Genomic DNA, 72089 nt, shown 5'->3' with positions numbered 1-72089 from the left:
TGCAGGCCCTCAGACCCCCGCCCGCAGTAAATGTGTTTTCATCCCCGTGGCTGGAGAAGATAAATTTAGCAACCCCCGCCGTCCCCTGCTTTCGCTTTAAAAAAAAAAAAAAAAAAATCTTCGAAATAAAATGAAAATAGGCTTGCCAGTCGAAGTGGGTATGTGGGAAAGAGGAGGGGTAGAAAGGTGATCCTAAAGCAACTACGAAACCATTTAATTTAATTTTTTAAAAATAAACATGCAGCCAGAAACCCTAACTGATTTTATTCGTTTGCGGGGGTGGGGAAGAAAAATCAGGAAGAGGGTTGGTTACATTTGAAACGGGTTTCGCACAGTGCAATGGACAGATTTTTAATGTATATTTTCTACATATATATCGGTGTTTCAGAGTTTGGGAGCCTATGAAATGGAAGTCTTGTGTAATTGTTTCATAAAATCAGTTTTTCACATTCTCTAATAAATACGGAAAGGGAGCAGAATTGGGTATGGGTGTTTTTTTTACAAACTTCCTTAAAACAGCCTCTTAAAGTTTAAAAGAAAAACGACTGGAAAGAAGGGGTAATATGTATTTGATTAAACAAAGCATTTATCAACCCCAAAAATGTGTATTTTGCTTTTTCATTAGTTTAAATGTTTAAGCTCTTTCCATACTAAACTTGGAACCCAAATTATGTTTAAAAGTTATACTTAAATGGTAAACATTGTAGTTTTTAATCAGGATATCTGACGTGCTTTATTTCTTCACTAAATGTTAGATAAAAACATTTTAAGCAGTACAGAACACAAAAGTTTTAACATAAATAGCATACTGTTGTGAAATCTCATTTTAAATACAGAAACCATATATTTTAATTTCCTGTCATAACTTTTTAAAACTCCCAGAATGCAAATCGTCCTTTCCCTCAGACATTTTACAAACCAAAGGTACAATAAGAAGAAATCTCTGAGAATGTACTGGATAGTAATTTTCCTTTCAAGAGTTCAGCTTTGATTTTTTTTTCAAGCGGTTAAGTTTACTTTCAAAAATGATAAATGACAACATGTCTTCATCATTTGTAGAAAACCCCATCGGGCTATGATATAGACTCTATTCACAGAAAGGTAAATATAAGTGAGAAAAGAGAAATAGCTTGTATACTCACACTAATATAATTTCAAAAAATTGATTACCAGCATTTAGGTACTTTCCAAGTGCCTCTGTTTAATGCTATGGTATGTCAAGAATGGGGTCTAATCCATGCAACTGTAAGCAGCATGAACACAAAAACCTAATGTCAGCATTCTTATTAGTTCTTCCATAATTACCATCAAATACTTCTAAGTCCACCAGCATAAAGCACTTAAGAGTGTCAAGGAACACAAATGAAAAAAAGGTTTCCTCAACTTAAAAGACCAGTAGTTTAGGTATTGATACTTTTATAATAAAAGAACCCTTTGCCATTACTTTTCATGCATAAAGACTTTGATGGGAAACAAAAAAAAGGAAAGCCTGTTTCTATTAAATAAACTTTTATTAAAGTCCAACAAAAATTAGTCCATAGATGATTATTTTTCAAAAAAATGGAAAGTAACTTCTACTTCAAATCCACTTATGGAAGGCTGTAAAGAACAGTGTATGATAAAAAGCATTTTACTAGAAATACCCTTAATATAAAATACTTATGATAAAGTGAAGGCACAAAGAAAGTGTGAAGAGCAGAGATCAGAAATCATTCCATGTTGCCCTGCCTGTATAGCCCAGTTGTCTCAATATGCCAAAGTTGCAGGTTCAATCCCCAGTCAGGGTACATGCAAGCATCAACCAATGAGTGAATAAATAAATGGAACAACAAATTGATGTCTTTCTCTCTCTCTCTCAAATCAATAAAAAAAATTTATAAAACATTCGATGGTATAATAAAATCAAAACATAGTTTATGAGAATATTCACAATAGGACCTTGAGGACACCTAAGATCACTGAACGCATTTGGTAATTAATCACCGGGTGATTAACCTGACACCTTGCACTTAAAGGACCTACTACAGCAGTGATGGCGAACCTATGACAGGCGTGTCAGAGGTGACACGCAAACTCATTTTTTTGGTTGATTTTTCTTTGTTAAACGGCATTTAAATATATAAAATAAATATCAAAAATATAAGTCTTTGTTTTACTATGGTTGCAAATATCAAAAAATTTCTACTATGGTGCTGTAAAAAAGAAGGGACTCTTACCATTTGCAACGGCATGGATGGAACTGGAGAGCATTATGCTAAGTGAAATAAGCCAGTCAATGAAGGAAAAATACCACATGATCTCACTCATTCATGGATAATAGAGACCATTATAAACTTTTGAACAAAAATAGATACAGAGGCAGAGCTGCCTCGAACAGACTGTCAAACTACAGCGGGAAGACCGGGGAGGGTTGGGGGGCAGGAGTGGGGGGGCAGGGAAGAGATCAACCAAAGGACTTGTATGCATGCATATAAGCATAACCAATGGACATAAGACACTGGGGGGTAGGGGAGGCCAGGGGATTGTCAAGGGCGGGGGGGAAAAAAAGGAGACATGTAATACTCTTCGTAATACTTTAAGCAATAAAAATAAATAAATAAATAAAAATTTGGCTCTCAAAAGAAATTTCAAAAAAAAAATTTCTATATGTGACACGGCACCAGAGTTAAGTTAGGGTTTTTCAAAATGCTGACACGCCAAGCTCAAAAGGTTCGCCATCACTGTACTACAGCCTACTAGCATTGATACTTTTGTTCATTGTTTTAGTATTAAGGACCTATAGAATTCTGGGCACAGGGAATAAAAAGATGTGGTACTTGGAGAACCCTGAATAAGGAAGTTACCTATGGCAGAATAAAAACATTCTTAAGTCCTTCCATTTTCTCAAATAAAATTTGATATAGGGCGATTGAGAGCAGAACATTTCAAAGGTATATGCTGTGAATACAAAATAGATGATTACAAAACAGTCAAGGGATTTTGGTGATGTGCTAAAATCTATTTGTTCCTTCAGAGCTGTTAATGTATATCAGATAGTTAAAAAGCATCTACTCAAGGTTTTGACAATGTTTTAATAACTTAACTAAAAATTCCTGACATGTTTATAGGTTCTTGAGCCAGAAATAATACAAAGCCTTTCAATCATTTTTCCAGAGAAAGATTAGTCAGAAAAGAAGCTCTTAAAAAAAAGAAGGAAAAATACTATTAATTTTCACTCCACATCACTAACTGCTGGAAATCCAAATAGAAAACAGTAAGTTATTGGTTTATGAGAAAATATAGACCTCGAATAATGTTGTGGTAATTATTCTATGTCCCAAAGGTTAAAAAATACTTACTTTCCCCTAGGAAGGCTCTAATTTTATTGAACTAAGCACACCCTATAACAATTAACCATCTATCTGATACTTGATACTCAAGTCATCTTATATGTACTTATCTTAACATGAGCAAGTTGCATCACGTTGGAATTCAGCTGGCTATAATTAATGCCAAGTAAGAATTTTTAATTTGAGTTTTTAAGCCACACACCCTCCCCAAGGGAAATAATTTTAAAATGAACAATGACTGACAATTAGGTGATTTTCAAACAGTATTTTATACACGAGTCATTAGTTGAATAAGACATTGTTTAATTCCTGAATATAAGTGAGAAAATAATGAGCATGCTGGGTGTCCAGATTGCTGCCTCTATGTACAATTTTCGACTAGAGGAACCACAGTTCTGAGAGAAATGACTGGTTCCTGGGCTGGAGTGGAAAAGTACAAGATGAACCAGGAATATCTCCTCATAACAGAAAGCTTACTAGGTGTCAAAAGGTGTCAGGAACCAGTTTAAAGAGGTGCCAGTTTGCTAAAGATTTAAAAATTTGAATGTCAAAAGAATAATTGCTATGAATTGAAATGCATCAAGTAGGTGGATGAGTTTGTAATGGCATTTTAAAAAATGATCAACTAGCCCTAACCGGTTTGGCTCAGTGGATAGAGCGTCGGCCTGCGAACTGAAAGGTCCCAGGTTCGATCCCAGTCAAGGGCATGTACCTTGGTTGCGGGGACATCCCCAGTTGGGGGTGTGCAAGAGGCAGCTGATTGATATTTCTAACTCTCTATCCCTTTTCCTTCCTCTCTGTAAAAAATCAATAAAATATATTTTTAAAAATAAAAAAATAAAAATAAATAAAAATGATCAACTACCCCTGGCTGGTGTGGCTCAGTTAGCTGGGCATGCTCTTGTGCCCCATTAGGGCACATGCCCAGGTTGCAAGCTCAGTCTCCATTAGGGGCGTGCAGGAGGTAGCTGATAGATGTTTCACTCTCATATCAATGTTTCTCTCTCCCTCTCCCTTCTTCTCTCTCTCTCTAAAAAAAAAAAAAAAAATCAATAAAATATATTTTAGAATGATCAACTAGTGGTGATGGTTGCACAGCTTTTGTGAATATACTAGAAACTAGTGAATTTTATGGCACGTGAATTATATCTTGTGGTGTGTTTTTTAATGATCACTTGGAGAAAAGCTACAGAACCAACTCATTATTTTGAAAACTAGTAAAGGGAAAGATCAGGCATTTATACTGTATGAACTGTTCCTCAGGTTAAACACATAGTTGATGAAGGGCATTTTCTTTTTTCTTTTTTAAAAAAAATATATTTTATTGATTTTTTACAGAGAGGAAGGGAGAGAGATAGAGAACTAGAAACATCGATCAGCTGCCTTCTGCACATCCCCCACTGGGGATGTGCCCGCAACCCAGGTACATGCCCTTGACCGGAATCGAACCCGGGACCCTTGAGTCCGCAGGCCGACGCTCTATCCACTGAGCCAAACCGGTTTCGGCGGCATTTTCTTTTAATAGAAGTATTTCAACTAATACATGAAGACTTGATAGAGTTAGATGCCACCATTTTGCAACCGCTAATGAATCAATGGACCTAGGCAACAATCATCAGTGGCAGCTAAGCAGAGTGACAACCAGACAGATGCCTCATGATGGAAGTACACAATACCACTGATACCAATGTAATTAGCTAGTTATTAATAATGGAAAAGGAGCAAAGGGGGAAGGCCGGGCATTATAAGCATGTCATTTGGGCAGCTTTAGCAGGAAGTCGCAACTTTGCACTCCCCAGGGAACCACAAGCCAATTCCCTGAAAAACATTGGGGGAAGGGATCTAACAAAGGGAAAATAGATGCATACCTAGTAAAGTTGGGGTGACATAGAGAAGGTACTTGCCTGTCAATCACACCTGGGGACAGAGATGGTTGGCCAGAATGGTCTTGATGACTGCAAACATGCAAATATTTGGGAATACTTAATACCCTAAACAAAGGAGCGCTCTCTCTTGTTGCTCTCTTGTCATGCTTGACTCTCGGCTTATGGGCTCTTTTTTTTGCTCCTGTTTCCTGGCATTCACCCATACGGCCCATGGCCTTGCGGACCCCACACGCAATGGATTAATGGACTGCAGCGGGGAAACACAAGCTAAGCTAGCCTGATGCTGGACTGGACCCTGCTCCAACATGGAAAGGAAACTCTGGACACTGGCTCTGATTTTAGCTCTGCTGAAGCCCCAGCTACATTTCTATGACTGGATTAAGGGAAGTGGAACTCTGGAAACCGAGGGATGTAATTCCACAGAAATAAAGCTTTCTACTATATCTCATCCTCCCCTGGGAGCCTCAGAAAACTCCTTTTCTCTGGATAGCACAAGAATAGCAACCGGGAAGAGGAGGCCCTTTTCTATCCATTAACAACACTAGCCAAAAAAGTCAAACCTGAACTTGACCAAGCCTCTAGCTCTAACTGCCAATTTACAGGAAATACAGGGGACAGAGAACTATATCAATGAAACCACAGCGGTGCAATCAACTAAATCAAGATGGTGGGAAACTCTGGGACCTGCTTTCTTCAACAAATAAAGAGAAAAAAAAATTGGAGGGGAAACCAATAGATAAGAAAAGACTTAAAAGACATATCAATCAATTGCTGTATATGAAACCTATTTCAATCTTGATTCAAGCAAGTGTAAAATAAATATGAGACAATTGAAGAAATGTGAACAGAGTGGATTGTTGTCAACAATGACAAGATACATGTTGATATAAACAAATTATTGTTAATTTGGTTTAGGTGTGATTGTATCTTTAAAAAAGTCCTTAAGGCCCTAACCAGTTTGGCTCAGTGGATAGAGCATCGGCCTGAGGACACAAGGGTCCCAGGTTCGATTCCCGTCAAGGGCATGTACCTTGGTTGCGGGCACATCCCCAGTGGGGAGTGTGCAGGAGGCAGCTGATCCATGTTTCTCTCTCATGGATGTTTCTAACTCTCTATCCCTCTCCCTTCCTCTCTGTAAAAAATCAATAAAATATATTTTAAAAATAAATAAATAAAATAAAAGAGTCCTTATGTTTTAGAGATACATTATCAAACTATTTACAGATAAAATAATAAGCTATCAGAGATGGCCTTGAAAATAACATGGGAGAGTGAAGACAGAACAGGGGTTGAGGGTGCAGTGGATGGGGGATGTAATTAAAATAAGACTGGCCACTGCCCTGACCAGTTTGGCTCATTGGATAGAGCGTCGGTCTGTGGACTCAAGGGTCCCGGGTTCGATTCCGGTCAGGGGCATGTACCTTGGTTGCAGGCACATCCCCAGTGGGGAGTGTGCAGGAGGCAGCTGATCGATGTTTCTCTCTCATGGATGTTTCTAACTCTCTATCCCTCTCCCTTCCTCTCTGTAAAAATCAATAAAAATATATTTTTAAAAAAGCAATTAACTTTAAAAAATAAAAATAAAATAAAATAAATAAAATAAGACTGGCCACGAGCACACAATTGTTGAAGCTGGATGATGGACACATGAGTGCTTGATGTATTATCCTCTTTGTGTGTGTATTTAAATTTTTCTATTTTTTACATTTTTATTGAATTTAATGGGGTGACATTGGTTAATAAAATTATATAGGTTTCAGGTGTACAATTCTATAGTACATCATCTATATATTATATTGTGTGTTGACCACACTAAATCAAGTCTCCTTCCATCACCATTTATCCCCCTTATACCCTCTCCTAAATCCTCTCACCCCCCTTTCCCTCTGGTTGTATATATGAAATTTTCCACCGCAAGTCTAAAAAACAAACAACAATACAAAGACAAAAATACTTCAAATATCAAAGAACCTTTGGAGTGGGGCAAGCATTACAGATATTAGTTGCTTCCTTTCTCTTTTCTATGGACCTTATAACCACTTTCTAAATCAATAAAATTAGACCACTTATGATTAAGAAAACTGCAGTGGTTTTCAAATTTGCAAGAGCACACCTTACTAAAGATGCAGACTCCTGAGCCTCAATTCCCAGAAATTCTGATTTTTAGTAGGTCTGGGATAAAGCTCAGGAATCTGCAATTTAACCAGCATTTCAGGTGAATACACAGACAGGTGGGCACACACCAATGATACTATAAGAAATATTAGTACATCCTGGTAAACGCCTCTTTGCTCATATTTATAAGTTTCACTTGCAGTATAAAGAAGTAAAATTGCTGGATATGGCACATTTTCAATATTACTGTCCAAAATGACTATACTAATATACATTCTCTCCAGCAGAAGAGAATTCCCAACTCCCCATTCCGTGGCCAACACTTGATGTGCTCATACTTTTTACTTTTTGCCAAGAACATAAGTATCTTACAGAATGACCTTTCAGTTAGCAACATTTGTTAAAGCAGCTCTTGAAAATTCTCCCACATTTTGAACAAAGACTCCTTTATAATGATGTTTCATTATTGTAATTATTTTCATTATTCTCATTCAAATGACTTTTCACCCCAAAATGGTTAAATAAATATGCTCAAAGGAGTGACAATGAAACATTATATTTTAAGGCAAAAATGTTCTCACCAGTTATAGGACATAATTCCTCGTCAGAGAATCTCATATGGAATAAATTTGAATTGTGCTCTGTGTTTACATGAACCACAAATGATTTTTACTTGTTTTTGCATTCAGGCATCAAGCAAATAGAAACAACCCAAATTGAGAGCAAAACAGGAAGAAGCAGCTGGCAAAAATGTGGAAAGTTTCGTAATTCTCAAAAAGGTGAGGCAAGCCAAGGACACCGTAGTAATCTGACTGAGTAAAATTAAGGTTTGTATAAAGTGTGAATTGCGCATATGACTTCTAAGTGACCTAGCAATGGAACCCCCACTTTATGGTCATTATATTCAGGGAAAATTCACATGAAAATCAAGTAAGTAGCCAAGTGTCAGAGCATTACGTGATCTGGTCCGGTCAGTTTGGGAAGGTTTTTGCTAGAAAAAAAAAATGACTTTGTGAGAAGACCCCCAAAATGGATTATGAACAAAAGGTTCAAACTGAGCCTGTGCTCTGGAGCAGAGCTTCTCAAACTTTAATGGGCACACAGGGCCCCTGGGGATGTTGTGGAAATGCTCCTGATGCAGGAGGGGGCCTGAGAGCCTGCACGTCCCACAAGCCCCAGGGCAATGCTGAGGAAGCGGGGCTTTCTGGGATCCTGCAGAGCTGTCGCTCCTCACTCTGACATTGCATGAAGTCTGTTACTGAGGAATCCTGTAGCCCAAACACCTGCCCGCTCTGCTGCTAGAAAGACAGTGGCACAAGGACAAGGCAGAAACCCATTTGGGGCTGGGCTTGGGGCAGCCAGTGGCTCAGAGTCCTCCCGTGGGCATGGTGTGGCCCAGGAGGGTTGAGAGTCAACAGCTCTTGGCATTGATACTGCATCACCCATGTCCATGCCCCTAGGAACTGGGTGTTCAGGTGTGGAGGAGAATGATGAGAGCGTTGACACGTAGACAATGACCAACAAATTACAGGTGTGTGATGTTCCTGGCCAAGAAATACATGATGAAAGATGTTTTATTTTATTTTCTTAATGTTTATTTATTGATTTGAGAGAGAGGGAGATTTGTTGTTCCACTTATTTATGCATTCATTGGTTGATCCTTTTATGTGCCCTGACCAGGGATCAAACCAGCAACCTTGGCATATTGGGACGATGCTCTAACCCAGTGGTTCTCAACCTTCTGGCCCTTTAATACAGTTCCTCATGTTGTGACCCAACCATAACATTATTTTCGTTGCTACTTCATAACTGTAATGTTGCTACTGTTATGAATCGTAATGTAAATACCTGATATGCAGGATGGTCTTAGGCGACCCCTGTGAAAGGGTCGTTCGACCGCCAAAGGGGTCTCGACCCACAGGTTGAGAACAGCTGCTCTAACCCCTTGAGATAGCAGGCTAGGGCATGAAAGATCTTTTAGAAAAAGGTTTGTCTGAGCTTAAGGGAGATCTCCATGTATAGACTGAAAGAACTTACCCCATTTCAGGGAGGATTATCTAATTACACACATATGGCAGTAAGTTTCAGCTACAAAAGAAAACCTGCGATCCTCAAGACAGGAGAAAACATCATTTGTTCCGCACACTACTTGATGCTTTGCGTGAATTCTCTCATTTAGACTTCATAGCATTCCAAAACAGGGTGGTGCTGGCCTTTAAGGTGACCAGATTCAGGAACTCAAACTATGTTGTCGGGATCCCTTTGCTCTCCAGCTGCCTCAGCTCTCTCATTCCTCCTGGGGGCCCACAGGCTTCCTGCAGACGTGGCACAGGCAGCTCCTGGCTCACATGATCATAGCTCAGTAACACCGGAAGAGAGAGATGGAGCCTCCCTCCTGGTTTCACCAGAGAAGGTCTCCAGTTGTCTTTCTGCCACGTGTTCGCCCTTGGATCCATCACAGTGGCCAAGAGAATGGAGTAAGAGAACTGGCCAGGCCCTAGCCGGTTTGGCTCAGTGGATAGAGTGTCAGCCTGCGGATTAAAGGGTCCCAGGTTTGATTCTGGCTAAGGGCACATGCCCCGGTTACGGGCTAGAGCCTCCCCAGTGGGGAGCGTGCAGGAGGCAGCCAATCAATGATTCTCTCTCATCATTGATGTTTCTATCTCTCTATCTCTCTCCCTTCCTCTCTGAAATCAATAAAAAAATATATATATAATTGGCCAGGGGCTGAGGGTACTGTGATTCAAAATCCCATCAGAATTAAAAGGGTGGAGTGAGAAAAATAAACAAATAAAAGAGAAGTTTGGCCAACAAGTGCAAAGGGTACACAAGGGGGAAGTCTAAGAGTTGCCCCACTATACAGATGATGGCAGTAAGGATTAGGGGTCAAGAAACTTGCCCACAGTCATACATCCAGTATAAATTGAGGAGGCCAGGATACAAACCAAGGCAGTCCCACCTTTGCTTTTAACCACTATGCTACCAGGCAACAAAGACCGTTTGGTTTCAGACTTCTCTGCAATATCAGCTTTCAGAAGAAAATAGAGCAACAGCTAGACATTTTTAGAGAAAAAAAAATTGTAACCAAAGATTCATACACTCTGCCAAACTGTCTTTCACAACAATAGCTAACAAATATTACACACACTGTGTGGCGGGCACTGCTGTAAGTTCTAAGGGGACCTCTGCGCTACTAAACCTGAGCTGGGGGAGGGAGGATGGTGTCCCACTGCTCCTAGAGTGACACATCTGTTTTACAAGAGGGGAACGGGCAGGGATCATCGGCCTGGGTCCTCTCTTGCTCCTCCTCCTGATTTAGAACCACTGCCCTGTGAGCAAGTTGAAGCAGGGGGGTCAGTACCACGTTTAGTAGAATTTTTGTCCTACTGGGGAGACTGGGCAGGGGAGGGAGCTTCAGTCCTCTTCCCTGCATCTGCCTGGATGAAGCTTATGACAGATGAGAGATCTGCAGGCTTGCCCTTCCTGGAGTGAAACCATGGTCTAAGACTGGCAGCGGGGGTGTGGGGAAGGGGAGGGGGGAAGGGAGCCCCATCTTCTGGGCTGAATTTTCCAATAGAGCTTCCATCACACTGAGTTGGGGAGCGGGAAGCAGTTCTCGGCTCAAATGCTACAGACTCCCACTGTTCTTACTAAGGTTTAAGTTGCTGTATGTCCTTGGGACAAATTCCAGAGACTTTAAATGGTTGGGTTTTTCAAAAATAATTTTCACCAGCTAAATGGTTCTTTTACTGGGGAGAGTGTCTCTACTAAACTCCTCACCTCAACGTTTTGGAAATCAGCTGCCTCAATCAGGTGTTTTCTTTTTAAAGTGAAAAATACATTTGGTAGCATTTTAAACTCATGATTCAAACATATTCCATGTGTTTCAATCCACTGCAATTATTTTTATTGGGGCTCAAATTATACCAACTGTGCCTAATAGGAACTTCTTTACGTTGGTTCCTGAATCCTTCTGACATGACCCTGAGTCCTTCATAGCTTTCTTTTTTTTAAAATATATTTTATTGATTTTTCACAGAGAGGAAGGGAGAGAGACAGAGAGCTAGAAACGTCGTCGATGAGAGAGAAACACCGACCAGCCGCCTCCCGCACATCTCCCACTGGGGATGCGCCCACAACCAAGGCACATGCCCTTGACCGGAATCAAACCTGGGACCCTTCAGTCCGCAGGCCGATGCTCCATCCACGGAGCCAAACCGGTTTCGGCCTTCATAGCTTTCTTGCTATTAAAATACTTGAGTACATTACCTCCCCCAGACCCAGAGGATGCTTTTGAAAAATTTAAAAGTCACATTTAGCAGTATCAAAAAGAGTATAGATGTCTTCCAAAGAAATGAATCAGATAAAAGCAAACAGTCAAAAGGGGAAACAAACAAATTTTAAAAATCGTCACGAATGAGACATGGAAGCAACCAAAGCATCCTGCAATAGAGGACTGGATAAGTGAAATAAATCAGTCCGAAAAAAGCTAAGAACTATATCATTTCACTCATATGTGGGATAAAAAAAAACAGAAACTCATGGACACAAACATAAATAAATAAACCACAAAAATTTTAAATCATAAAACAAATAAAAATGATAAGGAAACATTAAAAATAGCATAGAAAAATATGACATAAATAATTAAACAAATGCATTAGTGATCACTATAAATATAAATGGAATCTACTCCCCTATGAAAGATTAAGATTCACAATCGGATTAAGAGTTCAATCTTGCTATTTTGGACATGGATGGACCTCTAAAGAGTATTATGTTAAGTGAAATAAGTTGGACAGAGAAAGACAAATACCATATGATTTCACTTATATCTGGAATCCAAAAAACAAATGAACAAACAAAACAGAAACAAACTCTTAGATACAGAGAACAAACTGATGGTTGCCAGAGGGGAGGGGAGATGGGGGTTTGTGCAGAAAAGAGGAAAGGGATTAAGAAGTACAAACTTCCAGTTATAAAATAAGTCATGGGGGATGTAATATACAGCATAGGGAATAGAGTCAATAACATTGTAATAACTATGGACAGGGACAGATGATTACTAGACTTATTGTGGTGATCACTTTGTAAGGTACATAAATAGATCACTGTGTTGCACACCTGGAACTAATATAATATTGTATATCAACTATAATTAAAAATAAGTTTTAAAAATAAAATTTGAATTTCATACTATTTAAATGAATCACAAAATGAAACAAAAAATTAAGGTAAAGAAAAGGGGGAACATATAAAACAAATGCAAATTAAGGGAAATCAAAGATGGAACTATTTATGTTAGTAGAATCTGACATTAAAAAGTAACACTGAGCCCTAACCGGTTTGGTTCAGTGGATAGAGCATCAGCCTGCGGTCTCAAGGGTCCCAGGTTCGATTCCAGTCAAGGGCATGTACCTTGGTTGCGGGCATATCCCCAGTGGGAGGTGTGCTGGAGGCAGCTGATCGATGTTTCTCTCTCATTGATGTTTCTAACTATTTCTCTCCCTTCCTCTCTGTAAAAAAATCAATAAAATATATATTTAAAAAAAAAAAAAAAACACTGAAGCCCTAACCGGTTTGGCTCACTGAAGGGTCCCAGGTTCGATTCTGGTCAAGGGCATGTACCTTGGTTGTAGGCAACATCCCCATTGGGGGGTGTGCAGGAGGCAGCTGATTGATGTTTCTCTCTCTCTCATTGATGTTTCTGACTGTCTATCCCTCTCCCTTCCTCTCTGTAAAAAAAAAAAATCAATAAAATATATATATTTTTTTTAATCTTTAAAAAAAAAAAAGTAACACTGAGCCCTAGCCAGTTTGGCTCAGTGGATAGAGTGTTGGCCTGCGGACTGAAGGGTCCCAGGTTCAGTTTCAGTCAAGAGCATGTACCTAGGTTGCAGGCTTGATCCCTGGCCCTGGTTGGGACACGTGCAGAAGGCAACCAACGATGTGTCTCTCTCACATCAAATGTTTCTCCCTCTGTCTCTCCCCTTCCTTCCACTCCTTCTAAAAATCAATGGAAAAATATCCTCCGGTGAGGATTAACAACAAAAAAAGTGACACTGAAATTTATAAAGCCAAAATATGAAGGATAAAGAATCATTTAATAATATGACTAATAAATCTGAAAACAAATATGCATACTAGACAATACCCCGTTTTTTCCCCCCTAGTGCCCACGCAACATTTACAAGAATAGAATATATAGCTGCACTCACAGTGGCACTGAAACAGGGTTAAATTGCTGAAGAAGGGACCCAAAAGGGCAAAGCTTTCAAATGTACAGGGAAAGGACAGGCTACAGCAAGAGCCTGAAAATCAGAATAAACATCACAGCATGTGACTCACAGCAGGGGTCTGGAGAGGCCAAGTGCAGGCTCCTTATCTCTTCCCTGCCCCAGGCCTAGAATCAGCCATTTCTTCAAAGAGCTCTGGTTCCATTTATTGGAGAATGGTATTTAAAAACAAGGGTCTGGATGTGTTCTCATTGCTGCTGAGTGCCCCTGTTTCTAGGCCATCTCAGCACTTAGAGCCAGGAGATGTTATCTAAGCATACTACCTCACGTACACTTCCATATCTATATTTCTGTATCTACCAACTAGAGTACAGTATTTACGTGCAGTTCTTTTTGTCATTAGTTTTACATTATCTAGTCAAAGCACCATCTTTCTTTTTTTTAATTTAGGTATAATTGACACATAATGGATGTCACATGTACAAAAATAATGGTTCAGTAGTTGATCACCACAATAAGTCTATTTAACACCCGTCACTGTACATAGTTACAGAATTTTTTTATTAAAAAATTTTAATGTAGCCCAACCGATGTGGCTCAGTGGTTGAGCACCGACCTATGAACCAGAAGGTCGAGGTTTGATTCCCAGTCAGGGCACATACCCAGGTTGTAGGCTCGATCCCCAGTAGGGAGAATGCAGGAGGCAACCGATCAATGGTTCTCTCTCAACATTGATATTTCTATCTCTCTCTCCCTCTCTGAAATCAATTTTTTAATTTCTTTTTTTAAAATATATTTTATTGGTTTTTTACAGAGAGGAAGGGAGAGGGATAGAGAGTTAGAAAGATCAACGAGAGAGAAACATCGATCAGCTGCCTCCTGCACATCCCCTTAGGGGATGTGCCCGCAACCAAGGTACATGCCCTTGACCGGAATCAAACCCGGGACCCTTCAGTCCACAGGTTGACGCTCTATCCACTGAGCCAAACCGGCCAGAGTTGTAATCAATTTTTTTAAATCTTAAATTAAAAAAAAAAGATATCCATGTCTTAATCCTCGGAATCGATGAATGTTACATCATATGGCAAAAGGGACTTTGCAGATGTGATTAAGTTAAGGATCTCAAGATGGAGATTACCCTGGATTATCCGGCTTGGTCTTAAATGTCATCCTAAGGGTCCTTAAGAGAGAGCTGTAAGAAAGTCAAAGGAGGAAGGAGGAGTCATGAGAATGGAAGCAAGAGGTTGGAACAATGGGAGGAAGGAGTCAGCTGAATACAGGAGACTTCCAGCAGCTAGAAATGTCAAGGAAACAAGTTTCCCCCTGAGGCTCCAGAAGGAACCAGCCCTACCACACCTTGACTCTAGCCTAGTGAAACTGATTTCAGACTCCTGGCCTCCAGAACTGTAAGAGAATACATCTGTGTGGCTGTAAGCTACCAAGTTCGTGGTAGTTTTTTACAGCAGGGATATTCCTATCGCTATACATATCCCTATGGTTTTGCCTTTTCCAAAATGTCACATGAGCGGAATCATACAATACTTTTGGGTCTTTGGAGTCTGGCTTATTTCATTTAACAAAATGCATTTAAGATTCATCCATGCTTATGTTATGTATATTTTACCACTAAAAAGAGATTCATGCATGTTGAGTGAATCAAGAGATATTTCCCTCACTGACTAGTGTTCTATTGTATTCATCTACCAGTTTATCATCCACCTGCTGAAGGACATCTGGTCGTTTCCAGTTTTTGATGAATAAAGCTGCTATAAACATTTGCACATAAATTTTTGTGTGCACATAAATTTTCAATTAACTTAGCTACTAAAACTCATAGGTATTCATAGCTTTTAGGACATGGAGACGTAAATTTAAATACCATTACCCAGGAAACACATTATTAAGTAGTACAAACAAAAAGAATCGCCGGCCTTTTAAGGCCAAGGTTACGTTCACAGAACAAGCCATAAGTTCTGATTTCCAGATGTCTTACAAGACTCAAAAGTATCAAATGATTAGACATAACATTTTCAAGGACATTTTAAGAAACAAGAAAATCATCTTATTCTGTTGCCGGAATTTCTTTCTTTCTCTCTTCCTTCCTTTCTTTCTTTTTTTAAGAGAGAGGAAGAGATAGAGAGAGAAACAATGATCAGTTATCTCCCATATGTGCCCTGACCAGGGATCAAACCCACCACCTTTTGGTCAAGGGAACAATGCTCCAACCAACTGAGCCGCAGCGGCTGAGGCTGTTGCTGGGATTTCTTACCCCAGCAGTTAGGAGGGTCTGTGAGTTTCCAGTTCAAATGCTGAAATTCTGTTATTTAGAACTGAGGGAAATAAAGACAGATCTAAGATTAAAACTTACTATGGGCCCTGACTGGTTTGGCTCAGTGGATAGAGCGTCGGCCTGCGGACTGAAGGGTCCCAGGTTCGATTCCGGTCAAGGGCATGTACCTTCGCTGCGGGCACATCCCCAGTAGGGAGTGTGCAGGAGGCAGCTGATCGATGTCTCTAACTCTCTATTTCTCTCTGCCTTCCATTTCTCTCTCATCGATGTTTCTAACTCTCTATCTCTCTCCCTTCCTCTCTTTAAAAAATCAATAAAATATATATTTAAAAAATAAAAAAAATAAAACTTACTATGGAAAGGAAAGGGACAAAATAGAATTATAAACAATTGAAAATGACCATGTAGTGTTATCCATCTACAGTGAGAATAGAAAAAAATTGATAATGAATATTTGAATTTCTGATTTATTATATTGGCAATACATTCACCCCTGTCCTTAGTATTGTCTGCTATGAAACTTGTCAAATCGTTTCATAAACTCAGTAAAACTTATCTGCTTTTTCCAACAGATGTGCAATGATACCTCTGCCAGTAGAGTTTTGCCTGAACAAAGAAAAAAATAAGTCATTCAAACATAAAAATGACAAAAATTTTTCCATAAGGGCCCAAACTACAGAGGAATAATTCCAAGTCACAATCCTCAACGCAAACTCAAGTATGAGTCACATAATACCCAAACGGCTTGTAAAACCACCTACAAAGTGTATAACAAGTATTTGTTGGTATATGGGACTTTCTCTTACTTACAAGCTAACAAGTTAGCCTGTTTCCATTCCCTGGAAGCCAACAGCACAGTAAGTATGAGCATCATCAGCATATTTGCATGGGCTCCCCACTTCCTCAAGTCCCACAGGGGCAATGTGGAGGGGCCCAGGTGGACGTACTATGTACCCAATGCGGGTTTGCATCACAGCCAAGGAATACTGGCCTTGGGGAATTCACATCTTTTTAAAAAATATATTTTTATTGATTTTTAGAGAGAGATGGAGAGGGAAAGGAAGAGAGAAACATTGATGTGAGAGTGAAACATCAATCAGCTGCCTCCTGCACACTCCCTATCCAGGATTGAGCCTGAAACCCAGGCATGTGCCCTGACTGGGAATAGAACCCAAAACCTTTCGGTGCATGGGACAGTGCCTAACCATTGAGCAACACTGGCCAGGGCTGAACTCACATTTTTTTATGGCAAACCTGCTTTCTGTCAGAGAAGGAGATAGCATCTCATCTCTCCAGGCAACTCCCTGCAAATACCTCTTTGAGAGATGAAGGCCCAGGTAAAGAGGGTCTGGGCCTCGCATTCTTGGCATACAAAACAAGAACATCAGGGACACTCTGGGCTCTGACAGATTGTATCTCCCAACAATATTATGCCTCGAGAGAAAATAGGCCATCTCTCTCTTTCCACATGAACAATAAGAGATAATGCTCAAAGCTTTACCCTTAGGGATATTTCCCTTCACCACTGCTTTCAGGGGCTAGAATGCAGCCATCCATTTTTACCCAGTGACAGCAAACTGTGCATATACCAAGCCTGTGTTTTGCTGTTGTCCAATCATAGAGAACTCTCTGGAAGCCATAAATGTGAGTTAAGGAAGAAATATATCAGAGGGAGCAAGTACCATAGCAGGGTTGTTGTTTTTTTCCAATTTATATTCATCTTTATTTTCCCATTATTAGTGGAAATATTACATGAGAAAGGGTTTTTTTCAAATGAAAATTCTATAGAAAATTATTAATGGTATTATCTTCTATGTAGTTCCTAAGATGGTGGTTCCCTTTCAATTAATATGTTTATCTTTTCATAGGGCTGGGGTTTTTTTGTTTTGTTTTGTTTTTGAGAGAGAGGGGAAGAGAGAGATAGAAACACCGATGAGAAACAGCAACATCAATTGGCTGCCTCCTGCACACCCCCTGCTGGGGACAAGGGATGGAGCTTGAAACCAGGCATGGGCCCTGAACAGGAATCATCTAACAGGTGACCTCCTGGTCCATGGGTAGATACTCAACCACTGAGCCACACTGGCCAGGCTTCATAGAGTTTTAATAATATTAGTCTAACATAAGCAAAATGAATCTCATAGCGATGGCACCAAAAAATGATAAACGTTGTAAGGATATCCAAACTTTAGCTTGTCGCCATTAAGACCATGGGAGTTTATTTATTTTTTATATTTTTTTATTGACTTCAGAGAAGAAAGGAGAGGGAGAGAGAGAGATAGAAACATCAATGATGAAAGAGAATCATTGATCGGCTGCCTCCTGCATGCCCCCTACTCGAGATCGAGCCCACAACCCAGGCATATGCCCTTGCCCAGAATCGAACCTGCGATCCTTCAGTCCACTGAGCTAGGGCAAGACCACGGGAGTTTAAAACACTTCTTCACACACATTACTTGTGCTTTCTGACTAGCTGGGACTCAGTCACATGTACAACGTTATCATCTCCTAATAGAATATAAAATTGTCACATCCAATTTTCTATTTCCATGGATGAGAAAAGACCTATTACCTGATAGTCATCTCAAGCGGCATACACCCCTCTCCTTTCACGTTTTACATTTCCTGCCTTCGCTTTCTGAGTGAACCTGCCCAGAAACTGGAAGGCAAAGAAACCTGTAGATACAGTCCCTTCCCAGGGCACAGAGCAGACGGAGAGGAGTGGAGTGAATCTGGAAGGGCAAATGGGAGATAGCCAGCGCAGCCCATAAATGGCATTGATGTCATTGGTGTGATTTTCTAAACCATTAAACCATTCTTGGTAAAGTTCCAAACAAAACAACACACACTCCTTTCAATTTGTACAGTGGTTCCGTTCCTGGAAAATTCCAGGATATTAAAACTGTGCAAAAAAGACTGTGAGTTATGCTCGCTTCGGCAGCAATAGACTAAAATTGGAATTATACAGAGAAGACAAGCATGGCCCCGATGCTAGAATGACATGCAAATTTGTGAGAGCATGCCATATTTTTAAAACTTCAATTTTTGAAAAAGAAGAAAGTACTGGGGAGCTGACATGCAAAATGAGATTGGGTTTGGGCTCAGACCATTACAAATAGGTTTTTCATATATGTGACTATCTAAGGGGACATTTGAAAATTACATAAGAGGTAGGAAAATCTGTCCTGGAAAGAATGTCACATGCATTGAAGAACATATGACATTCTTGGCTCCTTCCCATTAACTGCCAGGAAATCCCTGCCAGGGGAGTCCTGTCAATCACTGTAACAACCGAAATAGCCCCACATGTGTTCAAAGCATACCCTTGGGTGGTACTGCCCTCAGTGAGACCCACTCTCCTAAGGTGAAACATTCTTCCTTGCAGAATTTGAGTTTGATATTTCATCCTCTTAGTGTCCGGGGGCAACACAAAATGGAAGAAATGACTTCTCAATTTATGGGTCCTTGTTCAATCCAATATACTAAAGTCTCTGGCCCAGTGACGGAACGCGGACTGCCATTTCTGGCGACACATACTTGTGAATTTAAATTTCTGATTTCGTATAAATAAAAACCAAGAAAATAACTGGATGTGGAGCTCACGCTTCATATGGAGCCCAATAAAAGTTTTAAAAGAACCATCTTCCATGTCACTTGGTATTAACCTATAACATTTTTCTACTTTTAACTTTAGTACATTTTAAGTAATACATACACATTATATAAAATTACAAAATAGAGACACAGAAGTACAAAGTAAAAACATCACATACTGTGGTAGACAGAATAATGGCCTCCCCGCAAAGCTGTCCATGACTTAATCCCTTGAATCTTTTTCACGGCAAAAGGAACTCTGCAGATGTTACTAAGTTAAGGATATTTTGGGTTGTTTTTTTTTATTTTAGAGGGAGAGAAACAAGGAGAGGAGAGGCCCAGATGTCCAGGCATGTGGGAGAGGGGAGAGGGGAGAGGGGAGAGGGGAGAGAGAGAGAAAAGAGAGAGAGAGGCATTGATTTGTTGTTCCATTTATTTATGCATTCATTGGTTGATTCTTGTATGTGACCTGACCAGGGATTGAACCCACAACCTTAGTGTATCAGCACAATGGCCTAAACCAGTGGTCGGCAAACTGCGGCTCGGGAGCCACATGGGGCTCTTTGGCCCCTTCAGTGTGGCTCTTCCACAAAATACCGACTTCTGCGCATGGGCCAGTTTCAATCGCACTGTACGTGCGCGCCCGCAAGTGGTATTTTGTGGAAGAGCCACACTCAAGGGGCCAAAGAGCCGCATGTGGCTCACGAGCCACAGTTTGCCGACCAGGGGCCTAACCAACTGAGCTACCCAGCCAGGGTTAGGATCATGAGATAAGGAGATTATCCTGGATTATCCTTGTGGACCCCATGTAATCACAGGATCTTTAAAAGAAAAAGCAAAATGGTTAGAAGGCAGAGAAGGTGATATGATGAAAGAAGCAGATACTGGAGTGATGCAGGCAGAGCCAAGGAATGTTTGCAGCCTCGGGGCTGGAAAAGGCAAGGAATGGGTTCTCCCCCACAGCCTCCATTAAAGTCTGTGGTGTTTTAAAATCTATCATCTCTCCACATGTATTAATTGGCATTCATCTTTGAAGTAGAGCTCCCCTTATTCACTGGGGATATTTGGTTATTGAAATACAGATTCTACTGAAAAGGCAGAAAAATGATTAACTCTTTATTAATAGCCAAATTACATAGTAAGAGTTGATTTAATAGCTGCCTCGAATGGTGACAAGTAAACATTTGCAGACTTTTTGAACATCATTATTAAACCATGGATTTTCATAGATTCCACCTGTTGCAATTCATTGCCACCATGAATCTTCATAATGCTCTAAATGCCCTGACTCCGGCCAGTGCAACATGACCCCATTGATCTTTGAGAACTACTGATTTCCAGCACAACAAAATATCCCTGGCTTTCCTTGTACTTTTCCTGTCCCAGCCCTGGAATAAGCTATTTCTCCAAAAGGCCCAGCTTCCTTTTACTGGGGAATGGTTTTCAGATACCACAACCTGAGCACCAGGGAGGTTCATTATTCGAACATTACAATGAATGGTGGCAATGCTGTTAGACCATTTCAATAGGTAGAACTAGAAAAATTCACATAGTGTGGCTGACAGCCTCTAGGGTGGCCCCCAGGATCCCTGCCTCCTGGTGTTCATGCTTCTGTGTGCTCCCCTCCTCATGAAAGTGGGAAGAACCATGACTTGCTTCTAGTCTTAGCAGATGACAAAGGTGACAGGTTGCATATAATATATGATTATAGTCTGTAGGACTGTTGCCAGCCTTACAAAGAGACTATGTCCCTTGCTGTCTTTAAAGAAGCCGCCTGCCATGCTGAGAACTGCCTATGGAGAGGGCCACTTGGCAAGGAACTGAGGGCAGCCCCCAGCAAGAAACTGAGACCCTCAGTCCAGCAGCCCGCAGGAACGAAAAGCTGCCAACAACCACGTGAGCATGGAAGCAGATGCAATGGGAGCCTGGGCGGGCACCTTGACGGAAGCTTTGTTAGTCCCTGAAGCAGAGCACCTAGCCAAGCCATTCCCAGACTCCTGACCCGCAGAAAAAGGCAGAGAATAAATGTGTCTTCTTTAAGCCTCTAAGTTTGTGTTAATATTGTTATGTAGCACTAGATAACTAATGTACTATTTAATAATAGGTTTATGTGAATATTTTCAATTCAATTTTAATATTATAGTGTTTAATTTCTTGGGTTTTATCCTAATTTTTTTTTTTTTTTTTTTTTACAAATAATGGAACTTCTAGCCCTATCCCCTGGAGGACTGCACACCAAATTGTGAGTAAAAAGCTGAAAATAAGGGATCTCCTCTCCTTTCTATTTTTTCATTCTTCCTCTCTTTGAAGGGGAACATTTATTCATTAATATTTTTTCTCCTATGGCCTTGCTCACTTAAGTAAACTAAGTCTATGAAATCACTTCAAAATAATTTTAGTCCTAGGATTCCTTTAAATTATTACTGTAATATTTCTTGTTAATATAGCACTTCGTGGTTTAAAGTGATTTTTTCATGTATAAGTTTCTCCAATAAATTTTGGAACAACATTCAATTAATAGAAATTTGATTTAGGCAAAATTAGAATACAAATTACCTGCTTCTCTCTAGCAGTGTTTATTTCCCCAAACAAGGCACATCTATGCTTTTAAAATGTTTTTATAAAAAACAGTTAAATACATAGTTTGATTCTTTGTATTTTTAATAAATATACGAAATAGAAATTCAAAGTCCAAGCTCTGGACAACCATTTATGATGAACAAAGATGTGCCTAATTTAAACCAACCACTTCTTTTTTAATATTTAGTAAGGAATATTTATTTTATCTTTAAGTTATACAAGTACACTAATATTTGTATTATTTCTGCTCAAAAACTAAATGTCTCCAAACATCCACTTGAAGTGATGTTATTAATACTAATAAAAGAAAAATACTCAGATTTTTAATACTTATTTATCACTTTCAGGTTTAACACAAGATGGTATAAAACAAATAATTCAACCTGACAAATAACATTTCCCAAAAGTACTATTTTCAGTAACAATTTCTCTCTATTAACTGAGACTTGAGAATAAATATTGTAAAATATCTCACAACCACCCTGCACATGGGTCAATAAATACTACTGTAATATATTTCATAGAAAGTAGCAGGACAGGTTTTATCGAAGCTTAAGAAACAATGGTTAAGTTCTCCTGACCAAAAATATACCCACTAAGGAAGAGATTAAATTATGTAAGTCAAAGAATTTTCTGGCACAACTTCATATGTTCCTTAAAACTCTGTTCTGTCGTGAAACTTTTTTTTCTGGATTATTAATGCATTAAAGAGGTTGAGGGAACATTGAGAAAAAAGTCTGGGTCTAGTATAGAACCTGGCATATCAACTCAATTAATGTTAAATAAATAAATTGACAATTACTGGAAGGAAAGAAGGAAGGAGTACAAAGGGTCTAATGAATGACCTTAAGTGGCTTTAAGTTTCTCTGAAATATATTTAAATATCTTTAAGGTAATAAAGAAATACAAAGCAATGAAGGACTGAAGGAAGTTAGCCAAAACCTTAGTGAAGGCTGATTTCCATGAATCAATGAAAGAAATAGGTTATAAACACAAAAATGAGGCTTATGTAGTCTGTGGTTACAACTTCTACTTTAAAATTTTGGAATCCATGTCATTTTGTTTATAAAAGGATTAGTCTAACCTTTGAGATTGTGAGAAACTGGAGATCTACTAGTACACTGAGATCTCACAATTTATCCAGTCTTTGACCAAGCAGCAACTTCAGTCAAGAGATAGCAATTGTCACTGGAGTGCTATTGGGCTCAACAGGAAAAATACTGCCCTCTAGGGAACATTATGGATGGTTGTTAATCCTTTTTTTTTTTTTTTTTTTGACACGTTGGAGTGAAACTACAAAACATTAATGAAAAGGGGAATCTTAAAAGCCACAAGAGAAAGAAGGTATTACCACTACGAAATGAAAATTAGATAACCGACAGACTTTGTATCAGTCACCAACTGCTGCCAGAAGACAGTGAAAAGGTATTACCACTAAGAAATGAAAATTAGATAACCAACAGACTTTGTATCAGTCACCAACTGCTGCCAGAAGACAGTGAAAAGGGGAAATTATTACCAACATAACATTTTATACCTAGATAAATTACCATTATACAGGCAAAATACAGACATTTACAGACATAAAAAGTAGTTTACCACTAATAGAAATACTGTGGATGTGCTGATTTATGGTGCCAGCCAGAATAGAATAAACCCACTATAGTCTATCTCTCCCACTTAGAACAACTATAACCTCTGGGGGGTGCTGGGGGAGACACACACAAAAGCAACTACCTGAGAACTCTGAAATGTAAGCAAAATCAGGTGCATTGAGAAGGGAAGTAAAAATTTGAAGAGATGAGGGGTGAGTTACCCATATATTTTAGCTACTTTCTCTCCCAACATTGATCAGAGGAGAAATCTCCAGCAGAGCTTGCTTAGACAGTACAATGAGAATACCTCCAAGGAACCCTATACTTCTTGCCAGACAACTGAGAAAAGGTGCCCCTGAAAGTTGGAAGTGTGGAAGGAATCACAAAAAGGAGATTGCTGGAGAAGGAGTTAATTCTGTATATGAACTAGCACAAATCCCAGACTCAACTCTGAGCTGAGCATGCATGGGACAGACCCAAAGTAACAAAGCAAAGACTTTGAGAACTAAACTATTATATAAAACACCCCTCAACCTAGCTCCTGAGTAGAGCATATGCGGGATAAGACCAAAGTACCAGAGCAGAGGCTTTTGAACTGACATTGGGACCACTGCACACAAAGCTTGTAGTCTGAACCTAACCAGGTTGATTGCCTGCTTTTTTTAAAAAAAAATCTCATCCACCAGAGGACTTTAACAGGACCCAGATTCTTACAACATAAGATTCAAAATATCCAGGATACAATCCAAATTATTTGACATACAAAAAATCGAGAAAACGTGGCTAATTCCCAAGGGAAAAGACATTCAACAGATGCCAAATCCAAGATAACTCAGATGTTGAAATTAACAGACAGACTTTAAAGCTGTTATAATTATGCTCTATGAGGTAAACACACCCTTTAGATAAATGAAAATATAGTTCTCAGCAGAGTAAAAATAAACTATAAAAATAACCAAATGGAAATTTTAGAGGGTAAAAATACAATATATAAAATTAAAAATTCACTAGATGAGCTCAATAGAAGTAGATGTGTTTATATATATACATATACATATACATATATATCCCTTATTCTATATATAACATGAAATATCACATATATTATAGTTATATAATATATATTATATATTTTTATAAAGAGAGAAAAATGAAGATTATGTAGGCTGTGAGTACAACTCCTACTTTAAAATATTGGAATCCATATCATTTTGTCTATAAAAGGGGATTAGTCCAGCCTTTGAGACCATGAGAAACTGGAACTCTACAGCCCAGATTTCACAACCTACTCAAGTCTCTGGCCAAAAAACAGCCTCAGGAGATACAGCAATTGTCTCAAAAGTACTATAGGCTCAACAGGGACAATACTGCCCTCTAAGGAGCATTCTGGAAGTTTGTGGGTATGTTTTTTGAAACTGCAAAACATCACTGACAAAGAGGGGAGAAAATACACACACACACACACACACACAATTGTGGGGCTGGCAAATCCAAAATCTTCAGGGCAGGCCAGCAGGCTAGAGACCCGGGAAAAACTGTAGTGTTAAGTCCAAAGGCAGAATTGTTTCTTCCTCAGGGGAGGTCCGTTTTTTTCACTTAAGGTCTTCAACTAATTGGATAGGGCCCACCCATATTATTGAGGATATTCTGCTGTACCATTGACTTAAATGTTAATCACAATAAAAAAAAATACCTTCACAGATGATCCAAGGTGGAGGAAGGTAGAAGTCACACTCACTTTCTCCTCGGACCAAACTGAAAGTACAACTAAAATAAAGGAAAATCAACCTAAATAACCTACTGAAGACTAGCTGAACAAAAGTCTTATTAGCAAGGATTTACAGAAGAAGCCATATCGAGACTGGTAGGAAGAGTGGAGATGTGAAAAGGACTGGATCCGTACTCACGTCGTGCAGTGGCTGAGAATCCAGAGGGATATCTCAGCGGCAAAGGTTGCCCCTGCTAGGAGCATGGAGTCTCAACTCCAGCAGGGCTCCCAGCCCAGAACACTAGAGCTGGGAAGAGGAGCCCATGTAACATCTGGCCGTGAAAATCAGTGGGAATTCTGTCCACCAGGGAGATGGGAGTCTGCTAGAAACCCAGGCACCCTCTTAAAGGATCAGAGCACAAAATCTCACTCACAGCCACTCACCTTGGGCTCCAGAGGAGGGAATGAGGCTCAAAGAAGACTGGAGAGACTGGGTTGTGTGGCTCCGAGGAGAAAGCTGAAGGGACAGCCGCCAGGGGACCTGTGCTGAGTCCCTCTCTTACCTTTCCACAGATGCAATCTTTCCTGGGTTGAGCACCCCCTCCATGTAGTTACAGCCTGGGGGTATGTAACAGACCCACCTTCCTGGCTCCCAGTTGTTCCACGCTGCCGAGCTCAAGCCCTGAAGAGGAGTCAGTTGCCTGCGCCTGTGGTGTAGAATTGCTTGGAGGGCTCTTGAGGATGAACTCAGGAGATGTCAGAGACTGACTTATGTGGCTCTGGGGTGGGGACCACGCCTCCTACCACGCTCCTGACTGGAGCTTATCCCCTAGAGGAAATCCACTAGCCCCACCCTCCCAACTCCCAGTGGCCCCTCCCTGCCAACCTGGTGTCCTGCAGAATTGTCATCTGGCTGTGGCCAGCCTGGGCTTGCAGTGCAGAGCTTCTAGAAAAGCTCTGGGCAGAATTAGGAAGAGACTGAATTCTGTGACCCTAGGGCGGGTGCCATTTTCCCCTCACATGCCTGACCAGCACCACCATTCTTGTATATAGCCCTCCCTTCACGCGGCCAAATCTTGGTCTCTTTGGGTCTGATGAACTCTGCTGGCCTCACCCTGATAACTCCACGAGCCCCTGCCCCCCTACAAAGGTCTGCAGGCATCGGATGGTGGTGGCTGACCTTGGTGTACTCTGGGACTTTTGCTGAGTGGTTTCAGACCCAGCACTGGTGCTGAGTTTGAATCTGTATCATTCTGGTGAAGCACACATGCCCCTACCTGGTGACTCACTGAAAACGCACCTCATGCAACTCTTATATCACCAGAGGCTATTTCACTGAGACTAACAGGAAGCCACAGGCGGAGGTGGATTTGGGGGGTGCTTTGGGCTATTTGCTGACCTGCTCCCAGGCTTGGTGCTGGTGGAAACCGGCCTTGGTGTGCAGCTTGGCTCCTCTCATCATACCCAGGCCCAGCAGAGGTAGCACAAACTGTGGATTCCTTTGTAGCTCCAAACAGGTAGCCTTGAGCCAGTCACAGGCAGTGCCTAATATTGACCTGCTGCAACGGAGTCCCTCCCAAGAGGCCTCAGAACCAGCACACCTGGTGGCAGGCTTCAGACCACAGCAGAGCACCACCCAATTAGTTCCTCAAGAAGCATGCCCAAAGGGAAATCTCAGCAGGCACAAACCCTGTTGGGGCAAATTTCGCTTTGTGGGGTCAGCCTCCACACAGCAGTTCATACACTGTGGTTGGGGTCAATCCATATATTCACCCAGCCTAAGAATCGACCCCACCCACTGAGGGACCAACAACAATCAAGACTCAACTACAACAGGAGGGCTCACATAACCCATACAAGGGACATTCCTGGAGCACCTAGCTCAGGTGATCAGAGAGACTGTATCACTGAGCCCCACAACATACCTACTACATAAGGCCTCCATACCAAGACAAGAAGACATAGCAGATCTACCTAATGCACAGAAACAAATAAAGAGAGGCAGCCAAAATGAGGAGACAAAGAAACACGCCCCAAATGAAAGAACAGGAGATATCCCCAGATAAAGAACTAAATGAAATGGAGGCAAGCAATCTACCAGGTACAGAGTTCAAAACAGTGGTTATAAGGATATACAAGGAACTTAGTGAGAACTTCAACAAAGAGATAGTAAGCATAAAACAAAGGACATAGAAACAATGAAAAAGAATCAGTCAAAATTTAAGAATACAAAATCTGAAATGAAGAATACACTAGAAGGATTCAACAGCAGATTAGATGAAGCAGAGGATTGAGTCAGCAACTTAAAAGACAATGCAGCTAAAAACACCCAGAGAGGCAAAAAGAAAAAAATAATTTTAAAAAATTATGTGAGAGAGACATATCAATTGGTTGCCTCTCGCACTCTCTAAAAACCAATGGAAAAGTATCCTTGGGTGAGGATTAATCAGAAAAAATAAAAGTACAGCCAATGTCCCTCATGAATACAGTTGTAATACAAATAAATAATACAATGATTAATAAATAACACAAGAATAAACTCTGGGCCCTAGCTGGATTGGCTCAGTGGATAGAGCATCGGCCTGGGGACTGAAGGGTCCCAGGTTCAATTCCAGTCGAGGGCACATGCCTGAGTTATGGGCTCAATCCCCAGTAGGAGGCATGCAGGAGGCAGCCAATCAATGATTCTCTCTCATCAGTGATATTTCTATCTCTCTCTCTCCCTTACTCTCTGAAATCAATAAAAATACATATTTTTTTTAAAAAAGAATAAACTCTGGTGCTCGCTTTGGCAGCACATATATTAAAATTGGAACGATACAGACAAGATTAGCATGGCCCCTGCCCAAGGATGACATGCAAGTTCGTGAAGCATTCCATATTTAAAAATAAATAAATAAGAAATAATTTATTTGAAGAGGTGGCTGTTGACACACACACAGAATAAATTCTGTTGCACATACAATTGTAAACCTACTTTTGCCCACCCCTGTATTTAGCAATTAAAATTCAGCAACATATTAAAATAATTATATGGGCTCTAGTATCCAGAATATATCAAAAACATCTACAACTCAACAACAAAAGGACAGACAACCCACTTAAAAAATGAACAAAGAACTTGAATAGACACTTCTCCAAAGAAGATATACACATGGCTAACAAGCATATGAAAAGCTGCTCAACATCACTACTCATTAGGGAAATGAAAATAAAAATCACAATGAGATACGACGTCACACCCATTGGGATGGCCATAACACGAACAACAAAACATAAAATAAAAAGCATGATGAGGCTGTGAAGAAACTGGAACCCTCACACATTCCTGGTGGGAATGCAAAATGGTGTGGCCACTTTAGAAAAAGTTTGGCTGTTCCTCAAAAAGCTGAAACATTGAATTACCATATGACCCAGTAATTCCACTTCTAGGTATATACCCAAAAGAATTGAAAACAGGTGTTCAAACAAAAACTTATACATGAATGTGCATAGCACCACTGCTCACAATAGCCAAAAGATGGCAACAACCCAAATGCTCATCAACAGATGAACAGATAAACAAAATATGCCATCTTATTCAGTCATAGAAAGAAATGAAGTACTGACACATGCTATGACATGGATGAACCGCAGAAACATTGTGCTACGTGAAACAAACCAGACACAAAAGGCCACACACTGTATAATTCCATTTACATGAAATATGCAGAGTTGGCAAATCCATAGAAACAAAAAGCAGATTAGTGGTTGCCAGGGGTTGGGAGAATGGGAATGAGGAGTGATTGCTTAATGAGGATGAGGTTTCCTTTCGGAGTGATGAAAATGCTCTGGAATTAGATAGTGGTGATGATTGCACAACATCGTGAATGTACTTAGTGACAATTGTACACTTTTAAATGGCTAAAATAGTAAGTTTTATGCTATGTGTATTTTATTACAGTAAAAAAAAATTTTTTTTAAAGAGTCATACATCATGGCCAAGGGAGGTTTATTCCCTGGATGCAAATCTAGTTCAATATTTAAAATCCCTTCAACAAGCTAAAAAAGAAAAAAAAATCACATAATCATATCAATTGATGCAGAAAAGCATTTGACAAAATTCAACACTGATTCCCCATAAAAATTCTCAGAAAACTAGGGATAGAAGGTAACTTCAACTTGATAAATAAAACCTACAAAAAACCCTTACAGCTTACATTATACTTATTGGTGAAAAACTGACTGTTTTCCCCATAAGAACAGGAACAAAGCAAGGATGTCTGCTCTCATCATCTTATTCAACATAGTACTGAAAGTCCTAGCCAGTGCAACATGACAAAGAAATAAACTGAAATAAAATAAAAGGAGTCTTGATTGAAAAGAAAGAAATAAGGCTGTCTCTATTTGCAGATGACATGAATGTTTATGTAAAAATGCCCCACCGGTGTGGCTCAGTGGTTGAGTGTGGACCTATGAACCAGGAGGTCATGGTTCGATTCCCAGTCAGGGCACATGCCCGGGTTGTAGGCTCGATCCCCAGTATGGGGCATGCAGGAGGCAACTGATCCATGATCCTCTTTCATCACTGATGTTTCTATCTCTCTCTCCCTCTCCCTTCCTCTCTGAAATCAATAAAAATATATATTTTTAAAATCTATAAAATAACTCCCAGAGCTAATAATTTTGACAACATCACAAGATACAAGATAAGTGTATAAAATAACTGTATTTCTATATATTAGCAATGAACATATGGACACCAACATTTAAAATAAAATACCATTTACAATTAGTAAAAAATAAAATACTTAGGTATAAATCTAACAAAACATGTATAAGACTTGTATCCTTAAAAACTACAAAACCCTGTGCAAGAAATACAAAAAGTTCTAAATAAACGGAGAGACTTTTTGTGTTCGTGAATTAGGAGACTCAACATAGAAAAGATGTTAGTTCTCCCCAAATTCCTGTACTGGTTTAATGCAATTCCTATCCAAACCTCAGAATGAATATATATATATATAGTTAATCCTCTCCTAAGGATATTTTTCTATTGGTTTTTAGGGAGAGTGGAAGGTAAAAGGAAAGACAGAGAGAGAGAAACATTGATGTGAGAGAGACACATCGATTGGCTGCCTTCCACACAGGCCCCGACCAGGGCTGGGGAACAAGCCTGCAACCAAGGTATGTGCCCTCGCCTGGAATCGAACCCGGACCCTTCAGTCTGTGGGCCAATGCTCTATCCACTGAGCCAAACCAGCTAGGGCTCAACAATAATTTTATAGATGTAGACAAGGTCATCCTAATATTTACATAGAAAGGAAAAGGAACTAGAATAGCTAAATTAATTTTGAAGAAAGTAGAAAAAAATTAGTCTACCTGATTTCATGATTTATTATATAGCTATAGTAATCCAGATTGTAGACGTATAGACATAGGTCAATGAACAGAATAGAAAATCCAGAAACAGACCCACACAAAGATACCCAACTGATTTTTGACATGGATGCAAAAAATAATTCAATGGAAGAAGGAGAATATTTTCATCAAATGGTGCTGGGTCAATTGAACAGCCATAAGGCAAAAAAATAAATAAATAAAAATAAACCTAAACCTGAACCTCACACCTGATACACAAATGAACTCAAAATGGATTGTGGACTTAAATGTAAAACATAAAATTATAAAACATTTAGGGAAAAAACATAGGATAAAATCTTCAGGACCTAGGGCCAGGCGAAGTGTTCTTATTTTTATTTTTTATTGATTTCAGAGAGGAAGGGAGAGGGAGAGAAAGATAGAAACATCAATGATGAGAGAGAATCACTGATCGGCTGCCTCCTGCATGCCCCCTAGTGGGGATCTAACCTGCAACCCGGGCATGTGCCCTTGAATGGAATTGAACCCGGGAGATCCACTGAGCCAAACCAGCTAGGGCCAGGCAAAGTGTTCTTAAACTTAACATCAAAAGCACCATAAAAGGAAAAATGGGTAAGCTGAACCTCATCAAAATGTAAAATTTTGCTCTGTGAAATATCTAATTTAGAGGATGAAAAGTCAAGCTACAAACTGGGAGAAAATATTTGCAAACCACATATCTGAAAAAGGATTAATATCTCAAAACTCAACTGTAGAAAAGCAAATATTCCAATTACAAAATGAGGCAAATACATGAACAGACACTTCACCAAAAAGGATATACAGATGGCAAAAAGCCCATGAACGCCATTAGCCATTAGAAATGCAGATTAAAACCACAATGAGATATTATAGTTTTGTAAGATGTTACCATTGGGGGATAATCAGTAAAGGATACATGGGATATCTCTATGATTTCTTAGAACAGCATGTGAATTCATAATTATCTCATAATAAAAAATTTACTTTTAAAATAAGATGGAATACAGAGAAAATGGTGCTGAGAGGGACATTTATAGCTTTAAATATCTGTATCACAAAAGAAAATATCAAATCAATAACCTGTGCTTCTATTTTAGGAAACTAGAAAAAGAAGAGCAAACTACACCCAAAGCGAGATAAGACATAATAAAGATTAGCACTGAAATCAATTAAAAAAACAATAGAGAAAAATTAAAAAAACTAAAAGTTGGTTCTTTGGAAAGACTGACGAGAGAGAGAGAGAGAGAGAGAGAGAGAGAGAGAGAGAGAGAGAGAGAAAAGACACAAATTACCAAAATCAGGAATGAAAGAGGATACAACACTACCCACACTACAGAAACTAAAAGGATTAAAAAGAATTTGTATGAACAAGTTTATGCCCACACATTAGACATCTTAGATGAAATGGACAAATTCCTGAAAAGACACAAATTATCAAAATTAACCCCCTAAGCAACAGAAAATGTGAACACACCTACAGCAAGAAATTGCATTACTAATTTGAAATCCTCCCCGAAAGAATAGCTCAAACCTAGGTGGCTTCACTGGCAAACTGGTGAATTCTATCAAATATTTAGAGAAGAAATATTACCAATCCTTCACAAACTCTCAGAAAATAGAGGAAGACAGAATACTGCCCAATTCATTCTGTGAGGCTAGCTTTACCCCTTACCAATACCAAACAAAGCAATCATCAGAAAAGAAAACTAAAAATCAATATCCCTCATTAACATAAATGTAAGAATATTTGACAAAATATCAACCAACTGAATTAAGCAGCATATAAAAAGAATCATACACCGTGACCAAATGGGATTTAGGCTGGGAATACAAATACTGAGGGAAATACACGGGCCTAATGTTAGCTACAAGGGAAAAGAACGCCTTCCATAACAGATCCTTGAGGTTTCTCTGTGTCTAGTGGCTGACACTGACCCTCCTCCCCTCCAGGCCCCAGGGCCTCCTGTTCTAGCTCTTGGCAGGGATTAGGGAGGCGGACCCAGAGGGGCTCAGGGACAGGATAGCAGCAAGAGGCAGGGCCTTCCCGACAGCTGGAGTGGGTTGTACATTCAAGTGTGAGGTGAACCCTTTTGTGACACATACATGGAACTGCACAGGCCTGGCCCCACCCTGTTCTGAAGTCCCTGCACGGCCACCCCTCACCACTGAGCCTCTGAGGTGGGGGAGGGGGGCTGCTGGCTCCGCCTGGCCGGCCTGGTTTCTCAGAGGGTCTGTGGATTAACACTGGTTCTTTTCATAAAAAAAATAAAATTTAAAAAGCAGCATGTTATTGCCCATTGTGACCAAGGCCTAGGGAGGCCCTGTTTGGCTAGGACTGCCTTCCCACTGGAGACAGGCAAGGGGGGCCGGCGCTGGGGAACTGGGCAGGGCCACAGTTGCTCCCTGCCACCCACCCACAGGGCCTGCAGCTGTCAGGCCTGGGCACGTCTGTTTCGTTAGATTTCAAGCCCAGGTCAGGGTAGAGAGGGCAGGAGGGGGAAACAGGGGTCCCATGGTATGATCTTGTGTAAAATATGGCAGTGACCCACGCTCGGGGCCAAGATGTGAGTGGGCGGTGGGGGTAGCGGCAGCAACACTGTGTAAAAAGTGTCCAAGTTCGCCCTAGCTGGTTTGGCTCAGTGGATAAAGCGTCGGCCTGTGGACTGAAGGGTTCTGGGTTCGATTCCAGTCAAGGGCACATGCCCAGGTCATGGGCTTCATCCCCAATGTGGTGCATGCAGTGCAGGAGGCAGCCAATCAATGATTCTTTCTCATCATTGGTGTTTCTATCTCTCACTCCCTTTCCCTTCCTCTCTGAAATCAATCCTATATAATAAAAGGCTAGTATTCAAATACAGTGGGGCCTTGACTCACGAGTTTAATTAGTTCCGTGACGGAGCTCGTAACTCAAATTACTCGTATGTCAAATCACTGTGACGTTCGCTGCGCCAACTAGCGGTGGGGTATCTGAAGCTGGCTCGTATGTCACCCGAATTTTAGCTCGCAACTCAAAGCAAAAAATCGGCCGAGAGACGGCTCATATCTCGAAAAAACTCGTTAGTCGGGACTCTCGTAAGTCAAGGCCCCACTGTAGACTGAAAGGCAGAACAACTGAATGGTCACTATGATGTGCACTGACCACCAAGGGGGCACGTGCAGAACATGGCGGGCATCGGCCACGGTGGGATGGTAGAGCAGGTGAGCAGGGGCGCCAGACCAAGGCAGGGCGCTGGTCGCAGTCATTGGGGCGAGCCTCTGGTGGTTACTGAAAATTCTTTGCTCCCTCGCTGTGGTCCTGCCCGGCATTGGCCCCGATCGCTCGGTGCCATCAGCAGGTGCGAGTGGCTGCTGGCCCTGAATGCCCCTCAGGGCTTCTCCACCTCCCCCTGCTCTTGAGGGGCAATCGGGGCCGGCAACCACCTCGCACACCCGCTGCTGGTGACCGTGACGGCCCCACTTGCACCCGCTGCCAGCACCAGAGCCGCTGCTCACACCCACTGCCAGCTCCGGCCGCACCCACTGCCAGCGCCCAGCGCTGGTCCCAATCGCTTGGCACTGTCAGCGGGTGCAAGCGGCAGCTGATGGCCCTGATCACCCCTGAGGACTTCTCCACCTCCCCCTGCTCCTGGAGGGCGATGGGGCCAGCAGCCACCACTCGCACCCACTGACAGCACTGGCCCTGCTTGCACCCTTTCGCACCCACTGCTGGCACCAGCCCAAATCGTTCCGCACCATCGAACGTCAGCGGGTGCGAGCAGTGCTGGCTCATCAGCACATGGGAGCAGCGGCAGCAGGAGTGGGGCTGTGGGCAGACAGGGGACCGAGGTTGAGGTGAGAGGGGCCGAGCGGGGGTGCAGAGGATGGGCTGAGACCTGGCCCTGTGCCCGCCGCAGCGTCGCAGCCCACAGTTCCTTTCAAGGTGCACGAGTTCATGCACTGGGCCCCTAGTAAAAATATATATTTTTTAAAAAGTGTCCATTTCTATAGGCAAAGAGGACCGTGACCAGTATTTGGGCTTCTCCAATACTGGGATGAAAGCTGCCCAGGCGCAGGGGTGGGTGGGCAGGGTCTTCATTTGGTTTCTTGGTGCTGTCAGTCCATTCCTCACTGAAGGGACCTAGCTCCCCTAGTTCATGGTGTTGGTTGGGATGGACATGGGTGAGGCCATGGAGATGGCAGGGATGCCCATGGTGAACTGACTGTTGACCAGGTGGTGGGTGCTGGAGCCCCACCACTGCTGCCCTGGGTGCCAGAGGACCCTAAAGGAATCAGGTTGTTGTGGCCCACACTGGAGCCGCCTGTGATAACATTGCTCAGGTCCCGGCAGTCAGCATCCCAGCTGCAGCCATCCCACTGCTGAAGTTTAGGTGCTGCCCATGTTCTACGTGCTCTCCAAGTGGGTGTAGTGGGACCCAGGCAGGGTGAGGGTGTCGCGCCTGTGTATCTGAAGAAGGGGTTTTTCAGATCCAGTAGGTGACTGGATTTGGAACCTGTCTGGTCTACCTGGGCCACAATACTGATGTTGTAGCTCTGTCTTCTGTAGGCAATAAGCAGGCATGTCCCTGAGAGTGTGTCCCCAGCCTTGGCAAACAGTGGTGACTGCAACAGGCACCAGACCTGGTACCAGTGGGTCAGGGCCTCTGTTGGGGCCTGGACAAGCCACACAGTTATTATAAGCCAATGAACGTGACGTCAAACCAGAAAGCCAGACCCTGAACCAGCCCGGAATGCAGCATGTGGAATTTTTTTTTTCTTTTTTCTCTTATCACCTCCCCCTCCCCCAGCATGTGGAATTTGAATGGGATTTCTATCCTGTGCAAGTCTCCATCTTTGGCTTCTAAGGACTTCACCGTGTACTTGACAGGCATGGCCATCAAGATCCAGGTGTCAGCCCCGACGGGTTTGGCTCAGTGGATAGAGTGTAGGCCTGCGGACTGAAGTGTTCCAGGTTCGATTCCAGTCAAGGGCATGTACCTTGGTTGCAGGCACATCCCCAGTGGGGGATGTGCAGGAGGCAGCTGATCGATGTTTCTCTCTCATTGATGTTTCTAGCTCTCTATCCCTCACCCTTCCTCTCTGTAAAAAATCAATAAAATATATTTTTTTTAAAAAGATCCAGGTGTCAAATGTGTCCACTACAAGCTTCCAGAAATATTCATCCACAACAGTGCCTCGGAGGGCCGACAGATGGCTGGTACCAGAATCTGGCCTTAGTGAATTGCTCCATGTAGAGCAGTTCATCCATGAAGGGCACGGGGTGGGCATCACCAATGATAGGGAACATGTTTCCACTAGGCCTCAGGTACCTGGCATGTTGGTAGCTCTCGAGCATGCACTCATTGAACAGCATGTAGCCCAGAGGCCAGTGATGGCGAACCCTTTGAGCTCGGCGTGTCAGCATTTTGAAAAACCCTAACAACTCTGGTGCCGTGTCACATATAGAAATTTTTTGATATTTGCAACCATAGTAAAACAAAGACTTATATTTTTGATATTTATTTTATATATTTAAATGCCATTTAACAAAGAAAATTCAACCAAAAAAATGAGTTCGCGTGTCACCTCTGACACGCCTGTCATAGGTTCTCCATCACTGCCATAGGCTATGAGATGGTGATGTACACTGGCTCAGGGAGCGAGACCTCCTCTACCTTCCGGGAGATGACCATGATACAGTGGCTGAGTACAGTCGGTGAGGTTGTTATTCTTCACCAAGAACTACGGGGGCTGGGCCACGGTGATGCCCTCCACTGCCTATGTCTTCCTTACTCCTTCTTGGGCAGCAAAAAGCAACAGGAGCCCAGCTAGTGTGACCCAGAGGTTGAGCCTCGACCTATGAACCAGGAGGTCACCATTGGATTGCCGGTCAGGGCACAGGCCCAGGTTACCGCTCGATCCCCAGGGTGGGGGGTGCAGGAGGCAACTGATCCATGATTTTCTCTCATCATTGATGTCTCTCTCTCTCCCTCTCCCTTCCTCTCTGAAATCAATTATATATACATATAGATTTTTTTTTTAAAGCGACAGGATCCCAGAGCCACAGCCAACATCAAGAACGACCTTGTCCTTGAAGTCCCTGTGGCTCTGCAGTATGGCACGCTGCTAGGTGCTCATCGGCACGTAGCCTTGCATCCTGTTCTGCTCCCGGGGCAGGTGGCCATAAAACTGGAAATACTGCACGGAGATGGAGGACGACTCCTCCTCGCAGAACACCGACCGCTCCAGGCTATGGCCCCGGCAGGTCTTTAGGATATTGCAGAAGGAATAGATTTTGGGTGCGGCGAACTGGATGAGGACGCTACTGCAGCCCAGGGTAATGACGATGAAGGACTGCTTGCCCACGCGGCTGCACTCCGTCTCGCGGGACACCGAGCCCCCCTCCCCCCCCGCCACACACACACACATCTTCAAGGCTGTAGAGGGCGATGCCTGCCTCGGCGGGGCTAGAGCGCATCGCCTGCGGCTCCGCGCGCCCCTGATCCCGCCGATCGCATCGCCGATGGCGAGAAAGTGGGCGCCAGGGAGCCCCGATTCGGCCGCGCAGGGCCCCGAGACGCCCCGGCCCGCCACCCCCACAACGCCCGCCCCGCCGCCGCCGCCGCTGCCATCTTAGATGCGGCTCCGGCTCCGGCTCCGCTACCGCCGCGCCCGGGCCCAGGCCGCCGCCTGGATCTATAAATTTAACGCGATCCCTATCCAAATTCCAGCAGGCCCTTTTGGGGAGAAATCGACAAGCTGGGTTTAAAATTTCTACGGAAATTCAAAGGATTGAGAATAGTAAAAACAATTTCGAAAACAGAAAAGTTGGAGGATTTCTATTACCCGATTTAAAATCTTACTTTACAGCTCCTGGTCTCCCGTGGCTCTCGGCTCCTGCTCTGGCTCTCCCGGCTGTCCGCCTGCTCCGCCCCGTGTGCCGGCGGACCTCGGGAAGTGGTCCCGGCCCTGGAGCCTGCAGGGGGTGGATGAGACTCCGCAGCACCCGCTGCAGGTCGCTTACGCCGGGGTGGAGGTAGACGAGCTGGGCAAAGTGCTGACGCCCACCCAGGCTGAGAACCGACCCACTCGTATTGCAAGGGATGGCCTTGATCTAAGTAAACTCTACACCTTGGTCTCGACAGACCCGGATGCTCCCAGCAGAAAGGACCCCAAACGTAGGGAATGGCACCATTTTCTGGTGGTCAACAAGAAGGGCAGTGACATCAGCAGTGGCACAGTCCTCTCTGATTATGTGGGCTCTGGGCTTCCAAAGGGCACAGGACTTCACTGGCCGCTGAAGTGGGACGAGCCCATTCTCAGCAACCGACCTGGAGGCCACCCTGGCAAATTCAAGGTGGCATCTTTCCACAAAAAGTATGAGCTCAGTCCCCAGTGGCTGGCACGGGCTACCAGGCAGAATAGGAGGATACGTGCCCAAGTTCTGTGAGCAGCTGTCTGGGAAGTGGGGGAAAGCCAGGAAACAGAAATCGCCCCGGGGCCCCAAGCAATGTTCTCAAGTTCAGCTATGCATGTAGATTTCTCTTCTTGCCTGTTCCCATTCTCACAGGCGAGACCTGAGCAGATCGTGCTTTAGGGTGACTTTTCCTTCTGCCTGTCCTTTAAAGGGTCACACACGCTGCTTTATGTTTTGCTCAAACTTGAACTCCATTTTGGGGGATATTTTGGTACTTTGATGGGCTCATCATTAGACATTAGGAAAATGCAAATTAAAACCACAATGAGATACCACTACATATCCACCAAAATTAGAATAATAGAAGAAAACAGACAATACCAAGTTTTGAAAAGGATGTGAAGAAACTGGAACTCTTATACATTACTGACGGGGATATAAAATGGTACAGCCACTTTGGAAAACAGGTTAGCAGTTTCTTAAAAAGTAGAACACAGACTTACCATACAACCTAACATTCCACTCCCAGGAATCTATTCAAAGAAAAATGAAAACATATGTCTACACAAACTTGAATGCTAATGTTCATAGCAGCATTATTCTTAATAGCCAAAAAAGTGGAAACAATCCTAATGTCCATCAATAGGTGAATGGATAAATGTGGTATATCTTTACAGTGAAATACTACTCAGCAATAAAAAGAGACAAACTGCCCTAGCCAGTTTGGCTCAGTGGTCAGAGCATCGGCCTGCAGACCAAAGTGCCCCGGGTTCGATTCCAGTCACCTCCCCAGCACTGGACCCTGGTCAGGACTCATGCTCACATTGATGTTTCTCTCTGTCTTTCGCTCTCTCTTCCACTCTCTCTAAAAATCAATTGAGGCAAGGATTAACCCCCCCTCAAAAAAAAAAGGAAATTAAAAAAAAGAAACAATGCTGAAATAAACATCATGAGCAAATATTTTTTTATGATACATTCCCCCATGTGGGATTCTGGGTTAAAGGGTGAGATATTTTAAATCTTGTTATAATCAAACTGTCTTCTTTAAAGAATGTATCTGTTTATAACCTCACCAACACTGACTGCTATAAATTGTTTTAATTTTTGCCAATTTTAAAGAGTGAAAAATGAATCACACTGTTAGTTTTCACATTCCTTATTACTAGATAGGCTGAGCACTTCACAAATGTGTATTGGATATTTGTATTTCTTCTATAAATAGCCTATACATATTTGCAAGATGGATTTTCCCTGTTGCCAAAAAGCTGAAGTCAGACACATTATTCACTAATGGTGCCTTATCCTCCAGAATACAGTGTGATTATTACCCTGATGCCAAATGTTTGTAAACGTTCCCTTAAATGCAAGCATAGTAAGAGGAATATTTGTCTAAGTTCTTCCTGAACAATGATATGATCTCTGAGTAGAAAAGAACAATGGTTCAGCACAAAACTCATTTTCATGATCCAATAAGACGCTATCTTATAAGTCACAACAGTCCTTTCCTATTGTGGAGTCTGAGGCACTAAGAAAACTCCATGGAGGTGAGATGCTGCATATGCTCCTGCGTGTGGGACCATTTCACTGTCACTAACTTCTCCAGATGCCCAAACCAAATTAATGTGCTCATGAGTCTATACAAATTCTCTTCCTGCTAGTTTTTAGCCACCTAAAGCAATGCAATATGTATTTTGGCTCATTTCTATTCTATTTTTATATTACTGATTTATACTTGGAATATTAATTTTTCATGTGTCATGTAAGTTTTAAGAATTTTCTCTCAACCTATCATCTTTTAAATCTGCAATATCTTTGGCCATAAGTTTTGAACTTTTATTTATTGGATCTGTCAATTTTTCCTTTATAATTTTTGGGTTTGTTTTGCCTTCCCCATCCAAATTACTAAAATAATCTCTTATTTTCTTTGTTCATAATTTTGTCTCGATGAAGTTTTACATATAATTTTCAATGAAATATCTCAATCGCCAAATAGCTAGCCATTTGGACTAAAACACAGTCTATCTTTTTCTTCACTGACATAAAATGCTACCTATAGCATATATTATTAACATTTTAGATCTGGTTATAGTTTGTTCCAATAATTGGTCTATTTCTGTATTAATACCATGCTTCTTATATTGTGGCTTTATATGTCAACTCTCCCATCATAATTCCTTTTCAAAGTTTATTTACTATTCTTGTGAATTTACTTTTCCAAATCTTTATGTTTAGCTGAACAAGTTCTTTAAAGTCTTATTGAAATTTTTATTGATTGCACTTTTATGGAAAAAATGGCAGTCATCTGTACAATGTTGAGTATTCCCATCCAAGAATATTGCCTATTTTCTTATTATTCATATCTCCTTTTTTGTCTTTCAGCAAATGTTGGTTGTATTCATATATACCTTGAATATTCTTGCCAAATTTATACCTGGATGGTTTATAACTATTGCATTTTCTGATTTGTGTATCTGTGTGTTGTAAATGAGTAAATTATTTAGTAAACTAATAATTTTTGCATGTTTATCTTGAACTCTGTCACTTTACTGAATTCTCTTAGCAGTTCAAGCTTTTCAGTTTCTGGGTTGTCTTTTCAAGTAGACAACCTTAGACCTGGTAAATAATGTTCTGTCACTTCCATTCCCAATATTTATATCTCATGTGCTAAGCCCCAGAGAATCATGTTGTAGAATTGAAGTGGCAGCTGACATTCTTGACTTGTTCCAGGACTTGAAAATTCAGAAACAAAACAATAACATGAATTCTGGTGGAATGCAATTGATGACTGCTTCCCACCCTGTAAATTTCACCCTAGTTATTTTATTAACCCCACAGGCCCCTTTCTATTCAAGTGAAACTTTTTATCAAGATGAAAATTTTTCATCATTAAAAATGATAATTCTGATAGTTCTCTAAGTTCACAAGTTAATAGTTTTCTTCTCTACATCACCTATGTTTTTAAATTTTTGAATTGTACCAAATACATCTTCAAGGTATGCTTTTTATTTCAACCGATAAAAACACTCAAATGTACACAAGAATGCATTATTTTTGATATATATTGCTGGACTTAATTTACTAATATTTTAATATAAATTGTATAACTTTACTAGAGGCCCAGTGCACAAAATCCATGCGGGGCGGGGGGGAGTGGCGAGGGGAGGGGGTCCCTTAGCCCGGCCTGCACCCTCTCCAATTTGGGACCCCTTGGGGGATGTCTGACTGCCTCTCGCAATCTGGGACCACTAGCTCCTAACCGCTTGCCCGCCTGCCTGCCTGATCATCACTAAACACCTCTGCCTAGCTGCTCCCCTGCTGGCCTGACTGCCCTTAACCAGCTCTGCCTCGCCCCACACCTGGGACCCAGGATTCCTTCCTCCAGCTGGTCGCAGGTACCCAGGACCCAGGCTTCCCTTCCTCTGGCCAGCTGCAGGCACCCAGGACCTGGGCTGGCTTCGCCTGGGCCAGCCGCAGCCACAGGGGACCATGGGCGGGTGGCTTTGCCTGGGCTGCAGCCGCTGGCACCTGGAACTGTGGGGTGGGCGGCTTGTTCCTCTCCCAGGCTGCAGGAACAGGCACTGACACCCAGGACCGTGGGGCGGGCAGCTTGTCCCTCTCCCAGGCCGCAGCCTGGCTGGTCCCCATTCCTTTCTCACAAACTCATTTGTGCCTGGCTGGTCCCCATTCCACTCACCCCAGTGTTGACTGTCTGAGCAGTTCTGGCATGAGGTTGTGAGGGTGCAAGGGCATGAGGGTGTGACAACTATTTGCATATTAGCTCTTTATTATATAGGATGAAGTCTCTAGTGGTTTTGTTGTTTTTTGTAGTATTCTTTCCAGTTTTGGACAGCAGGGATAGAATAATTTTGAACAATGAGTTAGGATGTCTCCTTTTTTTGCCCCCTCTTCATTTCCTATTTTCTAGAACAATTTAAGTATCAGAATTACCTATTCCTTAAAATTTGGCAGAATGTGAAAATTTTTGCAAAGGTACTTTTTTAACATGCTCAGTTTCTTGATTATCAATATTTTAAGGGTACCTGCTTCATTTTTGGTATTTTAAAAAATGTTTTTATGTACTTCTAGAAAAGTATCCATTTCACTGGAAGCTTTACCACATTTTTTTCTAAAAATGGCATTTCAGAAATTTTATGAGTGCAACTTTTTGCACACTCTTATTAGAAGGAAAGTTCTTTTTTCTCTGCAAAAGCCAAATGTAAACACACACACATCTTGGGAGGTTATACACAAAGAGTGAAATAGTGCATAGAGCTTTTTAGGTCAGCCTGGATATCATTTGGATGATGTCACAGCTTCACTGTCCTTATGCTCCCCCCCCCCACTTCTGTGAGACTAACTTTATAATTTATCAGAGTTGTACATAGCATTCGCTTACAAAAAGGGTACCTACTTATGTTGAGAACAGACTGCAGTGGTGAAAGTGTGGAAGCAGGAAGGAGTTATAGGGTTATTGTCACTGGTGACTACAAGTAAGATGGTAGCAGTGGAGGTGATGAGAACTGGTCAGATTCTGAAAAGATCTTGCTGACCAGAGCCAACAGAATTTAGATGCAATGAACTTTCATCAGCAACATCACATTATAGGCAGATTCTCAGCTAGGTATGTCTTTTGCTGAGAATCACTGTACCAACTTTAAGTTCTATGAAAATAAGGCCCATTGTTTCATTTGTATATTCCCATTTACACTAAGCACAGTGCTTTGCAAATTTATTGCAATTCATGTAAGAAACTTCTGGTTTCAATTCTGACATGAGCTTAATTAAATTAGTTGCGCTGGCCAGTGTGGCTCAGTTGGTTGGGCATCATCCTGTGCTCCTAAAGGTTGCCGATTTGATTCCCAGTCAGGGCACATGCCCAAGTTGTGGGCTGGATCTCTGGCAGAGGCAGCCTATCAATATTTTGCTCTCATATCAGTGTTTCTCCCTTTGTCTCTAAAAATTAGTAAGAATATTTTTAAAAATAATAAATTAGTCAACTACTGCAAAGCTCTGGATCTTACATCATTCCAGAATTTCTGGTAAATGCTTAGAAAACACAGGGGGACATATTAGAAATAAACTTAATGTTTGGATTAGAACCTTGTTTTATTTAAATGTGTTCCAGACGCTATAACACAACCCTTCAAAGTCAACCAAGTATGTAACATTAATATGGTTCCTCAAAACTTATATTTACATAACTCATAGTCATAGATACTAAACTTCTATGACACACCAGCTTCAATGCCCAAAAGAGCATACTATTATGACTATGGCATCCAATCCCACATTAAATGCAAATTGAAGAAAAGCAAACTAGGGTATTATCAGACTACCAAAACTCAATAAGATTCTGTGTTATCTGATACACCTACTTCTCAACTCTCTAAACTTGTTTCTCAACACTGGGGAGTTTTTAAAAACATCACACCTCAGCTCCACCCCAAGCCAATTAAATCAGAATCTCTGTGGGGCATCTATCTTTTATTAAAAAATACTTATTTTATTGATTTCAGAGAGGGAGAGGGAGAGATAGAAACCTCAATGGTAAGAGAGAATCATGGATTGGCTGCCTCCTGCATGCCCCCTACTGGGGATAAGCCTGCAACCTGGGTATGTGCCCTGACCGGGAATTGAACCTGGGACCCTTCAGTCCGCAGGCCCATGTTCTATCCACTGAGCCAAACCAGCTAGGGCAGGCAGCTTTCTTTTTTTCAGATTTCTCCAACAATTCTAATGTCATTCAGAGTTGAGAACCACTGCTCTAACAGAATCTTATGAAACAAAAAATAAGTAAAAATTAAAACATGAAAAGTACAGGAACATGGAGAATAAGTTAAAAATCACACCCCTTGCTTTCTAACATCTTTTCTCTTGAAAGCTCATTAGATTACTAATATTAAAAAACAAAACAACACACAAAACTTTGCCCGGCTGGTGGCTCAGTGGTTGAACATCGACCCATGAACCAGGTCACAGTTTGATTCTTGGTCAGGGCATATGACCGATTGTGGACTCCATCCCTGGTGTGGGGTGTGCAGGAGGCAGCTGATCAATGATTCTCTCATCATTGATGTTTCTCTCTCCCTGTCCCTCTCTGTAATCAGTAAGTATATACCTATAATAAATCCCAAAGATTACTATTAGAATCTCATAAATAAGGCCTTGGAAGATCTTATCTAGAAGCACCTGGTTTAACAGTATTTGCAATGGGAGAAGGCTGTTGGATTTCAGGCGTCAACCAACACAATTACAGGATTTCATAGGGAAAGGGTGAGAACTTCTGACTTGTTTCTTGTATTCCAGTCCAGGAAAAGAGAGAAAGGGGGGTGGAGGAGGGGTGTGCCCACAGTAACCAGCACTCATGCTCCAAAGCAAGCATGTCAAACTCGCAGCCCACAACAAATATTTTTGTGGCCCAGCCAATATAATGGAAGAAACTTTTTAATAAAAATTTCGTAACTTGCCCTAGCTGGTTTGGCTCAGTGGATAGAGCATCAGCCTGCGGACTGAAGGGTCCCAGGTTCAATTTCAGTCAAGGGCACATGCCTGGGTTGCAGGCTTGATCCCCATGGGTGGACGTGCAGGAGGCAGCCAATCAATGATTTTCTTTCATCATTGATGTTTCTCTCCCTCTTCCTTCCTCTCTGAAATCTATATATTTTTTTAAATCTGTAACTTAATTTTTACAATATCCTGTTATACATAACAAACTACATTCACTAATGACTGATTACTATAACCGTGTTGCATTCATTTTCCTTATGCACCTTATGCGCAGGGACACCATTTCTCTCCACTAATACTAGCAGCAAATATTTTAGCAGCCGATTGCCATGTCATTAGTCTTGGACTGACTTGCTTGTTGTGCGCAACAGAAAAGATTTCGCTTTTGGAGAACAAGAAAAATAGGTTTATTTGCATTACACTTATTAATTTGTGTAGTTATTCAGTGTCTGGTAAGTTAATGTTCAAGAAAAAATATTTTTATTAAAATGTTCTATTATTTTGTTAACAATGACTCATTTATTTCAGCCCTTTGCATTCAGAATGTCTCTATCAAAATAAACCTACGTTTCTATGAAAATTGAAGCTTTTGGGGTTTTTTTGCCACCCACATAAACTTAAGCCTAATTTAGCCCATGTTAACCTTTGAGTGTGACATGCTTGCTCTGAAGGATAATTTTATTTGAACCTATTCATTTCTTTTACTCAAAATTGTGAAAATGAAACAACATAAAATATGAGGCAAAGGGAAGCTGGTCTTCAAGAATTTGTATCTCCAAGTTTTTACTGATGTAATAATCCTTTCAAGCCTGAAGCTACTCAAAGATGAATCATGAAAATAAGAAGAAAAAATTTATTTCAAACAGGTTCGGTGGTACATGTGCTACAGCAAAAGCTAACTGTAGTAGTTTCATTTCAAACCAGCAGTTATGTAATTTAGACATTATTTGGGAATGAGTAGTTTCTGAGAGAATCAATCCAGTAATTTTTGCATTTATTGTAGACCTTATTTCAGTACTAGAGAGGTTACATTTGCATCACCAAAAAATGACAGTAATCGCTAAGGTGAAGTTCACTCCCCAGGCACTACTTTGAAAATCTGACTTGTTCCGAATTCTTCAGTCATCATCTACTGTTGGCTTGATTGTCACTCCTCTTCTTATTTGACCCCAACCAATTAAACTGCAAAATGAAAATAAAAGAAACTGATTTAGGGGCTATTTCATTATTACCACACAATCATTTGACATAACTGGTTTTACTTGCCTATCTGCTCAATCAGAATGTTTCCAAAACCTGCTTCTCCATAAAGCTCACACTATCATCTTAGATTCTTAGACCCAGACAGATGGACTCTAGTCAGAATGAATGACAGAAGAAAAAAAAAATTGCTACTATAAATATGCTCATCTTCACTCTATCAAAATACACCTACTCCTTCAGAACTGTCAAGAGCCTTCCCACCCACCTAAGGAACCATCTTACCTAATAATAGACAAACATGTAAACTGACTGTCCCTCCGCTGTGCTCACCAGCCAACCAGGAGTATGCAAATTAACCCAACAAAGATGGCGGTTAATTTGCATGTGTAGGCGCGAAGCGGCAGAGCAAAGCTCTGGGCCAAAGGAGCGAAGGCCTGGGTCCCGGGTGCTGGAGGAAAACCAGTGCCAGCAGCCAGGGGAAGGGAAGACCTATTGCATGAATCTCTTCGTGCAACGGGCCTCTAGTGCTGTTATAAAACCCCTCACTCTTATACTTTTAAAAAAATCTCATTCTCTATCCTTTTCTCCATTCACAGCACCTCAGCATATCACAATGGCTTTAGCATTACCTTAGCTGGTAAAGGAAATTAAACTAAAGGACTAGATAATCTATTATTGGCAGACTAGTGGCCCGGTGCACAAAATTTGTGCACATTAAAAGTGAGTTAATTAGAGGAAATCCCTTTCTCTATAATATAAGTGTCAGAGATGAAAGAAAATTAGTAAAAATATATATGAAAATCTCCCTCCTGTCAGAGTCTGGGGCACGCCGTGGGACTGAGAGTCAAGTCCCCGCCCACCCGCGTGCACCTCAAAATCGCACCAGACCAAGACCCGGTCAGCCCCACCCCCACTGGGCAAGACCAAGACCTGGCTGGCCCCACCCAGGGGCGTGGCTCCAGGTCCCCTGGCCTGACGACCATTTGCATATTAGCTCTTTATTATATAGGATTACTCTCAACAGTAGAGAGACCTCTGCTCCCTCTTCCAATGTCTGCTCTAATAAGTGACTAAGCTGGATTGCTAACTCAACTCTAGCTTCTAGGACAAAATCCACCTCCACATGGATTAAAACTACAATTCTAAAGAATGTAAGAATCACCCGGCCAGTGTGGCTCAGTGGTTGCGCGTCGACCCAGGATTCAAGAGATCACGGGTTTGATTCTTAATCAGGGCACATGCCAGGATTATGGGCTCAATTCCCAGTAGGGGGCGTGCAGGAGGCAGACAATCACTGATATTCTCTCATCATTGATGTTTCTCTCTCTCCCTTTCCTTTCCTCTCTGAACTCAATAAAAAAAAAATTTAAAAAAAAAGAATGTAAGACTCATTCAGATGCTCTCATTTCTTTGAATAATTTTAATGATTCTCTAAGGATACATCACCACTTATATAAGTATTCCAGCCAACAATATAAAACCTGAGTCTAATCTTAGGAAACATCAGATAAACCCAAATTGAGGAATAGTCTATAAAGTAACTAGCTTGTATTCTTCAAAGCTGACAATGCCAAGACAATGAAAGGTTAAGGAAATTTCAGATTAGAGATCAAAGAGACATGAAAACTAAATGCAATGCATGACCCAGATTGGAAGGACGTAGAGGACAATATTGGGACAAACAATAAAACTGGAATATGGACTGTAGATTTTATTATTTTATCAATGTTAAACTTCTTTACGTGGTTATATAAGAAAATATCTTTGTTTTTAGGAACTATATGAAGTATTATGAGATCAAGGGGCATGGTTATAAACAACCTAATCCTCAAACAGCTCAGAAAAAATGTTTATACATCTAATAATAGAATATGCAAATTAGCCAGGATGCCATAACATCACGACCGATCTACAAGCAGTGGAGAGCTACAGGAGGGTGGGGCAGCAAGCTAAGAGCAGGAAGAGCTATAGGAGGGCGGGGCAGCAAGCAATGAGCAGGGGAGAGCTACCAGCGTGGTGGGCAGGGTGGCCAGCTAAGGCAAGCAGCAGAGAGCTACTCCTAGTATATATATATAAATATATATGCACACACACAAGTAAATTGTGCATTTGGGAAAAGGGAATACAGGAGTTGTGTGTGCAACTCTTGTAATTTTCCTGTTAAGTCTGAACTTATTTCCAAATGAAAGTTTTAAAAAGCCAAAGACAAGGGAAATACTGAACCAAATTCATTGGTTTTTGATAGGTGTCCATCACAAATCACGGCTGGATATACAGATTACAAAGTCATCCAAATAAATATAGTTTAGAGTTAAAGCCACAATAACTGTTGTATTCAAGTATATGTGTGTGTGTGTGTGTGTGTGTGTGCGCGCGCGCACCACCAAGGATCTAAGAAAATTAACTGTGTCTTCTTTAATAGACAGTGACAAAGGCTAATACACTTACCGCCAGTGTTTCTCAACCCTTCGGCTAAGGGCAATTTTTTCTCCTACTTCTGTGCACACAGGATTAGTCAAAACAATTTTGCCCAAATCAGCCTTGACTGCACTAACTCTTCCTCCAGTCGACAGGGATCCTATGTTCACCATGAGCACTTCATTCTTAGACAACTTTTGCACCTAGGGAAATAAAAATAAACCCCAATATCAAGAAAATGTGTTCCAAAACTTACTATTCATTTTCTGACATCCTTGCCAACAACAGATGTCAGCAACTTTCCATCTCTGCCAGCATAATCTTGAAACTTAAAAAAAATCAAATGATGCCTTAGCCAGGTTAGCTCAGTGGATAGAGCATGGGCCTGGGTTTGATTCGTCAAGGGCACATGCCTCAGTTGCAGGCTCAATCTCTGGCCCTGGTTGGAGCACGTGCAGGAGGTAACCAATCAACTGGAGGACACACTGATGTTTTTTTCTGTCTCTCCCCCTCCCTTCCACTCTCTCTAAAAATCGATGGGAAAATATCCTCAGGTGAAGATTAACAAAAATAAAAAATAAATAAAATGGATAACAGACAGGACTAAATCATTGACACATGACATACTTTTCCGTTTTGTTTGGTTTCACTTTAAACTGAATGCCATATCGAAATTCTCCATTTTCAAGAAGTCAAATTTACTTTTTTTTTGGAATCCCATGTTAACTGTAAGACCGGTCTTCACATCACTGTCACTTTTCTGAAACAGGAATTATGGAAAGCACTTACTTTTGCCGCTTTTTTGTCTCCTTCAGTGCGTACCCCTAGAAGGCGTCTAAGCAGGAAATAGGAGATTTCCAATTCTGTGAAGATCTCAGGTAAAGCTCCAACTGCACCAAGTACCTGCCCCACCATTCTGTCAGCCCGGCACAAAGTGGGGTCAATTTTGGTTCCAACTCCTGATATAAAATAAGATATATCCTATATAATAAAGAGCTAATATGCTAATTAGACCGAACAGTCAATTGACCTTCCGGACGAAGCCAGGGCTGCAAGGGCTGGCCGAGGCTGCAAGGGCCGAGCCCCTTGCATGAATTTTGTGCATCGGGCCTCTAGTGTATGTGCATATATATACACATACATATATATGTATATGTATGTGTATATATATGTTCCAATTTTTCCCCCTACAAAGCTGTTTACCCCAAAACATACTCAAACAAGTACAGCACATACCTGTACATTTTAATACTTAGATTTTCATAGTAACATAACAGCTACATAGGTTTGACAAAAAATCCATTTTATCTGAAGAAATAAAATTGTAAACTCCCAAGTTAGTTGTGCATTTTAAATCAGAAAGACTCCCTTCACTTAAATTCTAAACAAAGGGCAAAGAGATAACAGCCTAACTAAAAAATGAATCTATCCTTAATGAAGGTTGAAAAGATACAAAATTCATGGGTAGTGTGAAGAATATCTGCCTGCCATTTCTCCCCTGGAAGGCTAGTCAAAAAAATAGCTTAAAGATTTCATATATGACTCCTAGGATCCACTTCAAAATGTTTTAGCAGTGTATCTTTTGAGGAGGAGAGGAACAGAGATATAAAGAGGAAACAAGATTGGGAGAGTATTGGTAATTTGTTGAAGCTGGGTGGTGGCTACAAGAGTAATCTTTCTCCCCCCCTTCCTCTCCCTTTTCCCCCTCTCCAAAATTAATGAAGAACATATCCTGAGGTGAGAATTTAAAAAAAAAACACCTATATCTTTTTGAGTAATCCATTTCCCTTGAAAAGTGCCATGAATATCCACAAATGAAAATGTAGAGATGTGCCCTGGCTGGTGTGGCTTAGTTGGTTGGGTGTCATCCCATATACTGCAAGGTCCTCAATTCTCAGTCAGTTGGGGCACATGCCCAGGTTGTGGGCTTGATCCGCAATGGGGGGCATGTAGGAGGCAGCCAACCGATGCTTCCCTCTCTCACATTGATGTTTTTCTCTCCCTCTCCCTTCCTGCCTCTCAAAAAAAACATAGGGATGAGAGGAAAAACCTTACCAATAAGACCCCCTGGAGCAGCGTACTGAAGATCATTATGTTCCGCAAACAGTGATACAATTTTGGAAAAGATTGGTTTACACATGAGTTTTCCTTCACTATCTTTGGAAACAATACCAGGTCTGACTTCTATCTCCTGGCCCACCTGTAAAAAAAAAATTTAATAATTAAAATCACTGCATTTAGAGTTAGGGACAACACAATTCCCATTTACACATAAAAAGTCCTAACAGAAAGACCACAAAAGTGAAAGGGCAATCCTTTTTCTATTTCAAAGATCACAACAATAAAAAAAAGTAAAATGATCTCCCAAAACAGAACCATCCAACTGTTTCTAACCAGCTACCATATAAGCCTATCTCCACAAAAAATGTGGAGTAGTAAAAGACATCTATATCAAGTACTAGGCACCACCAAGAAAAAAAATTTTTGCCCTGAATGAGTAGCACAGTTGGTTAGTGTTGTCCCAATATGCCAAGGTTGCGGATTTGATCCCCAATAAGAGCACATACAAGAAGCAACCGATACATAAATAAGTAGAACAAATTGATCTCTCTCTCTCTCTCTCAAATCAATAAATTCTTTTAAAAAGAGTTTTATGTCTTTAGAAAAAAATTTTTTTATTTTTCAATTTAAAATATCCATATACTGCTTTCCTAATTAAGACCAGGGAAGTACATGATTTTCTAACCACTTGCTGTACATCTGAAACAAATACAGAATAATACTGTATGTAAACTGTAATTGAAAAAAGAAAAAAAAAAAAACCTAAGAAGAAAAAAAGACCAGGGGGAAACAAAGCAAAAACATAACCAGTAGACTTTGGGTGGTGAGCATTCAATGGAGTATACAGACATTGTATTATAAGGTTGTAAAAACCTGAAATTTAAATAATGTTATTAACCAATTTACCTCAATTAAACAAACAAAAACACAACAACCAAAACCCAACTTACCTTTAACACTCCTTTTAGAATACTACCACCAGCTACACCCCCTTTAAGGTCATCAACTTCACAGCCAGGTTTGTTGACATCAAAGGACCTAATAACTAAAAAGAAAACAAATTAAAGCTGATTCTACACACTTTAATTTTAGATGAAATATTATTTTCTAAGTTAACTTTCCTAAAATAGTATACACAAGATTTACACCATAGGGTGAGTTTGTGACAAAACCTAATATTATTACTCCGAGATTACTGCAGCCTTATGGAAAAGTGGAAATAACGTAAAAGTTCACTGACAGGAGGCATTTTATGGTACATCAATACCAGGGTTTGTCATGCAGCCATTAAAGAATGTAGAACCGTATGTAATGAACTGGAAGGATACTACTAAAGGAAAAAACTAGTTAATAAAATAACACACACAGTATGATCCCACTTCCACAAAGAAAAACTAAAACTAAAATACTTCAGGGCTAAGGGGCTAGAAGTGGGAGGGAGGCAGGGAGATTATGGACTTTTTTCTTTCCTTTATATACCACTATACAACTTCTAAATAAAAATTTAGTTTTAAAACTACAAAACAACTCTAGGACTATATGACCTGCACTTAGGTCCTGAGAGCAGTGTCTCTTAACAATGGGTACGCATCACAATCACCCAAGAGAACACTTCCCACAACACACAGGTGGGCCTTGGGTGAAGGCCCAAAAGGGCTCAAATGTGTTTTGAAAAGGCTCCTACATCTCTGTAGAAATCACAAGCTTAGCCCTAGCTGGTTTGGCTCAGTAGGTAAGAGCATAGACCAGCAAACTAAAGGGTCCTGGGTTCAATTTCCGTCAAGGGCACGTGGCCGGTTTGCGGGCTTGATCCCCAGTAGGGGGTGTGCAGTAGGCAGCTGATCAATGATTCTCTCTCATCATTGATGTTTCTCTCCCTCTCTGAAATCAATAAAATAAAAAAGAAATCACAAGCTTTGATGATCAAATTATAGCAAAATTGATATTTTAAACTTAAATAAAAGTGAAAGGGACATGAAAATCTTCATTAATGGTACAAGAAATAGGAAATAGTAGTAAATACTCTTAAGGGGGAATCAGCAATGTAGAAAAGATCCAATTAAGAGTTAAAAACAGCCCTAACCGGTTTGGCTCAGTGGACAGAGCGTCAGCCTGCGGACTCAAGGGTGCCAGGCTCGATTCCGGTCAAGGGCATGTACCTTGGTTGTGGGCACATCCCCAGTAAGGAGTGTGCAGGAGGCAGCTGATCGATGTTTCTCTCTCATTGATGTTTCTGGCTCTCTATCCCTCTCCCTTCCTCTCTGTAAAAAATCAATAAAATATACTTTTTTTAAAAAGAGTTAAAAACAAATCCTATCACTTACCAATAAGTCGGGGTTCTGAAGTAAAATCTCTTGGCGGTACTGGAATTTTCTTTACTATGTACTCACAGACAACTTCAATATTGTATTTCAGCTGAGCAGAAATTGGAATAATAGGAGCACCTTCTGCTACTGTACCTATATGACAAAATTCAGAAAAATCAGAATTCAATTTTACAAAATTTGTTCTATACATGTTACAGGAAACTGTTAAGAAACAGATGCCTACACATCCCCACACAAGTGCCAGAAACCAGTAGAAAGTGATTTTTGTTTAGAAAGGTAGCAGTATTCTGTTTGCTTTTACTCCTGAAAATGGATACTATTCCCTTTAAGAGAAAAATGTTAAAATATATTTAATATACTAAGATGATAAAACTGTTTAAAGGAATAAAATACTAACACTCCTGGGAAAGAACATTTTACTAGTTGAAAGATTTCCAATAACATGTAATTAACCTTCCAATAAATGTCAAGATAAAATTACAGACTCTTTGCTAATCAAAGACTACTGCACATATTAATATTTGCTCCTTATTAATTATATGTCAAACAGGCTAGTCAAAGAAATGGAACAAACAGAATTAATTTTAATCAATATGACTTATTCTTTTTCATTATGATAGAACTGGGTTCATGGAAAGTCAATCTTTCTAACAACAAAAACATGGCTGAGAGAGAATCGAATGTCAACAGTAAGATGTATCATGTCTTCCCTAAAATGAAGATCACTAGCTGGTAGAGAAAGGGATGATGAAGTTTAAATAAATGATTGTCAGTTCCAATTCTCCAAGTAGCTACTCAGTAAGAATAATTTAAGACCTATTTTTTTAAGTGCTTTGTTCATTTTATTATCACTGAGGATTTTTTTATTTTTACTTTTTAAAAATATATTTTCATTGATTTCAGAGAGGAAGGGAGAGGGAAGAGATAGAAACATCAATGATGAGAGAGAATCATTGATAGGCTGCCTCCTGCACACCCCCTACTGGGGGTCGAGCCCACAACCCAGGCATGTGCCCTTAACCGGAATTGAACCCAGGACTCTTCAGTCCCCAGGCTGACGCTCTATTCACTAAGCCAAACCAGCTAGGGCTCACTGAGGATTTTTAAAACTGATAGTTTCCAGAATACAACTTCACTTCTAACTTTCAACCAGCGAAAATATATTTTAGTCTATTCATTCAGAAACATTGATTTCACCAGTGGTAGGTAGAGAAAAATAAGGCTTAAGACCCCTAAGCTTACCCTGTTTTATAAAATCTATTAAGAGTTAACATCTGGTACCTGGATTAAATAGCTCTCAAAGTGATGCATCGATGTATTAGATATTATGGCTTCTTACCTTGTACAAATGCAAGGATCTGTTCATACTGTTCTTTAGCCTGGCTTTCTTTCACCAAATCTATTTTATTTTGTAGAATCAAAATATGCTTCAGTTTCATGATTTCTATAGCAGCCAGGTGTTCAGAAGTCTGAGGCTGAGGACAAGACTCATTACCAGCTAAATGACAAAGAATAAAATAGATGCATGAGAATTAGCGAGAAATATTTGTCAGAAGAGGCAAATTCATGAGACAGAAAGCAGATTAGTGGTTGCCAGGAGCTGGGCTAGGGGGGAGAATAGAGTGACTGTTTAATGGGCATAGGGCTCTCTTTTGGGGTAATGAAGATGTCCTGGAACTAGACGGTGGTGATACTTGTACAACACCGTCAGTGTACTTAATGTCACCAAATTGTACACTTTAAATGGCTAAAATGATGTTTTATATTATGTATATTTTATTAGCTGGCATGTGATAAAGGAAACATTTGAATGTCCTAGACCTATTCAAGGCGAAGGTCCTGGTTATCACATCGTTTGGCTCCCATTGCTGGTCCTAAGCAAGGAGTTTGGAATCAACAAGTTTGGCATCTCAGGGTCTGCCCTTAACTTTTGCTCAGGCATAAGGCTCTATCCAGGATTAGAAATGTTCCGGCCTAGTCAAGCTCCCAAGAGGCAGAGAGTAATTAAGAGGGAAAGACACTTAATACAGTCTATGAATTTCAACTATTAGAGGTTATTCCCTAACAAAGGGAAGAACACTAATAGTGAAGGTAACTAACAGTGTATCATAAAGAAATAGGCATGTTTTGTTGGGCACTCCAACGGTCATCCTCTCTATGCAGTAATGTTCAAGTGTCCTATACTATATCCCTTGGCATACTTTAAAAAAATTATATCCCATAGCAACAAATCTCTCAACAGCTCACATAAGGAGGTAGTATAACCCTAGTCCTGAAAACCCCAATTCAGGTCTAAACTTCGACACTTACTAAGAATGAGTTTGCATCTAAATAAAAACATTATACATCAATGTTGCAGTGGACAGCTGAGACAAAAACAAAAACTCACATGTACTTTTACAGGTAAATTTAAAATAAAAATAAGTTATATCATGTGATGTAAGGAAAATGAACTCTTGACTTTTAAAACTATATACTACCATATGAATTCTATAGGCCCTAGGTCTATCTTGTTTAATATTTTGTGACAGCTGGTAGGCAGGGATGTCATCTAGTATTTCATATTAGTTTCCACTCATGTCACCATTAGGTAATAGATATGGCCTGTAAAGGCCTTAGTTCCCCTTTAAATATTTCATCTGGGATTTCCTCCACATTGATTTGTCCAAACCAATTCTGATATTACTTACCTATCAACAGAAGAGCTGCATCCATCACTGCGGCACCGTTCAGCATAGTAGCCATCAAAATATCGTGGCCAGGGCAGTCAACAAAGGAAACATGTCTACCAATGGAGCAATAACAATCAGTCCTAAGATCAATCAATGCTTCAAGATGCAAGTTACAGATTTCCCAAAATTAAATCAGTTTAAATGCAGAATATAAATATTATATATGAATATGGAAAAAATATAAATAATTCTTACTACTATAAAGTCAAGTGGTTACAGGACTTGGTGTTTCTAGACCTTGGAAATAAGATTACCTACTCGCTGAAAGTCAAATCACTATAGATCATTACAAAGCAAATGAAATTAGCTATGTAATAACTAGAAATAACTGAAGAGCCAGAAACTCCCAAATCCAATGAAAGTAAATACGGTATGGAGTATATACAGGGAATGTCATCTATCTGAAAGTTAACAATGTTAACAGAATGGACATTGCCATCTGAAAAAACAATTTGCCAAAAATTTCGCTAGCACTTTCAAAAGCTGGAATTGGCCTGGCTTTTGATACAAGAATAAATTCTCTGCCCGGCTGATGTGCCTCAGAGGTTGAGTGTAGATCTATGAACCAGGAGGTCACGGTTCAATTCCTGGTCAGGGCACATGCTCGGGTTGTGAGCCATGCAGAAAGCAGCCGATCAATGATTCTCTCTCATCATTTTGTTCCTGCCCTAAGAACAGAAACACCTATTTAAAAACATAAAATAATGTTAAAATAACAAAACCATTCAGCGATTAGGCTCTCTGTTAAATATCCCGGTTACATATTTCAGAGTTCCAACTAAAGTGTTCCTATAAAGTGTTTTTAGCACCGAAGAGGTCACCTGACTAATTTGAAGTTTCCTTTGGTCCCTGGAATGTCTGTAGGAAACTCATCAGGTGTGCTACTTCCACAGGATCTGTAACATTCTGGCCGAGGACAACTTGGGTCATCAAGTTTATAAATCTAAAAGTTTCAATGAAAAGAAGATTTGGGATTTGTTATCTGCATGTTCCAATTAAAGTTGATTTCTAGTTCCACAGTACAGGGCTCACCTTAGCATTAGCATATCCAAGCTTGATTGTAATATTTCTTTCTAGTTCATTTTTGAACCTGACAGTGTGGACTCCAGAAATAGCTTTTACAACTGTGGATTTCCCATGAGCTACGTGGCCAATTGTACCTACAGACAAAATTCAAAAAAATTAATTCACATGTACTCAACTGCACCAAATATTTTTTGCAAATAACAACGGAGTAGAAAAACAAAGCTATAACTCATTATAAATATCAATGTAAAACCAACAGTGACTTCAATTTTTGCGCCTACATATTCCTTTTTTTAAATTTTTTTTCTTGATTTCAGAGAGGAAGGGAGAGGGAGAGAGACAAAAACATCAAGGATGAGAGCCTCCCCCTCTCCCTTCCACTCTCTAAAATGTCAATGGAAAAAATATCCTTGGGTAAGGATTAACAATAACAAAAAAGCCGTACTTAGCATACTAAAAACTATTCATCTCATGTTTTTAACCACAGGAAAGACTGCCTTCATTTAAAATAAACACTCAAGGTCCTGGATGGGCAGCTCAGTTGGTTAGAGCATCATCCTAATACACCAAGGTTGTGGGTTCGATTTTGGTCAGGGTACACACAAGAAGCAACCAATGAATGCATAAATAAGTGGAACAACAAATCGATGTTTCTCTCAAATCAAAAAATAAAAAATGCAATAAAAAATATGTATCTTGTATATTCAGAAATTTTCCAGCATTCCCAGAATAAAATAAATAGGTATGATGAGCCTAACCAAAAGGAATCCATGAAAATGAGAAAACCCAGGTTTAATTACAGTAATGATGTCAAGGATAGCATATGTCTTACAACTCTTTAATAGCCTGATGGTAAAGCCTTACTTTTAACTAGGCTTTACTGTGCTGTTTGTACAGACTCTCAAATAGCCCAAATTTACACTCAGCCAACATAACTTCTCCTCTACAGCTGTAGGTGTCAATTAAGGGGAAAAAAATACTCTACTTAATAATAGCCTATATATCAAATAAAACTTTCAAAGAAACTCTGCCCTTGCAATAACCCTGTGTGACAAGTACAGCCACATTTTTACTTTTAAACGTGCTACATGACTACATATTGCCTTATGCTATTAAACTTCTCATATGTCTGTATGTTTTTTTTTCTCACCTAGTCTGTAAGGTAAGCATGGGTAACATGTGCTTCCCAAAGAAATCAAGGAGGTGCTTTGCTCACAAGTGCTCAATGTCTATTTGAATATCTGCATCCTTATATAATTCAGGTAATCACACAAAGGGAGAGAAAATCATTTGCTGGAGATCAAGCAACTCAGGTGTCCAAGAAGTTATCCTTATCTTACCTATATTAATTGTGGCTTGTCTGCTGATTACTTCGTGTGAAAGTGGCGTCAATTTGGTAACATCCTGCAATTAAACATTTTACTTTTACTTTTAATCACTGTACATAAGGCAAATCACAACTTTTTCCTTTGACTTTACACTTTACCTACAGTTCACCACCATGCAAATAGCTCTCTTCTATAAGCAATCTTGTACTCGGATGACTGGGAAGTTTTAAAAGTCCTTCTCATCGCTACATAAGACTGTACTCCGTTCTCTAGAGAAGATGGAGAGGCCGGAGGCAGCCCAACCTTGACATTAGCACTGAGGACAAACTTTCAAAAGTGAACACCTTAATGACATTTAGGTCTCACGATATCACTCCGCCCGCCCAGCTCGCGGACTTGCCGAGAGGCAGGCGGCGGCGGCGCGAGCGCGGCTCAGGACCTCCGGTTCCAGAGCTAACCACGTTCCTGCAGCCCGGCACTGCCTTGTCTCAACGCCACTCGGGAGGCCCTGTCTCTCCCACTCCCGAGTTCACTCCGCATCCTCCCAGATCGAAACCTTACCAAAGTGGCGAGATCCTGTCGAGAAAGATGCGGCTGGCCGAGAGTCACGCCAGCCTCACCCCCCGCCATCTTGTTGGGAGAGGAAGGAAGTCGCCGCGGCAACCGCCAGACCAAAGGCAGGGCGGGGGAGGAGGGGCGGGGCGAATAAAGGAAGGCAGGCCAGGGCTCGGGCCGGGGAAAGGAGGACCGTCGGTGCAGCAGGACCTCATTACTTGGACTTCTTTCTGCTTGGGTTCATACAGTACCTGCCGGCAGGATGACTGGAAAACACGAGGCAAAATTTCGGGATCGATTCGTAGCGGACCTGTTGGGTTTTTTTGTGCAGGCAAAGCTGAGGGCAGCTCCATAAAAGGCCCCTTGCTACGCGGGTGAAACTAACAGCGCGCGCGCTGGCTGGGGAGGAACCATTTCCGGTTTCCCGTGGGGGTGGCCGGAAGGGTTTTTCAGGACCTGGGAACCTTAGGTAGGATGTGAGGACAGACTGTGGGAACGTATTTTTTTACTGACTTCCGCAATTTAATAAGGCGAAGTCCGCTTGGGTCCGGCCCACCTGTGACAGAGCTATAGGCGGGGAGGAGGCCATGCGCTGAGCTGGCCACGTTCACGTCGCCTCGTGTCACTGGCAGACGGCGGGGAGGGCGCCCTCGCGCGGAGGTTCCGCGGCCGACGGATGGGAAAAGCAAAGTCTTAACTTATTCTCAGAGGTTTCTGGGGAGCTAGGGAGGTGGTGTGTGGTGGCGCTAGAATGGAGTTAGCATAGAATAGAAGCTGGGTGTCAGTAAGACCTCCCAAAAAGGTTTTTTTTTTTTAAAAGCTGATTCAAGAGAACCCACTTCTTTAATGGAAATATTACCAATAAATTGGTATTTTAAAATTTAAAGGTTGCTGAGATTTAACCCTTTTTCATCCAGTGTTAAAAAGAATGCAAGTTTTGTTTTCCCCCCATGTATTTCTATGCTTTACAAATTTTCCATCATGAACATGTATTCATTTCTAGTCAGAAAAAATGTAAGGAGAGATGAATAAGAATTTAGGTTATCTGTGTTCATTTAATGCTTAAGAAAGATGATATGTTTTTATAAGTTTTAGGTACAACGATTTACCTAAAATGGGAAGATATATTTCAATAAATACATTAATTGGTTAAGTGATGGCAGATATTTTGTATTTGGGTGGAGGCAATTAATTCTAAATTTAGGAAATTACAAGTTTATAAATTTAGAATTTATCTGACATTGTAAATAGTTGTACCAGCCAGTTCAGAAAACCCAGATGATAACAAAGTAGAATTAGTGGTGATGGTTACACTACTTTGTGAATAAACTAAAAAATCAGTGAACTGTACATTTTATTTATTTTTAATTTAATTTAATTTTTATTGATTCTAGAGAGGAAGGGAGAGGGAGAGAGTGGTAGAAACATCAATGATGAGAGAGAATCGTTGATCAGCTGCCTCCTGCACGCCCCACACTGGGGATCAAGCCCACAACCTGGGCATGTGCGCTTGGCGGGAATGTAAACTAGGACCCTGATTCAGTCCATAGGGTGACACACTATCCACTGAGCTAAATCGGCTAGGGCAGTGAACTATACGTTTTTTTTTTTTTGTTTTTTTGTTTTTGTTTTTGTTTTTTTTAAAAATATATTTTATTGATTTTTTTACAGAGAGGAAGGGAGAGAGAGAGATAGTTAGAAACATCGATGGGAGAGAAACATCGATCAGCTGCCTCCTGCACATCTCCCACTGGGGATGTGCCCGCAACCCAGGCACATGCCCTCGACCGGAATCGAACCTGGGACCGAACTATACGTTTTAAAGGGTGAATATTACAGTATGTAAATTATAGCATTAAAAAATACAAAATTCACGCCCTGTTCACTGTGTCTCAGTTGGTTGCACTGAAAGGTGCAGGTTTGATTCCCCATCAGGGCACATAGCAAGGTTTCGAGTTCCACCCCTGGTTGGGGTACATGCAGGAGGCAACTGATCAATGTTTCTTGCTCTTTCCCCCTCCCTCTCTCTCTAAAAATCAATATCAACATAAAAAAATAGCCCTAGCCGGTTTGGCTCAGTGGATAGAGCATCAGCCGGTGGACTGAAGGGTCAGAGGTTTGATTCCCTGGCCCTGGTAGGGAGTGTGTGGGAAGCAACCAATTGATGTGTCTCTTTCACATTGATTTTTCTGTCTCTGTATCTCCCCCTCCCACTCTCTCTTAAAAAAAAAAACACATAAAAAATATATAGCCCTGGCTGGTTTGGCTCAGTGGATAGAGCATCGGCCTGTGGACTGAAAGGTCCTGGGTTTGATTTCAGCCAAGGGGACATGCCTGGGTTGCAGGCTTGATCCCCAGTGGGGGGTGTGCAGGAGGCAGCCAATCAATGATTCTCTCTCATCATTGATGTTTCTATCTCTCTCTCCCTCTTCCTTCCTCTCTGAAATCAATATAAATATATTTAAAAAAATAAATATAGCATGTCTCAAAAAATGTGTACACACTTGGAATATTAATTCCAATGCTTAAATTTGAAAAGGAAGAAACATCAATTGAGCTATCAAAAAAGTGTGTATATATTTTGGGGGACACTATATATATATATATATATATATATATAATGTAATATGTAATATACTAGTGGCCCAGTGCACAAAATTCATCATGGGGGGGGGTGTCCCTCAGCCTGGCCTGCACCCTATCCAATCTGGGACCCCTTGGAGGATGTCCGACTTCCAGTTTAGGCCCTCTCACAATCCTGGACCACTGGCTCCTAACTGCTCGCCCGCCCGCCCGATTGCCCCCTAACCACTCCCCTGCTGGCCCGATTGATGCCTAACTGCTCTTCTGCTGGCCTGATCACCCCCAACTGCCCTCCCCTGCTGGCCCAATCTCCCCCAACTGTCCTCCCCTGCTGCGACCCACCTCATCCACTGGGACCCGCCTCCTCCACACAAGGTGGCGGAGACACTGGGACAGGCCTCCTCCACGCCATGTGGAGGCACGGGACCCCCAGGCCTCACCGCACGGAGCAGCCGCCGGGCCCTGCCTCCGCTGTGCACATGGCCATCTTGTGACGACATGGCGCACGAGGGTCACCTAGGCTTTTATTAGTATAGATAGTATATAATATACAATATATAGTACATAATATATAATTTATATATATAAAACCCTAATATGCAAATAGACTGAACAGCGGAACAACTGAATAACCACTCACTATGATGTGCACTGACCACCAGGGGACACATGTGGAACATGGCGGGCATTGGCTGCAGCAGGATGGTAGAGCAGATGAGCAAGGGTGCCAGACCAAAGCGGGGTGTTGGTCGCTATCATCGGGGCGAGCCTCTGGTGGTTACTGAAAATTCTTTGCTCCCACATGCCGCGGTCCCACCCGGCGCTCACACCTGCTGCCAGCGCTGGAGCCACCGCTGGAGCCGCCACTCACACCCACTGCAAGTGCCCAGCACCAACCCCAATCGCTAGGCACCATCAACAGGTGTGAATGGCAGCTGCCAGCCCTGATCGCCCCTCAGGGCTTCTCTGCCTCCCCCTGCTCCTGAGGGGCAATCAGGGCAGCAGTCGCCACTCGCACCCGCTGATGGGGCTGGCCCTGCTCTCTCTGTGCCGTCAGCGTGTGGGAGCAGCAGTGGCAGGCGGTGGCGGCGAGAGCAGGGCTGACGCCAGATAGGGGACCTAGGGGCCGTGGCAGAAGGGGCCGGGGAGGGGCGCGGAGGATGGGCTGAGACCTGTCCTTGTGCCCACTGCAGCCTCGTGGCCCACAGTTCCTTTCAAGGTGCACGAATTCGTGCACTGGACCCCTAGGATATAATATGATTGTATGCTATATGTTGTATAATGTATAACCTATAACATACAATATATAATGTATAATGTATAATATATAACATCCTGTATAATAAAGGTAATATGCAAATTAACCATCATACTGTCACAAGATGGCTGTGCCCACAGCTGAGGCCAGTTCCATAAGGAGCCTTAATGAGCAGTCAGCACGGACCTGAGGCTGCATGGCGCTGGGCCAGGGCGGGGGACTTGAGGATGCGTCCCCACCCGGCGGGCTTGACGGGGGACCTCAAGGCACATCCCCCACCCTGGTCTGGGCCAGGGGAACCTCAGGCCATGCCCCCTACCCAGCAGGGCTTGACAGGGGACCTCAGGCTGCACTCCCTGCCTGGTGGGGATTTATGGGGAACCTCAGGCCACACTCCCTGCCCAGCAGGGTTTGACGGGGGACCTCAAGGCATGCCCCCCACCCTGGCCCAGGCCAGGGGACTTCAGGCCGCTCCCCCCACCTCGGCACCCGGCTGGGGGACCTCAGGCTGTGGCCCCCGCTGGCAGGGCTTGATGGGGGACCTCAGGCTGTGCCCCCTGCCTGTTGGGGCTTGACGGGGGACCTCAGGCCATGCCCCCTGCCCGGCAGGACTTGACAGGGGACCTCAAAGCATGCCCCCCACTCTGGTGCTGGGATGGGGGACCTCAGGCCGAGCCCCCTGCTGGCAGGGCTTGACGGGGGACCTCAGGCCGCATTCCCCGCCTGGTGGGGATTGATGGGGGACCTCAAAGAGTGCCTCCCACCCCGGCCCAGGCCAGGGGACCTCAGGCCGCTCCCCCCGACCCTGGCATTCACCGGAGGACCTGCGGCTGCGCCCCCACCTGGTGTGCGCCGGGAGACCTGTGGTTGTGTCCCTGCCTGGCAGGGCTTGATGGGGACCTGAGGCTGTGCCCCCCACCCCTCGATATTCACGTGCCCCTGCTTCCACTAAAGCTACCCGCCCCAAGCTGAGGCTGCCAGAACTGACTTACTTGAAGTCCCTCTCTGCCTTGTGTCAGGACAAAGACATTTTGTCCTGAGAGCTATGTGATCACTGTTTTTTTTTTAAGAACTTAGTTTTAGAACTAATAAATAACTTCAGACCCTATATTCAATCCCGCCTCTATCCTTAACCACAGTCTCCCAAGTCCTAAAGCTCTGCTTCTGGCAACGCTAATTATTGGAGGCCTTTTTTTTTCTCACTTCCTTCATGGTGCAAACACCATATATTAGCTCTTCACTGCTCCCACTCACCTCAACTCTGGGGCTCTCACTTAGAATGTGTGTGTTTGCATGCATATCTACTAAAATGCAGTACTTATGAATATGTGGTTTGTATCTTGAGGCTTCTAAAGTATAGTATTGCTTTGTACTGGTTCAGAAAGAACATAAAAATTATTAACTCTGTGGGAAAGTGTTCTTTTTAGCATCTTCATTTTATTAAAAAATTTTTTCATTGATTTCAGATAGGAAGGGAGAGGGAGAGATAGAAACATTAATGAGAGAGACTCATTGATCCGCTGCCTCCTGCACACCCCACACTGGGATGGAGCCCACAACCTGGGCATATGCCCTGACAGGGAATTGAAACTCCTGATTCATAGGTCTACGCTCAACCACTGAGCCACGCCAGCCTGGCAACTTTTCCATTTATTATAAGGGGACATTGTCTACAACGTGTTTCAAAGTAAATATATTTCATTATAATAGTGATATTAATTTCATCTTTGATGATGCAGGTCAACAACTTACTGTACTTTTCTATCTGGCATAGCATACCACACTCTTTGTTTTACTCTATCTCACGGGCTACTCCTTCTGTCTCCTTGGCAGTTCTCTATCTTCTCCCAGATGACTCCCTACTTTTGGTGCTGCCAGTCCTCCCTGTACTTACACTCAGCCCCTTGAAAGTCTCGTCAACACCTCATGAATATGTGGCTTGCATCCCAAGGCTTTAGAAGCATTGTATTATTTTCAATTGGTTCATAAGGAGCACAAAAATGATTAACTTTTTAAAAATTTGTTCATAGATACAGAGAACAGACTGACTGCTGTCAGAGGGGACGGGGTGGATCTGGGTTAAACAGGTGAAGAGATTAAGCAAAAAAAAAAACAAACCCAAACACCTCATAGACACAAATAACAGTATGGTGATTACCAGAGGGAAAGGGGGTGGGGGCAGGTAGAAGAGGGTAAAGAGGGATAAATGGTGATGGAAGGAGACTTGACCTTGGGTGGTGAACACACAATACAATATACAAATGATGTATTATAGAATTGTACACCTGAACCTATATAATTTTATTTATTTTAAAATATATTTTATTGATTTTTTTACAGAGAGGAAGGGAGAGGGATAGAGAGTTAGAAACATCCATGAGAGAGAAACATCCATCAGCTGCCTCCTGCACACCCCCTACTGGGGATGTGCCCGCAACCAAGGTATATGCCCTTGACCGGAATTGAACCTGGGACTCTTCAGTCCACAGGCCGACGCTCTAGCCACTGAGCCAAACTGGTCAGGGCTATAATTTTATTAACTTGTGTCACCCCAATAAATTCAATACAAATTTTAAAAATTAGTTCTTTATAATATTTTCATTTTTATTTAAAAATATTTTTATTGATTTCAGAGAGGAAGGGAGAGGGGGAGAGATAAACATCAATGATGAGAGAGAATCATTGATTGGCTGCCTCCTGCATGCCCCACACTGGGGATCGAGCCTGCAACCTGGGCATGTGCCCTTACCAGGAATCAAACTGTGACCTCCTGTTTCATAGGTCAACACTCAACCACTGAGCCACTCCAGCCCGGCACTGCATCTTTTATTGATGGTGAATATTTAGTTCCTGCCTCTCCAGGGTACAGCATATGGCACTCTGGTCTCCCTATGTTCTCCTGGATGACTAGACCAGGATCCAGTCGTTGTATCTTCTCCTTTCCCCTTCCCTCCACCCCTGCAAACCTGTTCTAGAAGTTTCCCAGATCACAGGAAGTGACAATTCCATCCTTCCAGTCCTCCGGCCAGAAACCTGGACAACATTCTTGACACCTCTCTTTCCTTTCTCCCTACATTCAGGAAATCCTGTTGGCTCTTCCTTCAAAATATCTGCAGAGTCTGGCCACTTCTCCCGTCTCCACTGTAGCCTCCATTCCACTCCACTGATGGAATAGCACCCTGCTTCCCCATGTCTACCTACATTCTTTTTTTAATAGCCTATATTTTTTGTGTAATCTTTCCAGTGTTTTTTCTTTCAGTTTTATTGAAATGTAATTGACATACAGCACTGTATAAGTTTGAGGTATACAGCATAATTTGACTTACATATACTGTGAAATGATTACCACAGTAAGTATAGTTAACATCTATCATCTCATACAGATACAAAGGGAGAAAAAAGTTTTTTTTCCTTGTGATGAGAATTTCTAGGCTCTACTATCTTGGCAACCTTCAAATATACAATAAAGCAGTGTTAACTACAGTCATCATGTTGTACATTACATTATGCCTGAATTCTATTATTTATACAGCAGCCTGAGTATTAATCATATTGCTTCTCTTCTCAAAACCTTTCAATGGTTCCAATTTCTCAAAGGCCAAAGACTTGGGAGGGAGGGGCGTGGAGATGGAAGATGGTATAGAGGGAATAAATGGTGAATGGGAAAAAAATAAAATGAAGGGGAAAAAAGGCCAAAGACTTTACAATAACCTACAAGGCTTTACATAGTCTGGTCCCTCATCTCCTTCCAGTCAAGGCTCAAAGGATACCTCCTACCCAAATCCTCCCAGTTAGAATTGGAACACCCTCCCCCATCAACATTCCTAACCTCTTTTATCATTCTGCTCTATTATTTCCCATAGAATTTGTCACATTATAGCAGGCCTTATAATTTGTTTATTTATGTTGGTTATTGCCTGATTTATGTAATTTGTAAGAAGACATGAATTAAAATATATATAATATCTATACTAATAAAAAGGTAATATGCTAATTAGACCAGATAGACCAGACATCTTCTGGATGCCATTCTGGACCTCCTTCCTGACAAAGCTGGGGGTGTGGCCAGCTTGCAAACCGCCCTCGGCCCTTTGCCCAGGCTGGCCCCGCCCCCAGCAGGGACCCCCACCCTGATCAGGGGTGGGGTTGGCCTGCAAACCCCACAGCCCCTCACCCCAGCCGGTCCAGCCCCCCAGTGGCGACCACTCACTCTGATCCAGGGCCTCCTTCAGGGCAGGCCAGCCAGCCCCCACCCATGCACCAGGCCTCTAACCTATATAATAAAAGGGTAATATGCAAATTGACCCTAACAGCAGAATGACCAGAACGGCCGCTGGACCAGTCAGTATGAGGCACACTGACCACCTCTTGGTTGCTTTACCCACCTGGCAGGCTCCGCTTGCCTGATGGCCATTCGTGGCGGGGGTGGGGCTGGCGAGCTGGCGGGAACAGCTGACTTCTTGGTCCCTTCCCCTGGCAGTCAGGCACTGATCACCGGATGGCGAACGAGGAACCGGGGGTAGGTGGCGGCAGGGGGGTAGGGCCAGCTACGGGCAGCTGGGGAAGATGGCCCTGATCGCAGGCGAGGTCTATGGACGGTACCCGTGCATGAATTTGTGTTGTTTTTTTGTTAAGCCTCACCTGAGAATATTTTTCCATTGATTTTTAGAGACAGTGGGACGGGGAGAGACAGAGAGAGAAACATTGATGTGAGAGAGACACATCAATTGGTTGCCTTCTGCACGAGCCCTGACCAGGGCCTGGGCCGGGGAGGAGCCTGCAACCAAGGTACATGCCCTCGACTGGAATCGAACCCTGGACCTTTTGGTCCTCAGGCCGATGCTCTATCCACTGAGCTAACCATCTAGGGCTAAAAATATATTTTTATTGATTTCAGAGAGGAAGGGAGAGGGAGAGAGAGATAGAAACATCAATGATGCCCTAGCTCTGTTCGGCAAACTGCGGCTTGCGAGCCACATGCGGCTCTTTGGCCCCTTGAGTGTGGCTCTTCCACAAATACCACGTGGGGGCGCCGCCACGTACCAGTGCGATTGAAACTTCGTGGCCCATGCGCAGATGTCAGTATTTTGTGGAAGAGCCACACTGAAGGGGCCAAAGAGCCGCATGTGGCTCGAGAGCCGCAGTTTGCCGACCACTGCCCTAGCTGGTTTGGCTCAGTGGATAGAGTGTCAGCCTGCGGACTGAAGGGTCCCGGGTTCCATTCCAGTCAAGGGCACATGCCCAGGTTGCGGACCCGATCCCCAGTGGGAGGCATGCAGGAGGCAGCCGATCGATGATTCTCTCTCATCATTGATGTTTCTATCTCTCCCTCTCCTTTCCTCTCTGAAATCAATTTTTAAAAAAAAGAAACATCAATGATGAGAGAATTATTGATTGGCTGCCTCCTGCATGAGCCCACTACTGGGCATTTGCCCTGACCAGGAATTGAAACGTGACCTCCTGGTTCATAGGACACTCAACTACTGAGCCACACTGGCTGGGCAAGGCATGGGTTTTTTAATTTAATTTAATTTAATTTTTATTTTTAAATATATTTTATTGATTTTTTACAGAGAGGAAGGGAAAGAGATAGAGAGTTAGAAACATCGATCAGCTGTCTCCTGCACACCTCCTACTGGGGATGTGCTTGCAACCAAGGTACATGCCCTTGACCGGAATCGAACCTGGGACCCTTCAGTCCGCAGGCCAACACTCTAGCCACTGAGCCAAACCGGCTAGGGCAAGGCATGGATTTTTATATGTTTGGTTGCTGATAGATTCCCAGTGCTTAGAAAGGGACTTATAGTAGCTATTTATAAATATTAATGATATAAGTATATTAGTATAGATTAAAAATGAACAATTTATGGAATTAAGAGTAAAAAGTGCAACAATGTGAAGATCATTTGCTATGTTAATCCATATAACATGGTACAGTGGAAAGAGCATGGGGTGAGAGGCCACACAGGAGGGGGGAAGCCCTGACTGCCAAGGTCTATATTCCACAGCCTTCCTGAGTTTTTGCTTCTTTTCCCTCTCCCCTTCTTGTGTCCCACACTGTAGCCCTACTAAACTATCAGTGGTTCTCTAATGAAAGGTGCTTTGCTGCCTCTTCCAGGCCTGGAACACACTACCGTGTAGGTATCCTTTACTCTCTTCCTTGCTTTTCTTCCCTTTGGACGGAACTTAGAGAATAATACCTCTGAGGAGCTGTGCTTGATCCTCCCAAGCTCCGATTACATCCCCCCTTTGTACTTACTCCCATGGCACCCCATACTCTGTAAACCTATCACATGTATTAGGAACTCAGAGATGGAATCTGAATGTTTCTGAACCCTTGCTGATTGGCCCCAAGTCAAAGCAGTTATTCTAACAATGGCCAGCAGAGGATTATTTGCTAGAACATTAAGGAGGGAAATGAAATAGGAAGAAGCCAAGTTCCCGGACGAATCACATAGTTGAGTCCTCTTGGACTTGTAGATATGTCATGTTATCAATTCATTTTCCTTTGGGTAGCTTTGCACATTAGTGAAATAACACAAATGTAAATACTTTAGGCATGCTGTTTCATGGGGGGAGTGCCCTTTGAAGGGTTTTTGTTTATTTTTGCACTTACATCACTTTTGTATATTTAGGGATTTGGTATTCTCCTAGCTGGGCCCAGGGTGGGCTTTGAGAGTTCATGGCACTGGGGAAGACAGAAACAAGTGGTATGCTCAGGAAAGGGTTCCCACCAAATGACTACAGATCTTAGAGACAATGAGAGAGGACATCCCTGTGTGGGGATCGCTAGAAGCCATGACTTGTTTAAAGAGATTGAAGTTTCCTTGTTTTTGCTTTGCTAGGGAAGTGGAGGGAGAGTCAAGTTTGTTAGTCTGGAAGTGAAGAGAGAGAGTGAGAGAGAGATAGAGAGAGAGAGCGCTGGAGAAGTGTGGAGAGGTGGTGACAAACCAGAAGGCCAGAGGTAATGAGACAAGCTAAGAGGAGCCACTACAAGTGACAGGTGACCAGCAATGACCAAGATGTGTATTAGCCAGGAATCCTCCAACATTCATGAAGACACTGATTTCCTATTAGTCATGTAACATAAAAGCTCAAGTCACCCTGGCCGGGTAGTTCAGTTGGTTAGAGCATCGTCCCAATACACCAAGGTTGCGGGTTTGATCCCTAGTCAGGGCACACATAAGAATCAACTATTGAATGCATAAATAAGTGGGACAACAAATTGGTGTTTCTCTCTCTCTCTCTCTCACCTCAATAAATAAAAAATTTAAAAACCTCAAGTTATTTTATTTGGCTATTAAAGCAATAAACTTGAAAGCCTGGAAAATTTGGGGACCCTCAGATTGCATTAAAGTTTTTTTTAAAGATATTTTTATTGATATCAGAGAGGAAGAGAGGAAAGATAGAAACATCAATCATTGATTGGCTGCCCCCTACACTCCCCCTAGTGGGGATTGAGCCCGCAACCCCAACATGTGCCCTTGACTGGAATCGAACCCAGGACCCTTCAGTCCACAGGCCAACGCTCTATCCACTGAGCCAAACCAGCTAGGGCTCAGATTGCATTTTGAGAGCTTGTTTGGAGGTTCTAGCAGGGGAGCGCAGCTACTCGTATACCCTTGACCAAAGACCGGTCCTCTCCTGGGGGGGGGGGGAGGTCATCCTCTTCAACCAAGCGCGCAGCTTCAGGAGGGACGCACATGGACCGGTGAGGGAGGAGGGGGACACCCGCCTAGCCAGCCAGATCAGCCGAATCAACCCTGGCGATCAATGGGGTGACATATGTCGCAGCCAGATCGCCCTCACATCCTCAGATTGCATTTTGAATTCTACATTAGGGTTAGGGACCAGGAAATAATGTTGAGGACAACAGCCATCATCCTGATGCAGTGTGTCAGTGTCCAGGTCTTGGTATGGACCCACAGAAGTTAGTACTGATTTGGAAGATACTGGTGGACCCTGAGGGACTGAAATAGACTATTCGCTACAAGATGCCTTAAAAAGCCTCAAGCTATAGAGCATTTGGCAAACAGTTTTCAAGAGGAAAGAGAATGCATATGCAGCTTTGTTAGAGTTTGCTGAGGATATAACTCTTCGACTCCAAGACTGGGGTGGGGGCTAGTTACATGGAAAGTGATTACCAAGATAAGTAGCACAGACTGGATTTCTGAAAAGCCTCAACTTATTTTTTTAAAAAGTGGGGGAGGGGCCTAACCGGTTTGGCTCAGTGGATAGAGCGTCGGCCTGTGGACTCAAGGGTCCCAGGTTCGATTCCGGTCAAGGGCATATCCCCAGTAGGGAGTGCGCAGGAGGCAGCTGATCGATGTTTCTCTCATGGATGTTTCTGACTCTCTATCCCTCTCCCTTCCTCTCCGTAAGAAATCAATAAAATATATTTTTTTAAAAAAGTGGGGTAGGGTATACAATATCCTAAATCCTCAGAACTCCAGAGTAGGAACTTTCTCCCAACTCTACTACCACGTCTCTAAACCTGTGGACATCTGAAATTGCTAGATATTGGATTTGAGGTCTGTATACTTAAGTTAGAGGGCAAGGAAAAGACAGCTTCTATCTGCCCTATGAGGGTCTCTACCAGTGAGAAAAAAATGTTCTCAGGGTATTTAGTACCATTGCTCCAGTAATTGGTGGGGAAAGTAATTGAATTACCTGGAGGAGTTCATTTATTTAAATAACTTGGTTTTAATTTGCTTGGTGTTGGAGAAGCAAAATACTTCTTATTGTATCAGACCCTTCTATGAAACGAGAGAGAGAGAGAGAGAGAGAGAGAGAGGCATCCTCGACTCAGGGGTGGGCACTACATAGTAAATATATAGATTGGTGGAAAGACTCAGCCTGTTTTCAGAAACAGTTAAGTATATTCAAAAAGGACATTTGGACATAATGAAATATCACAGGAGACCACATAATGTCATAATAAGGCTCATGACATCACTGTAGGTATATCCCTACTGCACAAAACAGACACATTTCAGTTCCTGTCTGAATCAAGAACATAAGTCTCTTTCTAGACAGTTTAGTGCCACAATATGTAATATATAGCTCAAAATGTATGTTAGCTAATGTGCAAAAAAATCAGCATTTTAAGATATTCAGGAATAATGTATGAAAACAAATGTTCCAAGTTGAATATATGCCATTTTAAAGTTTATTTGATGGCTCATGGTTTTTTTAAAGCTTGTTTTGTAGTTTAAATGGGAAAAAGGAAGCTCATTTCCCTATTTCCAGAAGATGAAGGTGCTTCTCTCCTCTCTTTTTTTTCCTTACGAAGTACTCTGTCTACTTCAGCAAAATAGTACACCGTGTGCTATTTTGGCCTCTTAGGGAACAGGACTTGTTTAAGTTTGCTACAAAGAGATAATGATCGTTTTAGCAATATATGTATCTCACTGAAAGTACTTGGGGATATTGGTATAGAGAAAATGGCGGCGGGGGGGCTGGGGGTGGGAGGCGGAAAAATTCCATAGTTTAGAATCTGAAATGGGCAATGGATGACAATTTAAGGTTAGTTGTAGAACCACTGGCCTCCAACTGTGTATTTCATCTACACTTTTCCCAAAAGATTTCACAACAATAAAATTACAAAACAGTCCTATAATGTAATTTTATATTCTAAATCAAGAAAAAGGCGCTATTTATTTTGAAAAGGCGCTATTTAAAAAAGCATTAAGGTAGAGTTCTATAGCTGATTTGTTAAAAAAGAACACCTCCCCGCCCCCCAAATCACTGCGGTCTGCTGCTGCTTGCCATCTTATTTGCAAGCAAACAGAAACAGAACAGCGTTTTTAGATCCGGCATTTCTCTGCGTGGTGCAGACATGCCGTTTTCTATGAATTTCCCCACCTCTGGGAAATGTACTTCTGAAACGTGTAATTGTTGTGCTACAAGCCAAGTGGAACTGTGACGCAATTATCCCCTGCAAGTTGCCTTACTAAAAAATGATGTCATTTGCTGCAGATGGA

General features: G+C 41.9%; 1 protein-coding gene, 2 non-coding genes and 2 pseudogenes across 4 annotated transcripts; 3 read left to right on the top strand and 2 right to left on the bottom strand.

Moving 5' to 3' along the window:
• Positions 1-18782: 18782 nt before the first annotated feature.
• Positions 18783-18888, top strand: LOC111825300. The gene has a single exon (XR_002828472.1). It is a non-coding gene; the product is annotated as a U6 spliceosomal RNA (small nuclear RNA).
• Positions 18889-28112: 9224 nt separating this feature from the next.
• On the top strand, positions 28113-28219 carry LOC111825293. The gene has a single exon (XR_002828466.1). It is a non-coding gene; the product is annotated as a U6 spliceosomal RNA (small nuclear RNA).
• A 6613-nt stretch (positions 28220-34832) lies between these two features.
• Positions 34833-37318, bottom strand: LOC102433228 (annotated as a pseudogene).
• Positions 37319-37328: 10 nt separating this feature from the next.
• On the top strand, positions 37329-38639 carry LOC102432916 (annotated as a pseudogene).
• Positions 38640-45454: 6815 nt separating this feature from the next.
• Positions 45455-58399, bottom strand: EIF2S3 (eukaryotic translation initiation factor 2 subunit gamma). 2 transcript variants are annotated; one of them, XM_006085629.2, is made up of 12 exons: positions 58272-58398; positions 57723-57786; positions 56389-56516; positions 56178-56299; positions 55315-55409; positions 53964-54122; positions 52622-52756; positions 51248-51342; positions 50292-50436; positions 49026-49195; positions 48267-48439; positions 45455-45797 (listed from the first exon to the last, which is right to left on the bottom strand). In XM_006085629.2, the coding sequence occupies exons 1-12, from the start codon at positions 58338-58340 to the stop codon at positions 45734-45736; spliced, it is 1419 nt and encodes a 472-aa protein (XP_006085691.1). In that variant the 5' UTR covers positions 58341-58398; the 3' UTR covers positions 45455-45733. The 2 variants fall into 2 exon arrangements, with proteins under 2 accessions (XP_006085691.1, XP_023607095.1); XM_023751327.1 differs by lacking the exon at positions 45455-45797 and adding an exon at positions 45850-45970 and having other exon boundaries at positions 58272-58399.
• Positions 58400-72089: the final 13690 nt, after the last annotated feature.

Source organism: Myotis lucifugus, unplaced genomic scaffold, assembly GCF_000147115.1.
Source record: "Myotis lucifugus unplaced genomic scaffold, Myoluc2.0 scaffold_20, whole genome shotgun sequence".
Classification (NCBI taxonomy): domain Eukaryota; kingdom Metazoa; phylum Chordata; class Mammalia; order Chiroptera; family Vespertilionidae; genus Myotis; species Myotis lucifugus.
This window is presented reverse-complemented; position numbering and strand designations above follow the sequence as displayed.

Excerpts from the sequence above, each read along its gene's own strand:
- EIF2S3 (XM_006085629.2), bottom strand. The coding sequence starts at position 58,340 with ATGGCGGGGGGTGAGGCTGGCGTGACTCTCGGCCAGCCGCATCTTTCT. Across the intron at positions 54,123-55,314 it reads TGCAGCTCTTCTGTTGATAG|CTGGTAATGAGTCTTGTCCT; the intron begins GTAAGTAATATC and ends TTTGTCATTTAG. Across the intron at positions 51,343-52,621 it reads TTCAGAACCCCGACTTATTG|TTATTAGGTCCTTTGATGTC; the intron begins GTAAGTGATAGG and ends TTTTCTTTTTAG.